This window comes from Seriola dumerili, unplaced genomic scaffold (genome assembly GCF_002260705.1).
Source record: "Seriola dumerili isolate Sdu_G_001 unplaced genomic scaffold, Sdu_1.0 BDQW01000089.1, whole genome shotgun sequence".
NCBI lineage: Eukaryota > Metazoa > Chordata > Actinopteri > Carangiformes > Carangidae > Seriola > Seriola dumerili.
In genome coordinates, this window is record NW_019174344.1 from 733,244 (window position 1) to 805,332 (window position 72,089).

A 72,089-nucleotide genomic window follows, 5' to 3' on the forward strand; every position below is an offset into this window, starting at 1 on the left:
AAGGGCAATTTCTTTGCAGCTTACCAAGTCCATACACACACCTTAAAAACTCACAGGCAAAGTATAGTTAGAGGCAACAGATCAGCATACTTTAGCCAATACAAGGAACAACAAGCAGCAATAAGTAAAATAAATAAGAATAAAACACGTAAAATAGATTCAAAAAGTAACACATTATGTTACATTTTCTATATCAGATATGACTGAAATAAAAAAATAAAATTTGAATTTATAATTTAAAATGAGAACTGTTGGTGTTTAGTGGCCTGACGGCAAAAGGAATGAAGGACTTGGAGTAATTTATCTGATCGGCCCTTTAAATTGTGGTCACGGAAACTCACATGATGTGGACAACACTGGCAGGACTCACCTGAGACATGAAATCATGCAAAAATTCAAATGCACAACAGAGGTAGTAATCTTGGTTAACCTGGTGGCCACTTTACACAAAGAAACTGTAAATTTTCCGTTCACATAGCTGCTTCAGATTTACACACTCAGTGTGCAACATATAGGCTATGCATATCTTGGGAGCAATGCAGAGATATGGTTCACTTAGTGCCCGGCTGAGGACTCATGATGAATGATGTTGAAGACTGTAATGGCCACAATCAACAAGCTGTCAGAGGACAGTTGGAATACACTAACTCTTTGTGCCGGACATCAAATCAGAAATGTCTCTTTACAGACGCTGTGACTTTACCTTCAAAGTCAGCATTTCCTCTGAGGGCTCATCTCTATCTGCAGAACATTGACTTTGTATCTCCTGTCTGTTCTAAGGGCCCCAATTTATGTTATTTTTAAACTAAGGTCATCTGAGGGAGGTCATTTTTTTCTGTGCATGTCCTGCTGTGGATACAATACACCCATTACCGGTAAAGTAAAACACAATTTGAGAATAAAATAGCAGGGTTGGCTGAACACTTTCAAACTCCATTTAGCCATTATGTCATGAAAGGAGATGTTAAACTACCTTCTCTAAACGCATTCAATCAAGGGTATGAATGTGACAACATTTTAAAATAATGTAAAATACAATCACAGCACACACCCAGTTTCTGGTCACTGAAAATATCTGTTATGAGTGAACCAGTTTAACTGCTGACTGCAATGAAATTAAGGATGTTACTCCATTTTCTCCCTCCATCTTTTTATTCATTTCATTCAATCAGGTTTGACAAGTTTGATGAACATCTTTAAAAAGCAAAGTTAACTGGTCAACTGTTCGCTTACTTACTGCAACAGACAAAGTTGCATACATTTTTCATGTTGTGGTTGGGGAAAATCAGCTGCTGTGTCTCACAGAGGCTTTCTGTCACTTTTTGGGGGGTTAGTGATATCAACTTCCTTAAGACTATAGATTTGTGAGTAACTTTATTTAATTTTATTTTACTTTACATTTTAAGCTTTTAATGTTCAGTGGTTCCGGTGAGATAAAAATGGGAGGATGTTAACAAATACTGACAGGCAATATTATGTGCTTTACACTCTGGAGGAGAACACCTTCAGAGAGTCCTCTGTCTTCAAGAAGATGAAGCCCAAAACCTGGCCTCTCTTCACCTAAACCCATCAAAAGCAGGGATCATCTTCATCCTATGAAGCACATCAAAAACTGAACTTTATTACTTTAGTCAGATGGTGAATCTGGGTGATGGTGAACCTGGGTGGAAGTAAGCTGAATTCAAAATGCACACAAGTGTAGAAGCCTCTGGGAAAAGGTATAAAAACAACATTTTTTTTGAAAGGAAATGCTGAATCTAATTTTTGTATATGTCATCAACAATATGTGTGTTGATGTGAAGAGATGTTATTTTAAATGAAATTTTGATGATGATTGTGATCATTATCTCATAATAATTATTTTCTCTCAAGATTTTAAATAATTTGTCTTTTAGTATCAATTTTAGTTTATTCTTAACATGTTACTTCCAATCTATTCAGCATTTCAGTCAGTTTCACTCAAACAAATGACTTTTTCCACTATCAATGTTTACATTTGTTAAGTCAGATTGTTGCCTCAATTTATTTTAACATCAACTTAGGTTAACAGTGTAATGTATATGCTCACTGTCTGTGAGGTGCCTCAAAGGCCTGCTAAGCATTTTTCAGTTCCAGGAGAAGATGTTATGATTACTCTACAATGCCTTAAATGTGGAGAAATTGCATGGTAAGACTTTCCCATTAGTAACTATGAGAACCTGAAAACAACTGTCAAAGCCGGTATAATCATATTTTTTCCAATGGTAAGCTTGGAACTGGTTATACCATATTTTTTATGCTGCCATCCAGGATCACTTCTGTCCTTATCAACCGAAATGAAGAGTAGCAGAGCTGTCGCGGTACAGGCACCACAAGTAAATCAGCTGTTATGGAATACCCATTTTCCACGCTCAGTTTTCCTGGTTGGACTCAAGATTAGATTTAACAGAGTTTAAATTTTGAGGGGCTGGCTTGATTAGTCAAAGGAAGGGATATAAACATCTGGAAAAGTCTTGTCTTAAGCTATCCTTCCTTCATTCCGCCTATTCTTCCAGGCATATCAAAAGAAGTAATCTGTGTGCACAGTCCGTACGGCTTTTGGATCCTTCAGGTTAATACTTTGCTGAAGCTTGTCTGTGCTGTTTATCCTGAAATTCCTCACAGTCCTGCAGAATGAGTTACACATATCATGTTCATCCTATGAGTTTAACTAGATTACCTCTTATCATAAACTGTAAAACTATTAAAATTAAAAGGTAAAATACATTTAGAATAATAATTAAGATTATTATAATATACAAACAGAATTAAAACAACAGCAAACGAATATAAATGGCTACCAAGCAAATATTAGAGAAAATGTATTAGTCTACACAGTGTGTATACTGACCTGTTCCACCAGGTTGTTTAGAACAATATATGATTAGAGAAATGCTTTTGTTTTGCTATTTTGTATCAATTTATTCAAATTCATCAAGCAATAGAAACAAATCTATTTAGATTAGGTAAACTCAAGTATCTCTGTATTGTTTTTATACAGCCTATACGCATTCACGTATTTAATATGAAATATAATATAGAAAGGAAATGTAACATGTTTTTAAATGTTGACATTAAAGTCAGTATATCTATTACAATATAATTCAAAGAAGCAGTGAATGAGTGAGAGTCGTATCCGATTGCTACTGTGGACGCTTTGTTTACATCTGAGTGAACGAAACAATTCTGGACCTCTGACTTAGCGGAAGTTGTCAAATGACGTAAGAGGCGTCCTTCATCTCTTCGAGCGGGACTTTGGTCACAGACCACAGAAACAAAAAGTTCTGTGACTTCCTCAAATAGCTGCTTTTTGTTTATTAGACATGGCCCTCCAGATTGAAGCGGATTTACCACCTGGCCTTTCAGGTCTGAAAGTAAGTTCTAGATTAATTTGTAAATGTACCTGTCTTGCTAACATGCTGGCTACTAGCCCTTAGCTAAATGAAAACCACAACAGCCACATCAATGGAAGCGCAGACGTTACCTAGCGAGCAACGTTACCTTTCCAAAGCAATCTAACTTTTGTTAAACATACATTTAACTGTAATCCGTCCTTTCATATACATCTGAACTATGTGCTAATAGTTGCTAATGTAACATCAGCTAACCTTATAGCCACAATGCCACAGGCACATTTGTGATCATTGAGTTTCTGACGAAGTAACCCAGTGATCAGTGCACATAATGTCGAACTGGATCTCTGTCCGTTCAGAACATCAAACGTTATTTCAACAGTCTTAATCGTATATGCTACCCTGCTAAGACAAACAATTACCCAAACATACATAGCTAGTGGTCATATCAGGTCATGCTAACTTAATTTGGGATGCTGTACAGTATGCATTATGACAGTGAACCAAGTGCAGGATGTTGTGAAACACACCATATAAACACATGAGCACATGAGAAGAGACTTAACCTGGGTAGTGCTACTAGCTATGACCCATGCAACCACTAGTAACCTTACACACTATGGGGTACGGATGGGTTTTAAGACAGACGTACTGTCCCTCTGTAGGAATGTATGTAAAATTGTTTGCCAATTTCATGGTTATTTCCCTGGTTATTTACAGGGAAATAACCAACTCTAGATTGAACAATTTGATTGGTCATATTTTGTTACTCTGAAAATAGATATAAATAAATACAAAGGTTATTTAGATTTTAAAACATTTGAGTGAAATATCTGATTCATTCAACTTTTTAGGCAAACTTATTTGACTGAAAAAGTTATTCACAGTCTGTGTTGTTAAATTTCATGCAACCTGCCACGTTGTCAATAGAGGATAAATGTATTATTGCCAGGCTACTTTATTTTCTTGGTTGGTAGAGTTGTTTTATGAATAGTGTATGCTCTCTGTGATTTTTCTCATCTGCAGAATGTTGATGCCCTGCTTCGGTGTCCAATTTGCTTCGACTTCCTCAATATTTCAATGATGACAAAATGCTCTCACAACTGTAAGTAACAAGTAGGGCAGCTTCCACAGCAGACATGGTGCTAACTACTCTTACAATAAGTTTAACAAAGCCATGTATAGATGAAGGCAAGACCACAGAGCGACTTGTGTAAGCAAGCAAAATGCAGCTGAGAATGTAGTTTTGAAATTCACTTCAAAGCAGCAAGAGTTGAACATTTATTTTTTTGGACCATGTACAGCTGGACCATGTGCAGCTTTCAACATAAATGTCACCACTTGATGCACGGCACCAGAATGTAGCTTCAAGCTGATTTGCATCAGCAGTCCCTTGGCAGGTCAGATTAGAAAAAAAACATAATTTTCTTTACTGAGTAAAGACAACATACAAAGCTATACTAAAATGAGCACACAACAAGTAGCACAGAACAAAAGTACACACAGTAGTATAATGTAAAGGAATGATAATGGATGCCTTTTCTAATGAGTAGAGTGTTTTTGCAATATGTGTGTGTTAGCTACTTGTACAAATATATGTACATGTGTATGTTAGCTTTGATGCCATTATCATCTTGAGAAAGACCCCTATAGAGTACTTCTGAATTCAAGGCCCTACTGTTGTCTCTGCATTAATAACTTGGGTTCCCTGCTTCAGTTGAAGCAAGTTAATCTTAGGTGGATGCATCTTTCTCTGACTCTGTTTGTGTCTTAAAGACTTGGCATGCTTTTTGTGCTGAAATTTGCTCTGTGTTTTGTGCACTGAGATACTCAATTCAGCAGATATAATTGAGCCACACTGTGAACTAAATGAGATTTTTCCATCCAAATGGATACTGACTAACAACTGTGATGAAAGAAAGGAAATGATGTAAGCTCTGCATAACAGATAAACTCAATTTTGTTTACATTTCATTTCACAGTTTGCTCTTTGTGCATCAGACAATTTCTTTGCTACAAGTTGCAGTGTCCAGTTTGCAATACAGTAAGTATGAACTTGACTTGAATGCATAAGTATACTCCCCAGCTGCATTTCCATAATCATTATGGTTATAACCTCAATAAGGATGGCACATTCATAGGCCATCATCTGTAATTAACTGTATTTATTTGATAAAGGATGCAAGTTTCCTTCATATCTCACTTCTTCTTTCCCTCAGCAAGCAACAGAACAAGATCTAAGAAACAACCGTTTATTGGATGACTTGGTCGTAAACTTTCAAGCTGCAAGGTAAACGTACATCACATTGTAGACGATTACCAGTAAACTGTCATGTCTGAAAAATATCAGGGCTTTCTCTGCCAATCGACCCAAGTGCACACTGCAGTAGCGGATTAAATGATAGAAAAATGTAAATGTAAGCAATTGCATTGCATAATTCAGCACATATATTGAATAAAATTCCGTTTAGGCATCGGTTTTGATTTGAAGCTATTGCAATCAGTGCAAGGAATTAAAATGTTCAATGAATATAAAACAGTCAAAAGCACATGGTATAAAGCATGTAGTGTGAGTGCATTTAGGGCGTGTCCATATCCACTTTTTCTAATTTAATGGCAAAAAAACAGTCACTGAGGCAGAAACATGGTTCAAATGGGGTGTACTTAGTCTCCTGATTATTCAGGGGAGTGTTTTGAGCCTCATCTATATCAAAGAGACGTCCATGACACACGGCAATGTTATGCAGCACACAATATGCCACAAATAATGTTTCGACCTTCTGAGGGTTGTATTGTAATGTACTACCTCACTTATCCAAACATTTGAAGTTCCTTTTCATTTGCAACAGGCAGAGTGTATATGCGTTGTGCACCCGCCTATGTAGGCGCTATTTAAACAATGTGTGCACTGGAAGGGAAAATGACAACTGCTTGGTCTGGAACTAGCAAAGACGTTTGCATTTTGCGTTATACTAGGTGTAACATGGGGTCCACTGAGTTAACTGGTTTGTTGGTTCTTATTGAGGAATGGCTCTTTATTGTCATGTACTATCAAGTATTTCCTGACCTTTTTCAAACCAGCTCAATCCGAGAACAAGGATCTAAGCAATTTCTTTTGACACATCCATCTACAGCATACAGTGTTTTTTATTTTTAGCGTGATTACATCTAATTCTTTTGCCTTCAGAGGGAGACTAAAAGAATAGTGAAACTGGCCGATCAGGAAATGAGACACAATCCACGTAAAACCCCTTTACCATGAACACAGGCGCACTCCCTGAGCACCTGTCCAATTTGTAACATCATGTTTCTAAGAACTGAAGAGAATACTATACTGTTATGATTTTAGGGGATCCCATTATTATTGACAATTTCAGTTTACTTCAATTTACCAGCCTTGAAGAAACACTCTAATTGCCCTCCGGTAATCTGCATCTGATTTAAGGATTTTCTGTAAATGAAATGGGGATTTTGTTTTCATGAGCTGAGGTCATTCAAGATTCTCCTTGTCTTGCACGTATGTGAATGTGGAGTAGCTTTAGGGCTGATATTTTTTCATTACAGCAGGATGTAGACAGCAGTGTCCAGAGCTGGTCTTAAGGAAATTTCCTTATACCTCAAATTTGAAATTTTTTCCCCAGTGACACTTATCCCAGTAAAGGAAAAAAACATTTACTCAAAATTGATTATCCTGTTATGAGTAGCACTGGCTGCATGGGTGCAGCTAGCCATATGCTTGCAGTCACTGATTGTCTTATGCAGCCTGGGGTCATAATTGTTTTATAATGCGATATAAACTTAAATTTACACTATAAAACTGCAGTAGCTCGTGCCAATCCCTGTGATTACGTATCTCAGTTTAGAGTCATAAAATAAGATGAAGATAAGCTGAGATTCACTTTATTAATTCCACAAGGGGGAATTTGCATTGTTACAGCAGCATCAGTATATAGATGAGGATAGGTCAAGTGTAGTTAAAAGAAAGATTTTTACATCACTCTATATACCTGGCAGTCTTTGTTTGTTTGTTCTTAATGAAGAAAAACCCCAATATACAATGACGGCAGAACAAGCTTCTATTAGGGATGTATATTTTGCTCATGTTTTAAGGTGCGTTATTGCATTTTCCCAAGACAGACAGATGAAATTAAACCTGCTAGATGAACTCTGGCTCATTTTCTGTTCATCAGTGGGAATTATGCCTTCAAAATAAATGATAAATGATGATGATCATAAAAAAAAAAAAGTAAGATCCTCTGAATTGTTTCTTCAATGTCTGGGCTGATGTCGATATAATATCTGAGCGCTGTTATCAGTCAGTGAGCCATGATGTTTCTCCCTTCCATCAATCACTTCAAAGTTATCTACACTCTGAAAGCTCTTCCCTCAAACTGTAGACCTTCTGATTTTCATCACTGTTGTGAATGGGTGGCTTGCAAAGCTGCTCTTTCCTCTGTCTTTCAATTTCCTGTTGTCTAGCATTGAGTGTCTGAAAAATGGGATTCATAAAGTGTTGTTGTTATGTAGCAACACACTTGTCTCAAACAATTTAGTTCATTTTCTGTGGAATAAATGTATTACATTTAAAGACTGCCTCTGTTATAGACTTTATAGCAGGTGTTTGGGGATTACCTCCTTCTTCGGGCTACTTATATTTCTCACTGCTACCTACCTACACAGTAGGTAGCTGTTGGCTGATGGCAGTTATTTACTACTGTTGAATAAGAGGCCTACGTCTCTAGCATACCATTAGCCGTTATCGCAGTGACCAGCTACCTCGTAGTCTCTTGTCTCACTCAGTAAACACATTTACTTAAGTAGACGTGGTGCTTGCACATTGAGACATTACATACACTGATATTAAATTCATTCATTCACAGTGCCCTTTTCTGTTGTGTTTCTTTTGTAATGGACCAGTGTCTTTATACCTCTTAACAACTGTAGTCAGTGGCTGTTTTGTATGTCACAGAGGGTGTTCAAAGAAGCGTGGGTCAACAAAGATCACTGACGTCCAGCATCATAGTAGCTATATAGTAGCAGTCCATCCACTTAGCACTCAGTTCTAATTATAAAAGGTTATTCTTCACATTGTCGGGAGAATCAATTTTACAATGCAATTTAAATTCAATTAGTGTGTGTAATTTAAGTAAATGGTATTGACTCATTTTGGTTCTTTTGCTTACTGCAAGTAAGATTTCAAACTAAATGCCTAAATTGCTGGGTCTATTCCTTCATGTAGTATCCCACTTAAATAGTCAATGTCAATGTATTTCTGAGAATCTGACTTTTATTTTTTGTAACTCATTGATATTTAGTCTTGATATGATTCTTCTTGTGTCGTGCCACATTTTGTGTTAATTGGTAATGTTTAAAACATTGTTTTGCAGTCACTGCAAACACTTGAAATCTGTTTCATTCTTGACTCCCGGAAAGACCTGGTCCATTAATTATGAATGGCCTGAGTCTCCCTCCTGCTGCTGAATAATGAATTGTGGATACAATCAGATTGAACTGTAATGTGTGTATAGGTGAGCCCCAGCTCATTCTTTTCCACCTAAAATGCGTTCAAGCCTTACTGGAATGCACCTTGAATTTTATTTTTGTGAAAAGGAGCTACAGAATATGTTTTATATTACGGGCCTTGTGCTGGAATAAGTCAGTCACAATGGAATGGGCACTCAGTTCCTGTCTTTTCCTTGAAGTTGTTAAATGTTTCTATTGATATTTCAATTAACTGCCCAGTCTTTATAGACCAAGCAGATAATGATGAGCATTATTCAAAGAGTGCTTCTTTTTGTAGCTTGACAAAAAGGCGCTTAAAATGTAATTACTTTGGTGATTTCAAGAGTCCTTTATGTCAGAGTTTTTGTCACCTGTAGCAAAGTTATAGAACTGCTTGGTCACAATGTTACTACAGTGTAAAATGTGTTACTTATTTTAAACACAAAGTATACCTGACAAGTACTACACCTCCAAATTTAGAGCCTGATTTGTGTCTCTGGCTGGTGTCATCTCCATGGCAACAGCCAGTAAACTACTTGGATATCATATTTAGAACCATTCGACTTACTAAAGTGATGGAAAAAATGAGATTGCTCAAATGAGGCAGAAAACGTTTCAACTAATGGCTATAACGCAAATGTTGAGTAACACTGCAGTTAAGCAACAGTGCAATAAACAATTAGATCCAAATTTACAGAAGGGACAATATTAAATAAGTAAATGAAGCCAGAAACTTTCCACTTTGCAACTTGTTGTGATTTAGATACTTTTCCATACATTTTTGCAGTTTTATAGATGTATGGTAGGGGGAGAGTATATTTCTTTGTGGGGCTGGGAGGAGGTATGTGTGCAGGTGTGCGTCTGTGCATATGCATGAATTTGCTCTAATGGGGACAGTAAGCACAAATAAGTTTTAAATATGGAAAGCGGAACATCACACACCTCATTGGTTCCATTTTATTACCAAGTAATGGCCCTGCAGCAATTTGTTTGCCTTCCACATTTCCAAGACTGTAGCCAAAGAGTCATAATTGAGCAGGTGCAGTTTAACGTCAATGGGTCACATTACTGTCAACAGTATTTATTGCCACACAGCGCTTTTCTCTTTTCAATGGTCTTAATGTTTTTTAAGAGGACATAAAGTCTGTTACCCTACATAATATACTTTATGTAATTATACTTAGCGTGTTGTTGATCAGTGTTTTTAGGTAGATAATTTGTGAGAGAAACAGAACAGGCTATTGTACTGTATGTATCAAAATGCATTCAAACTTTTAAAAGGGGGCATGGCTGTGTACATGTCTAAATCATATGCTTCACACATTTTCATTCACATGCACTTTGCTGTTCTTCTTTTTCCAGGCAGCAGTTGTCAAAAGCAAATTTTGACTCTCCTCCAATATCGCCCAAGACCCCAGCTTCAGCTGTCAAATGTAAAACTCCCAGAGCGAGGGCCCAGAAGTGCACCAGCTCCGTTCTGAGCAACTTTTTCCAAAAGAAGTCCAAAACACCTCCAGCTAAAGAAACCCAACGAGATGGTTCTGTCTCTCAGTGGGTCCAGCGGGGAAAAATACAGACTGCACACACTCACCGTGCAAATGATGCTGACCTACATTCAGCAACTGCTCGTCTTCCAGTGACCGTGAAGGAAGAGCCGATGGATGTGGAGGAGGCATCTGTCCAAGGTTTGATGACTGTCAAACAGGAGGACACATCCTCGCACAGTTTCAGCACCGGGGTTGAGATGGCACATTCCTCTTCACCATCGATAGACGTAAAGCCCGTAATCAAAGGTGAAGCTTTTTCTACCTGTATGTTAGGAACGCTGCATCACCCAGTATGACACAGCCCATGGAACTGTCTCGTTAACTCACTCACAAAATCACTCCTGATGACACTCGCAGAGGTGTGACCTCTGCGTTATTAAAAAATGAACACAAAATCAATTTACACAATCTTTAATTTTGTTTGGTTTGTGAAATCCATTACACTGATTGGCAGGCCACCTCTGCCTCTGTGTCAAAGATGTGTGTGGTGAGAGTTGTGAGCAGGGACTGTTTTGAAAACTTGTGTTATTCATTCAAGGACAGTCTTGACATATGGGATTTTAAGTGGTTTCCTTTTCAAAGCAAGTATTCAGTCTATGCAATTTTTCAACTTTTTCAAAATGAATGGTGTACTTTTGAAAGTCATACGTGTTAAGATTTCTAGTTAATGTTATAAAAGGGTTGTGTTGCTGATTTTAGATATTTGGTACCTTGTTAAGGATCAGCTTTTCATTTCTTTAATTAGAATAATTAATGAAGACATTCTAGTGTTATAACAACTGTTTTTCCCATGTGATTGGTATATATTTATCTTTTTAATAAGCTGCTGATAATGTCCTGTTGTGTAATTTTTTTGCAGTGGAGTGCCCCGTGTGTTCTGTCAGTGTGTCACAGCAGTTTATCAACAAGCATCTGGACACATGTCTTAGCAGTGGAGAGAAGAAAGAAAGCTTGAGGAGGTAAAATACCCACTTAACTGCTCACTTAAATGATGACTCCCAACTGTTGTTTGCTCAACCTGTTATGCTCTATAGGGATATAGATAAAACTAAAATGTAAAAAGGACAAGTTGAGGTTTTTAGGAGCGATTTATGTGTTGGGGCAATTTTTTGGGATAATAACCGCTTTGCACTGACTGTGACGGTGTGTTTCGAACATGCTTAAAAAACAATTTACGATTTGTCTATCCAGGGATTGTGTGACTGTTTGGAAATTAATCCTAATTCTGGAGTTGACTTTGATGTCATAAAGATAAATTGCAGAGGTTTTAATACTCAGGTCTGGTGTAGCCAGCCTCCATGAATAGGATTCTTCTTGCTATCAATCTTAATTCCTTACACTAATTCCTTTATGAAAGAGAAAATGTACAATACAGCTGAAAAACACATTTGACTGGCTCGTGTGATATAAGAGGACCACGGATCATAAGACCAGACTGAAAAATGGCAAAAAATGGCAAATCCCATCTGTTTATATAATTTTGTCATGAGCTCAGCTGATGTGACCAACGTGTGATATGTTTGAGGTGGCATTTACATCACTCTTTTCTGCTTATGGTGTCCAAGAAATCCGAGACAGAACCGTCAGTCACAGAAGTTTATTACAGCTGAGCACATTCATGCCTTCATCAGGCAAAACCAAGCAATATGTGGTGATTACTAAAATAAACTATTCAGGCTGTCTGTTGCAGCTCCCTTGGCAGGACGAGGCATCCAATGACCAAACTGGTGTACAACCTACTTTCCATGCATGAGTTGAAGAGGAGGCTGAAGGAATGCCACCTCTCAATGCAGGGCTCTCGAGACCAGCTGATCAAAAGACACCAGCAGTTTGTCCACATATACAACGCCCAGTGTGATTCCCTAAACCCACAATCAGGTATACCATGAAGGTGATACTGTAGTTAACTGTGTGATGTTTGTAATCATGAGCGAGTAGGATGACTAATGAAATATGTGCCGTTGGTTTTTATATTAATGAGCTGTATGCATCATTGGAGTTAATGAAACAAATTTGATTTTAAAACTCCACAAAAGTGCTGCTATAGCACAGTTATCTAGTGTATGTAACAACTGTGGAAATGTCCTCAGTTAACTCTGAGGACAAATGTGTTCAAATCCATAGCACATGAATTTATACAGCACAGTAAGATGTGTGGACAGTCACTTTCAATCATACAGGTTGTTTTTTTTCCTTTTACTGGCGTCTCCAGGAATGCCTCCGTTTTGAACAGTGAGAGTGGGTCAAAACCTCTCGTCTTTGACAGCTCAATTCATATAACAGGCAATCTTTGTGATCTCAAGAGTAATAAAGATTTTTCTTTCCTCTGTCAACAGCTGAAGATATTGCCAAACAGGTGGAGGCCAACGAGAAGATCAGGAACCAACTGCAGGGGAAAGCCAAACCTGTACGTACTAACTGCTTTAAATGATATCCTGAATTGTGTTAAAATTTCATAGGCTACATTTTTTAAGAACTTTGCGATCGCAGTAGTAGGGCAGTTCTAAATAGCTGGCTTAAACCAAGCTGACATGGAGCAATTGCACAGCATATGTTTTAGTAATACAGTATTGTCAGGTGGATTTTCATTGATGGTTAATGTATATTTTCTTGTCCATTCAAACCTCTTGCAGGCCATGGTTTTCACAAAGAATCAGACTGAGAAGGAAATTGATGAGATGCATTCAAATTATAGTAAGTGATTTTTCCTTTCCCCAACTAGAAGGGCAGTCAAAGAGCACAGACCTCTGCCAAAGCTAATTAAAAAATAATTAGAATTCATAGTAAATGATTCGGATCTGTCCCAAAGTTTAATGGGTTCTTCCCTGGTCTACCCCCCCATCTCTTCACCAAATTCAGTGCAAATCGGTTCAGTATTTTTTGCGTAATCCTGGTGACAAACTAACTAACAAACAAACAGCTTTCATTCAGCTTAAATCCAGAAGGTTATTTATTAGAAGAAAAGGACACATTGCATGATAGTTGACTTTGTTTGATTTAAAAAAAAAAAAGTTCTGAAATCTTTTACATAATATATATTTATGTCATCACTGAGGAAAAAAAGATGGTACTATGACCCTCTGGGCTGTGTCCAAAACTGTGGTTTATTTACAAAATGTATGAATTCTGTCTTGTGTAGAAAACCCAAAATGTACGAGTTGCATGAAAACACACCAGACAAAAAGAAACGCTAAATGTGTTTGCCTCAGAGAGATGGAACACTTCTCTCAAAAACATGAGTATTTTTTTTTTTTTACCCAAGTGGAACGGACCAATTTTGTGTCCAATGAAATGCTTTGTAATGTTGCTTTCTCCTTGTTGTCACCATATATTTCACAGCACTTATAAACTAATATTGCAAACTACATGTTTTTTTTTTCTTTTTCATTCTACTGGAGTGGTACACAGGAGGAAGGCTCCTCTATCGTGCAGCTGTGTCGCCACTTTCTAAGACAAGGCAGGTCAACATAAGCAGGCAATGCTTATGTTGACCTGCCTTGACTTGTCTTCATTTAGGGAAAATAAGTAAGCTTTTCATGTTCGTTACACGGTATATTTCATTATATAAGACATTCTCTCTGAACTAGCTTTAAAGAGGAATATTTCATACAGAACCATAATTAAGACTAAAAAGCCTTTATTAAAGTAATCAGATCAACAGTATACAGTCATGCTTTTTACCATCTACTGCACTAACTTCATCTCCCTATTGCAACTTTTTTGAAACTACATAATAACTTCTATTATTCCCTTCTCTACGATTCTTTTTTTTAAATTTTATTTAATTCCATTTCTTCGTCTCCATGTATGATTTTCCTTGTGATTTCCCTTCTTGGCTGGACATCTGCGCATGTTCATGACTGAGTTGAGTGAGTGAAGTTACAGAGTGGCCCATTGGCTGTTGCTCTGTCAAAAATGATTTGGTACAAACTGTTTGTAATATGTCATCAGGGGGTGTTTACAGCAAATTGTTTTTTTTTTTTGTTTTTTTTACAAATCGCACCCTGTGCACACCTATACACAGTCCACTAGGTTTATACCTCATCTTGAAATGATGACACAGACACCCACAATCACTTCCTTCCTTAATTCACAACGTTTACTTCCCTGATTCATGGATTCGAAGGATAATGCACCAGGTGCCACTCTTATTGTGTTACTATATTTGCTTTGCAAAGACTCCCAATCCATGTTTTCAGCCGCCATGACCACCTTATACCCATGTGCTGCTTTCAGTTCCACCTCGTCGTCGGTCCATGCAGAGAAGTCTCTGGTCTTACGTATCACAATTGCCGTTTCTCATTTGTAGTATTTTCTGCAACTAAGCAACCAACTGCAGAGCAAACCGCTCAGTGTATGTGAATGGTTATGTGATATTCAAACAGAAAACAGAGTTGCCATTTAAAAAAAACCTAAATGTATCAGTGGATGTTGCCACACTCACGAGACAAGGAGAGGAACTGAAGGCAGCACCTTAGAAAAACTCTGCTTTCTTCCCTGAAGTACATGAAAGTTTCTTAATTTCTTTTGATGATAGCGGAGGTGGTCTCTACTTCATGTGAGAGGGCCCGCATCTCTTTTGAAATACTGCAGGAAGCCCTGTTTATTGATTTGAATCTTCTGTTGTAATACCTCAGTCAAACTATTAAAGGGGCATTTTTTAAAAGATCCCCCTGAATTATTTCCTTACAGAACAAAGCAGGACACAAGCCTGGGCCACAAAAGTTTTAAAAGTCTTATCTCAAGAGTAGATGTCTGAAAGAACTGATAACTTTGGGCATCTTAATGACCACCTGTGATGACTATTTTTAAAAGTAGACCATAGGCTTTCAGACCGGTCAGTGGATTAATTTTATTTTCCTTTAGGCAGGTAGTTGAGTAGGAAAACCCACAGGTAATCCATCACAGAAACTGCATGATGTTATTTAAGTTGAAGTTGAGTAATAGTTGCATGGCAATGCAGTGGAGGAGTCTAGAGAGCCAGTTCTGGAAACTGAATAGGCAATATTCACAGCATTACATACTTTGTGCCTCCAACAACATCGTTACCATTTTGCATATTCAGTGTCACCCAGCCATAATCACTATCTTACTTTATTCAGTCTAGAAGCCCTCAATTTCGGGAAGAGAAACAGGCAGGATTGCTGTGTGAGTAGTGAGTAATTTAGCTGCTAGAGGTGGGTGGAAAATGTAAAACTGATGAGGTTTTTACCTCAGGGTAAATAATACCCCAGAGTTTTTTATTATGACTTGTAGGGTTATTTGGCTATTTAAGTGCTTTTTCCATTCCTTATGAGCTCATAGATAATCATTCAGAGACAGATAATCAGACGTACAGACCAGGTCTTTGTTTCTATCCACAGGGTGCAGAGGTCAAACAAGAAGAGCAGCATTATAGAACATTATCCGAAGCCATGTTGACATGGGTGAACAAGATGAAAAGCCTGTTAGAAAGAACTCTGTAGAGCTAACTTAGAAAGTGGCTGAAAAATGGATGTGACTCACAGGAGGAGGGTTCTAAAAATAGCTGCACTGCTGTGATAACCTCTTGATTTATCAGAGGATGTGGATGACTCACTCTGCCAGCGTGGGGAATAGTGAATGAGCAGACAGGAAGGTGAAAGCAGCATATGCGCATGCACACATTAAATCCACCGGGAGCTTGTAGCCTTCTCTTAATGTGACAACATGTTCTTTTAGAGTTAATAGTCAGTTGCCGGTTATTCAGAACACATGTTCACAACCCAGTGTCACTGCAAGGAAAAACCCAGAAATCCTGCTTTGTGGTGAGACCAGCCTCTGACAAGTTTGATGTGCTATGTGCTTCCCAACTGTTGCCATGTTGTGACTGCAGACTGCAATGAAATATAATGGTCAGCCGTGGTACATGACATTCATTTTTACTTATAACTAAATAAGACAATGTATTTAAACTGGATTTTTGACATGGGTGATATGCATTTTGCAATGCAATGTTACCAAAACTAGTACAGATGTAGTACACTAATTGTTCAGAAGAGTAAATGTATACTTAAGCTATCAGTGATAGGTCTGAGATAGCACAGTTGTTCCATTTTCAAAGTTTTAATTGATTAAGGTTGTCTCATAATAACAGAGTGGCGCCCACTCTCCATTAGAGTTTGAGTCACCCACTGTCAGCGTCACAATGTTCATTCATTGCTGCAGTGGTAAAAGAAAAGCATAGTTTTACTGGCAAATGTTATAACTAAATTGCAGATTTGTCTTTTAAATTTAAAATATATATACTGTATATATTACTTTTATAAGGTTTTCCATATGTGTGTGTTAGAACTATGGAAAGGGTGGATTATTTTTTTAATATTTAAAAAAGAACCCTTAACTGAACCTTAACCATAACTGATGATAGCAGCTTTAAGGGAAACATTTAATTTAAACACATACTGCCCCCAGGAAGTTTAGCTGTTGCCAGGGCAACAACTAATGTGGTTCCAAACAAACATCAAGCATTTAGCTTCCAAGTGTCTACAAATGAAATAAATTCTACTGTCAATTTTGGTAACCATAAGCAACAAAAACTGGGGCTCTGTTTAGCAATGTTTCTGAGAGATACAAATTCCATGCTTTTCAATTTCATCTTTATCAACTTCAGATCAGCTAATGTTTGAAAAGTTTTCAACGTATGTAGTACACAATTTTAAAACACTCACTAACCTAGCAATGGTAATATTTAGATCATACTGTAGAGCTAATGTTAAATGCAGTTTTTTTTTTGAAATCTCTCAGTTCTGGCTCCACTTTCCAATCTTTGCTCACATCAACATCACAGATTTGCAGATCCTCTGGATTTCTGTGGAAAGTGATTAAAGCGTTTATTTTTGGATCACTGGCAAAATTAAAATTTTCTTCTTCCCTGCTTCAATTCAATACTCAACTATAATGTCTTCTCAATGAGTGTTTGGCGTCTTTCTCAGTCGGAGTTTTTTGCCATAGTGATCTCATCTCGGAGCTTGCAGCTGTGTTATTTCACTTCAAACACTGAGACTCATGAATAAAACCTTGTATTCTTCCAAAATCTATTCAACCTTTCAAGGTTGGAACTTGTCATTTCCAAGTCAAAATGTTAATCTGTTTTGCATGATCTGTTTGATTTCGTTGTTCCAAAGAAAAATGAGTCTGTATTTACTATAAATATTAATACACGATTTCCCAAAAAACATACAGTGGCCTGTTCACGGGTTGGGTTCCTTCTTTCTTTAAAAAGTGTCTAGTCAGCTTATTAGCTACGTAACCCTAACCTGAAATGATAATATCTAGTTTTGCATTAAGCTCACTGACACCAAGTGCATACCTCAGATACTGTTGCATAATGTTACAACACCCATGCCATGAAAAGCTCTTCCCCACTTACCTATTCCACCATATATGGTATTTTGCCCACAGGGAAGCAGCACAGCAGCGACTTTTCCCGCCTTATCGCCCAGGTCCGGGGTCGCCTAGAGACCAAAAGGCAGACTCGTATCAAACAGGAAGTCGTAGTGGAGGGAGAGGAAGAGACGCCCTCTGCAGGTACTTCAACACTCCTCAAGGAATAAAATGTACTCTAGCCATAGGAGAGCATTAACTCTCCAAACAACATTTCCTATTGTAAAACAAATGAATTGCATCATGATGAGTATGTTATTTTACTAAGCCATGCAGTGCAGCTTGTCACAGCTGTAGTGACTCCCTGCTGCTTGTGTGTGTGTGTGAGAGGTTTGTGAGTTAAGTGCACTCAATTTTGTTGTTCCATCCTTCCCGAATTCACAACATGACTGTGCACTCCACTGTTGTGCGCATCAAGGGTGGATAGAGAAACATCAATGGCTGTGATGAATTTTGGTCTGTTTTTACAACAAGTGGAAATGCAGACAACAATTTACCAAATGTTAAAGAGGAGGTTCAGAGAAGGTGAGGAGTGGAAAGAGTAACTGAGGAAACTACAGTTTTTAGATAATTTCACATACTGATAATTTATTAGAGTGATTTTTAGTCTTGAAAGTCGGTGACAAATCTTTTTTCATATATTTTCAGTATAATTTGTAATTTTCTCTAATTCATCAAAATGTTTTATCATGGTTTGAATAGTGTGATTTTTACCAACTGAACAAATAGATTAATGGGGTTGCATGTTGCTAATTTGTACGCAGTACACAAATAAAAGGCTACATAGTACCAGCAGGACCTGAAACCTACTTTTACATTGAGAATATGTGAGACCAAAGGAGACTGGGTTGTCAGGGGCAGGGACATTTTATGCATACTCCTTTTGACAGGTCATCACTCCACTGATTGATTCCCCCTGGATGTCTGACACGATGATATATATTTTTGCATCCTACAGATCAAGTTGAAGAATCAAAGAGCTGCTTAGTGATTAAGGTAGAAGACAGTGACGAGGAGCCATTAGCAAGAGGGATTGAGTTGTCACCCAGTCCCACTTACAGTGAAGTGTCCATCAGCAGGTGAGTCATAGATACCACATATCCTGATTCACTTTCAGAGGATGACACCCTCAAAGCTTGTTGTCAAGTGCTGGTGCTTGTATAGACAAAAAGCTGAGTAGTTGAGTGAATGTATTTTTGACTATTTTCATACAGTTTGGTTCTGAAGTGTAATTCCACAGTGATAATGATCAACGGTTACTTGGCAGAGTGCTTCCGCATAATAAAGCCTTGAGGGCATTTCTGACTGTCTTTATTTTAGAGATGTAGTAGCGTTTCTTTTCTGGCCACTTGTATATGGGCTGCATTGTAATAATCAGATTGATATTTAATTAGTTTTTTCTCATAAACTTCATCATGGTAATAACAATTATTATGTTAACTCTGAGGTAATTGCATTCAGATGTAAACATGTTGGAAAAAGGAGACAAAACAGGTTTGGCTGGACAACAGTCTCTTGACAACTTGTCTGTATCCTGTGATTAACACCAAGAAAATACACTTCCTCTCTTTGTATGTTTTACTTGTGATATATAATATTAGCTGTTATACATAGTGGAGGATCAAAAAGTGAACCCTAAACCACAAAAATGTTATGTTGCAGTATGGTAAATACGGAATCACAACACATACTAAATCTGCACATTGATGGATTATTGTATGTAAGAGGTTCCTGTTAATTCCTGTCCCTGAAATCTGTACATCCCTCATGTAGCTGATATCACAAACATTAGGCGAACCAGCAGATCCAGCTAGGAGAATATACTGCAATCGAGTGGAGCTAAAATAATAAGAAATAACTTACATTGTGTTGGGGTGATCATAAAGTCACAGTGTACGTAGTGCAGTGCGATGGCTTATCTGCATGACATCCATCTATTGGCAATACATCCTTGGTCTGAAAAAAAAAAAACTAAATGTGTGGGAAGAAATGTGTATGAATCACACTCAGTACAATACAGAGAATTTCTGTTTCAACCTTGAAGACTCAGTGGGAGTAGTTATCACTTGATTTCATACCACATTGTCAGACTTTATGCTCTTCACCTACAGTCACTTAACTTATATCACACTGTGACACTGCAGGGAAATATGTCCTACCTGTTATCAAAGGAGGAATTATAATGAACCTGATATTTTATATTATTTTGTTGTTGGGATATTTTCTTAAAAACCCTGAGGTTGTTTGTTGCATGTTTCTAATTCTATTTAAACGTTGTGGGTTGGTGATCTGCATGTAAATCAAAACATACTGGACACACTATTTAACATTAGCTATAATTTTTCTTTTTGTTCTTCTTGTTATTTTGTATTCAGAAAGCTCAGGTTTTAAACAAGTTCTGAATCAATCATTTGCTATTTTCTGGTCTTTTTTCCGCTTGTTAAAGTACAAAGATCATTAGTGTGAAATCACACAGATGTGCAGTCTGAGCTCAAACAGCAAAGATCACTTGCACTCTCTAAATGAAGCCTAGCAGCCAGAACTCTACATCTGGGAATCTGAAACCAGGCGAGCACACTGACGCAATGAACAGTCTTTATTGTGGCTGCTGGATGTTGCAAAAACAACAACTACTACTGTTGTTTACAGGTTAAACTCCTGCAGATACCCACACATGGTGTCTGGTGCATAATGAAAGACAATATAGTAAACACAGTTGTGACAATATAGAATATGTCTTCATAGGAGAAGTTATACTTACTGACAAATACTGTGTAATACACACAGTGTTCTGCTGCATGCGACTACATCATAATGTGTTATAAACCACTTATTATATGTTTGTATACTGCTTATAAATGCTCAGTAAAGGGACTCAAAGTTAGGTGTTACCATATTTCTATTTAGAGGACCCCTTATATCATAAACTGCGATTTACTCTTTACTAATGAGTCCAATTCATTTCCCATTCTTTGATTGTGAATCTCTTGCTTTTGTGCTGTTGTATATGGAAATCATATATTACATGCTTAGTTTGAGACAGTTTTTATATTAAAAATGAATAATAACTCAGCCAGTCATATTGTGCTCTTGATTTGCACACCAGCTTTTCCAAACTGGCTGGATGCAACAATCACTTTAGGCTAATTTATTTTGTTTGTTTCTCCTCTCTTGTATTTATTTTGTTTTTGTTTGTGTTTTTTTTGAGAAAAATGCTTTTTGTTTTTGTTTTCAAATCATTCTCTCTGCAGTTTAAAATCACAGCAGTAATATAGTACAACCACCAGTGTGATAGGGGTTTTACTTTCATTTGCAAATGAAATCAGAAAGTCGGCATTAGTGATTAAACCGCCTCAAGGTGTCACACAAAAACAAACACACGTGGTAAGGGTTGCTAGGCGACAATACCCTGTCAACCATAGAGTACAGAGGTGATGGGTAACAGAAGAATTCCGGCCATAAACTGGCAGAACAACCTCATGATTTAATTTTCAAGTAACAACAGAAAAGCCATTTTGTTATGAATGCACATGCAATGAGATCAGCTTTACAGTACATGCAGCAAATCAATTCAGCACATTAGCCTGTTCTGCATACGAGTGTACTTGAGACACGGAGAGAGGGAAATGGGCAAGTTAGAAGTGCCAACATGCTGTTCACCCAAAGCTATAGAAGTGGGGAAAAATAGTTTTCTAGTAGCAAAATGATTGTAGTGTTGCTGCTCGTTCATAAAAACTCACCTGTTGCTCAGTTGCTCACAAAATGTCAACAACGGAAATGCTTCTCATGCTAAAATAATTGTATTTATAAACTCCTTCCTGAAACATGTTTCATTGTAACTTACCATGAGTTTGGAATTTAAAAAAAAAAAAAAAAAAAAAAGCCCAAAAAATTTCTAGCTGTATATTGACTGGACCTCAATCTAAAGTTATTGTTCCTCAATCTAAAGCCTGTAGGTCACCATAGAGTCACTTTAAAATCTTTAACCAGATCTCACTGAATGTCAGCATGACGGGAGAAAAGAGAGTTGTACTTTCTCTATACTCTGACTTGTTATGAAGTGTTTGCCTGAGGCAACATCATGCAACCATAGCCCTAGTTTGAAATCAGGCAGAGAAATGAGGATTCATTTTGGCATATGGTAGTGTGACATATCAGATATCTAGATTTTTACTCTCTAAGAAGTAACATCCAGAGCCATAACAACTTTTTTTTGGCGTTTAGTTGATCTTGTGAGTAACACGACTTTGCCAGTGACAGCTGAGTCTGGAGGATGCGCGATGCAGTAAAAACACCTGCTCATATAAGTCTAAAATAAAGAAGAAAATCACAGTCTGTTTAGACATACCTGGCTTTCAGGCAGTTATTCAGGTGCCAGTGCAGTAAATGTATTTGTTGAAACAGCGAATACCATGTATCTGTTCATCTCTGTAAAATGACATCCTCTCCCTTTCTTTCCCTCCTCTTCCCCTTTCTCTCCTTACAGTTCTCTTTCTGACATCTTTGGTCCAGAGCCTGCCAGAAACCTTGAGTAAGTGATTCTTCAGTCATTGTTACTGCTTGAAACTGTACTTTAAACTGTGCTATCCATACATGTTTGTTCCAGGAGTTTCATCACATTTGCCTTATACACTCTGTTAGCCATTACAGAAACGACATAATTGCAGGTTTGTGTTCATGCATAGACTGGATGTCAACATACTGCTGCTGTCAGGATTGCTTTCCGCAGTGCAAGTTGATAAATACTATGCATATTAGATATCCCACATACAGCACCACATTACCCTTCCACTTAGATCTAGGCATTTGCGCCACTTGATGCCACTTGAAGCCAAGGCCTTATATTTCTCAGGTGTTGAGAATATTGTTGAATTCTGTGTTTTCTACGACAGGGTATAGCTGCATATCTACAGCAGTATTCTAATGCAGCTGTCTGCTCTGTATCTTCATCGACTAGCAATAGACATTCATTTAGACATTTATGTTTAAATGAAAATTAACTTTATATAAGACAGCTTTATCTGTAAATTACAAGCATGATGAGGTTGTTGGTTATAGTCTGGTTTTATTAATGCATTAGACTGAAGATAACTGCTGCTCTGCTGAAAGCATGCTGTCTCTGTTTTGCTCATAAGCACAATCGGTAGAATTTGGCTTGCCATACGTGCAAGCCTAGCACATCTATGTCCAATGGCCATGTCTGATCATTTTTCTCAAAATATGTTTTCATGTCATTAACTCCTTATAATAATCTAAACAACAAAAGAACCCATGAAATGGCACTAGTATTTTGTGAGACCGAAAGGGTGGGGACGCGTAAGCTTTCAGTCACTGCGCTACCAAAAATGCTTAACAGACTTTAAATCACGTTTTTTACTGTAGGCTGCATCGGGGATAATTTCACTTCATGATGCATTCTCCATTATTCAGGCAATAGTGTTAGAAGTTGCGGGCGACACCTTTGCAGTCCTGGGGTAAACTTAACTAAACTAAACAGCTGATTTTACAGCAAGTCTGACAAGTGGTATTCATGTCTTATCTGACCTGTTTTCAGTTTATTTCTCCCCACAAAAGGTATCTCTCAAATATATAACGCAACACTATCAGCTCTTTGTCCACAATGCAACACAGGCAAACAGGGAAGTAAAGGTCGACCTCTGTTGCACACTGCTAAAACATCTCTGGATGGAATTTGTAGTTTTGAATTTATGTTTCACACGCTCCAAAATGTTGAGTTTAAATAGACTGTATAAGACTAATAACACTGTAATTGTTTGTTTCATAGGCTGTATCGGACGAATTCAAGTTATTTACTGAACTAAATGTCCTGTAACAGACAGTTTGGGTCATACACATGTACTGTCTGTGAGCTTTGCACCGGAAAACACAAAAATGAATGCACTATCTACCCGCAAAGCTATCTGTGCTTTGCCTTGTGTCCTTTGGAAAATAGGGTTCTATATCTGTAGATATAATTTGTTCCCTGGATTGCATCCCTGGATTGACTATAGGTGGGTCTGTGGAAGTCTGAATTGATTGGATCCATATTATGAATATATCTTCCTGTGTGTTTTAGCTGTGACTTCTGTTCTTATCAGGTGAAAGGAATGTTCTGGTTATAAATTATTTAAAAAAAAAAAAACATTTCTTTTTAGTTTTACTGAATGGTCAAGTTTCCTTGGTTTTCCTTCAGCAAGTCTGGGAAACTCACTTGTTATCAGAGGCAACAAGATAAGCACTACTCATCGAGTTACTCTTGTCAACAATAGGGCTGTCAATATTGGCCAAAAATAATAAATGAATAATGAAATAATCCATTCACATATCTATTTTTGCACATTATGTCCATAAGAAAACAAACCCGTACAAGAAGAGGCATTACTACTTACAGCTGATCATTTGGGTGCATGTTTTTGAGATGTGGATTTTAGGTTGCTCGTGCTAGAATGCTAGAACGGTAGGTTAGACTAACTGTAGCTTACATAGCTACAACTTTTCATGAGGTTCCACAATTTTGCCGTCTACTATCCAAAATCCAAAGAATTTTCAAATGGGGCATTTTAGATCGCTTGGAATTTAAATAACTCTCTGTGGCAGAGTTGGGCCTCAAACTCTCTGCTATTGTTACCACACGGTCGTTGAATTGTTCGCTCTTCAGCTTGACCTACGGTTTATTTTCAATCAATGAAAGTGATGTTGTGTGACTGCTGTCCGTCATGTGGTGCATTCAGTGCAGCGGCCCAGGCCCACGTGAGAACACGCGTTTTTATTATATAATCAAATTTTGAATATTCGTTAACAGCCCTGGTCAACAAGTTGTCAGCAAATACGGACGGTTTTTCTTGTAGTGCCCCTGAGCACTTGCTGATTGTTTTGACGACATAACATCCCCAGAAAGGATGGATTTTATCCATTTAAACTGTTTGCCAGAGTTTGAGTTATGTCTGCAATAAATGTTATTGTCCATATTTTGAACCAATTAATGGTGTGACAACTGGGTTTAATAGTCATTACTATACATTCTGCATTTGTAAAGCTGTTCGCCTGTGCATAAGTGCTGTTTTATATGTCTTTTTTTTTTTTTCTCGATCATTTTGTCACTGAGCTGTGACTGCAATCATCTATGTCAAAAGATTCTAGCAATGCAATAAGATAGTCACACACAGCTTTTCCCCCCAGAGGAGTCACATTATAAATAACTACTCTGACCTGTAGCTCATTCACCTAGTAGCCCTGCACTGAGACATAGAATCATACCCTTCTGTTACACAGTGTGGTGCTGCTTTTACTGCACAGCGCTGCAACCTCGTCCCCTCTCCAAGGTTTCTGTTGCTGCCTTGTGCTGCTAAACTAGAACTCTTTAAATGATTAATTATAAAACCAGTGTAGATGATGTTTCTGGTTAAGACATGTCTCCTTGGATGAACAATGCTGATACAAATTCAATGAGAATATATCTTAGTGCGAGAGTATTTAATCTTAATATATGTATCGCAGTAAAACCATGCCAGTTGGCAATACATTGTATTTTAAATCAAAACTTAATGCTTACCTGCACACACGTGTGTGTGTCTCAAGGACATTTCACATGCAGAAAGCTTCACTGTCACAATGTTGATAAAGCAACAAAAGCACGTACGTCTGAATGTGATTCCACTGCGTTTGTTGTGGATAATCTGGACTCTGCTTTTCATCTTTCTGACCGACTCTGAGTTTAAGTTCTAAACTACAGCACTTAACTGTATATAGTCACAGTACACCAGTAGTTGGACCTGGGAATGCGTCATCATTTCAATGGGCGGAAGCCAAATCTGTGTTTGTAATAAGTGTGAAAGGAAATTTTCTTTCCATCAGGCTAGGCTTTATCTCCATCCTCCAGCCTTTGTCAGATGCTGGCAAAGATGACAACTGTTGATTGTTTTAGTCCCAATCCACACTTTGTGCAGAGGCCAACTGCCTGTTTACCAGTAATCCACTTTACTCACACATTTCCCCATCCTTCTACTACCCACACGTGGACTTCTGACCCACATTCCAGTGCTGGAATTTTGTTTTTCCAGTCCATAGGGTCAAGATAAAGAGACATGGGACTTTGTCACTGGCTGGAGGGTGATATACATCTGTGGGACAATCAGATGAAGAGAGCCCTTCATGGAAGCTGTAAGTGGTTCCAGACCTTGTGGTTTTAGGGCTCCCCTTTGGTTTCCCAGCCATTTTATCTGAACTTTTCTTATGGAGGAGATCTCAGTGTCCATCAGTTTGTGTCAGAGGTGCTTCAGTAATGAGGCTGTAACTTAACACTACATGCTGAGCTGTGGAGCCCAACAGGGATCTCCTGGTAGCAAAGAACACTGGTTTGGTCATAGATAATCCATAAGGGAAAAACGGCTCAGAGCACTCTGTCCAGATGTGTTCCAGGGCTTCCTTCAGAATAAAAACAGGATATTGTAGTAGTGTATTTTCTTGCTATAGCAGCTGAATGTAAATATCAATACAAAAACAAATACCAATACTATAAGATGCATCATCTTCCAATGGTAGAATTAATGTTTAAAAAATAAAAATTTGACAAACGCTTGAAAAATGTTAGCATTGATATTTCCTTAACACTTTTTTTTTAACTGCCATAAAGAGCAACAATCTGGCAGATGGATTTTGGCACTTGTTCATATTTTACATGTTCTTGCTGCCAAAGTCTTGACTGAGTCTGTGATGTGATAGAAGTAAAACTGAACTTCACAACAGTAAACGACAGCCCATACTGTCTGTCACGGCTTCCAGAATCTGTGGCTTCATATTTTTCTTTTTTCCTTTTTTTTCTTCCTGCTCTCCCGTTCATAGCAGATTTGCAAGTAACGGTGCCTATTTTTTGTCAATATATCTGCGGAGGTGATTGTCCTGTTTTTGAATGAATTGTCAGTGGACAAAATCAATTCTGTTTACATTTCGTGTGAGCACCTGCAGTACATTGTGACTGCTCGATTGATCCATAGAGAGGCTGTGCAGAAAGACTGTCATGATGTGTGTTAACACAACAAAAGGGTTGCCATGGTAGTCACTGTTGCACAGTTTTGCAGAGTCTTATCACGTGACCAGAGGAGAGTTGGCTGACAAGACAACGATTTGGTGTCAAAGCAAAAAGCAAAAGCACCTACTTGGCAATATTTTGGATTTAAACCCAAAGACAAAAGGGAACCTGAACACTAATGAGGTAATCTGCAAACTCTGTCCTATGATTCCACACTCGCTACCCAATGTACAGGATTTACAATAAACAGCACCATATACAGCGCCTGCTCAGCTCATGTTGGCCTAAAGTTGACGTTATGCTTTTACAAGGAAGAATGACTTAATGTTCTGGTAACAAATCTGTCTTTTCAGCCACGGTCCCAAAATGGAAACATTTTGTGTGTCATGTGGCTGGATGGACAGGTACAAGTGTAAGAGCTTTCTGTGAGCATACACATTTATTTTTTTTCGTTTTGACCTGACACACAGAGTAATATCTAAGTGATTTTTGCTGGTGTGAGCAACCACTTAGTCCCCTGTAATGTATTTCCTGGAAGGCTGTCAAACTGACTGCTGCTGAAGTTAGAGTCAGAATGATGTTTCTATCACTTCAACAGCATGATAATCAAGTGTGAATGTGCCTAGGCTACACACCTCCCTCCCTTTCCCATTAGCTGAATACAATCTGCAAAATGTATAGTATATCCTTTGCATTAATTGGTCAAATTAATTAATTGACTGTATGAACTATTGGTTACATAGAGACAACTGCAGGCGAATAGGAGGTCCTTTAATCTACAGAAATGGTAATGGTTAAATGAAGTACTGGCAGAAAATCCTTAATCGTAGAAGTGATGAAATTATAAGGCCCCCCCCCCCGACATGGATGTGAGTTTTCTCAGCATCCATGTCAGTTGGTGGATGGCCTGAGGAAAGAAGCCAAGTTTAAGAAGAACTTGTTTTCACCTTTACTACTGTAGGTTGATATAAGCTAATGCATGGTGTTTATGGCTTTGGGACAGTCCCTCCGAGGCTCATAGCGGATGCTCCTTCCATGACTGAACATCATGATCAGTAGGTAATTCAATGCTCTAAGCTTTTTTGGTTTTAATATATTGTTTGCAGAAGCCACGCCACCTGGTGCGCAGGAAATGTGTATAATTAGTGCACAGCAGTAAAAGAGAGAGAAGTTTACGTGTCTCACCATGAAATATCACACCTGCTCAGATTGGCTTTTGATTTAAAATAGTGGCATTGTAATAGTCTGGTACCTCAATCACTGCTTGCTTTACCTTTCTTGTTAAACATATTTACTCAAGCAAAATGTTCATGACATCGTTGTTTATAAGAAATGTGGGATCTCTCTGTTCTCCATTTAGAGAAAACTAAAAGGTTAATCTCTGAAAACGTTCTTTCACAGAGACACAGAGAGGACCTCAGTCCAAAAGCGAACGCCCAGCTCCAGAGGAGACGATGCAGCTTCGTCGCACGTTCCAGGAAAACGAAAGCGTAAAAAGTAAGGAGAGATGGAAGACAGAGAACGCAAGAGAGAGAGCGAGAGAGAGAGAGAGAGAGAAAGATCTCTCACAGACACTGAACTTTTGACTGACTTTTAAGTTTATCAAGGAATGATTTTTTTTTTTTTTTTTTTCTCTACACATCCCTCTCTGGCATTTATTTTCTGAAGTTGCACAGTTAACTTCTTGACTCATGGTGTGAATAAATGTTGAGTATTTTAACATATTTTGTTGTCCTGTGATCCATTTCATCAGCTGACTTCAGGAGTGAGAGACTATGAAATCAATATTTCATTTTCTTCAGCATTGATTAGTATAGTAACGATTTTGTTTGTTTGATTTGATTCGATTGATTTTTGTGTTTTTAAAAAAAAAAAAAAAAAAAAAATCAAAAAAAAAAATCAAAAGCAATTTTGTTTAAAGGAAGACACAGGCAGATGTAAACATAATACGGGTTACATAATAGATCTATCATCCAGCATTGGCTGCCTGTGTAGTCACAACTGGATGTTGAAATCTGTACACAGTGTACAGAGAGTTTCTGCGGTATAACCGTTGAATTAGCAGTTGTATAAACGATCCCCAAAAATGCGTAAATATGCACTTTTTTTTCCCACCAAATCACTGGATGTCTGTCTGTGTTTGCTAACCTATCACCTCCATCTTCAAGAACTTCCCTCATATTTGGGCTGTTGTTTGGCCGACTCAGATTAGGAGCCGGGGCACATGGGATTCCTCTGTCATTTGCAGTTTCAAAGCGTGCAACAACTCTGTAGTTTTCAAATTGGTTGTTTTCTCTGAAAGAAAAGTAACCGGGGTCAGTTTAATTCAATAAAGCCTGTCCTTGTGAAAACCCCAGGTCAAAACAAGCGAGAGTGTAAACACTTAGGAAGGGGAGTCGGTGTTTATCTATACGTGCATGGGAGAGCGAGCGGGAACACTTTTGGGAGCCGACCTTGATTGAAAACAGAGCTCGCCTGGAGTCAGAAACATGGTGCTTCTGACTCAGTTGACTCTCTTCCTCAGACGAAGCGGGGACACATCGCTGGACTCATATCAATATGGCATGCTCATCAATACCACGCACCTCTTGATCCCACTGCATCCTTACTTCTTTTCTATGCATTGATGCTCTTTGTTTAGTTTAGTTAGCCGAGATGCTACTCTTGCTTGAAACCACAGGAGGGGACTGAGTGTTTCCTGATGCCTGTCTCCGTTTGGGAGACAGTGAAACAGGCAGTGATATCACTGGTTCCATATACACACTGTCTCCAGCAGAGATCCACACAGACTTCAACCTTTCAGTAGGAATCACAGTCACCTTCTTTAGTCTGCGTCTGGGTTGTAATGTTGAAGAGGGTATTAGTTGTCTGTCCAACACAAGTTGAAACTGATTTTGAGCCTCATAAATCTCTGCTAATTGCATAACGCCCCCCTCCCTGGCCCCTAATATACATTAACTCATATTCTAAACGGCCTGTACAGCCACGGCAGCCTTTGGTAACATCACAACCGTTCCAAACCTGCTGAGAAAGGATGACCAGTCCGAATGTCATTGTATGGGATCAGTCTGATTCTTCCAAAAAAGCATTGTAGCAGACGCACAGGGGCACATCAGCCCTCAGGACTGAGTGTTCTGCATGAACTCCTCTGCCCCTGACTGCAGCTCTCATTAAGCTCAACCTCCAGGACAAAATGGCAGCAGTGTTAACAGCCCTCTTAGGCTTCAAATCTTTTTTCCACCCTAAAACGGTTAAAAGATTCTGCCAATTGGGTGACTAATTTCACTTGAACCAGGAATTACCTAGAGGCAAGTTTGAAGGAGTGCCCACCATAATAGGAAAATGCCTATATGTTAGTATCAGATTTCCTTCTGGGGAGACTTTTCCATTTGCTCACGGACTTTGAAAATTTGTTTCAGGATTCTAAGTAACATTCTAACTTGGTGAGAAACTCATTATTGTAGTCTGCTTCGTTTTCTGTAATTATCAAAACAATAAAATGAAAAATTATTGCGATATCAGTGGTTAGTAGTTTAGATTTTATACTTGGATTTATTTAGTTGCACAAAACAACATAACATAATAAATAAAAGATAATACACATATGTTGCACATCCATTTTATAATTTGTCTGTTTTGTCTTTATGAATTAGAATGAAAACAAGGTTTTTGAAATAGGTTTAAAAAACAAGTAAAGATGTCTCACCTCAAGCTAGACATTACTTTTCAATATACACCACTGGAACTTACTTTTTTACATCTGAAACAATTGCCATCTTTTTTTTTTTTTTTACCTCTCTTTTTCAGATGCCATTTGTTTTGGCTCAAAGCTTAAAACTTAACCTGCAAAATAACACCTGTCATAGCTGGAGACAAAACAATCTGTGAAATCCTTGGTGATTTGGAAATTGATTCAGTCCAGATACACATTTGATAGCTTGTCAGACTCTGACATGTGTATGTGTGCTGCAAACTGTCAAATGTCCTATATTTAATGTTCCATTTGCATTTTATTATGCAGTGCTACTTCTATTTTCTAACTCCAGCAGCAGAACTAGCGTGAGCACATACTCTGAAAGCATTTCTTTCAGCAACACTGATATAAAAATGTAAACATAATCATTTTGACAGGATTATTGTGTATGTTTGACTTGTGAAATATAGATAGATGAATATAAATAGATATTTTAACACGGAGAGCTAGAATTTGTTGAAATAGGAGCAACAGTTGTAAAAGCTGGGGGAAATATGTTATTAGTTTGGTTTATAGCCCTTAATTATAGTCTCAATGGGCCTCACAATGGCCACATTATGAGAGAGTAAATGAAAACCACTCTAGCCAAACACGGACCCTCAGTGGTGATAAAGAAAAACTCCCATGCAAAAATCATCAGGAAAAACAGAATGATAGAGGCTTCCTGGTTTAGAGTACAATACTCATTATGCAGAGAACATGCGAAGTTCAAGAATTCTTAACAAAACAGATCATGAGAAAAATACACAAACAAGAATGTTGAGCTTGAATTGTGGATCTTGGAATCAGCGGCTCAACTATAAAATACTCAACATAAGGTCCACTTACTTTGTGTCTCTGAAGCTTTCAACCGCACCTCGTGGCTGTATTCAGTAGATGGTGTTCTTCAACATAAACTAAAGCATCTCCTTGACGTCTCACTCAGTTACTGCTTCAGGAAAGCTCGGTTTTAAGCACGTGTGAAAAATAACTTTTATAAGTCTTGAGCTGAGTGTAGTAAATGTCTCGGAGATGTGTTGTTCTTAGTGTAGTTCTTATCCCATGGTTTGCCATTGTAGCAAGTCAAATAGCATGATACACAGACATAGATATACTGCTCTGGTTGTTCTTGGTCTTCTTGTTTTATTTCATGCATTTCTTGCTGTATTGTACTCTGATGGCGTACCTGTGTCCAGAGACCTTAGTGATGGTACTGGTAGGATATTTTTCGAGTATCTGTACTTTACTTGAGTATTATTTTTTCTGTAAACTTATGACTTTTACTCCACTACACTTAAAACACAAACATTGTACTTTTGACTGAAGTGAAGTGAAGTACTTGTTACTTTGAAACAGAGCTTTTAGTCAGAGGAATGAATTTTCATTCTTTTTTCTAAAAGTGTTATAGACCATACACTGTGTTGATCACAGGAGAAAAGCCAATCACAGTCAACTCCTATGCTGTTAGTCATGTTGTGCTGCTGCTTGTTTGAACAGCTCAGTTTGAACTTGACAGTGGCCTAACGATGGCTACTAGATAAAGATGAGGCAGAAGATTAAATAAAGATTCTTTTTGTTTTAAATGCTTGCAGTGTTCAACACAACCAAAATTCATCACTACCTGCAGAAATATGCCATCCAACTTCGGAAAGCATGTCGATGTATTAAATGCTTGATTGTTTCCAGATAAACAGCTTGTAGTTGGCTGTCTTTTTGTTGATTCAATTGTGTTTTTATGGCCATTTCTATCAGCTTTGTGTCAGATTCTACAAGCTTTCTACAAGCTTTTATCCTAGAGGCTTTACTTGCTTGTCAGTGCATTGGTTGTTTCATAGTCATTCGATTCTGTAAATACACTGTGGAACAATACAACAATGTGTTGACAGAACAAAAGTATTTTTAAGTATTTTTTTAAAAACAAACATTCCAGTACTTTAACTCTAGTAAAAATCTGACTGAACAACTTTCACTTGTATTGGAGTAATATTTGACCAGGAGTATGTATACTTGTCTCAAGTAATGGAGCTGTGTACTTTGTCCAGCTCTGGGTACTGGTGATTGAAATATTACCAAAACCAATAGGAATGATGACCTAAACTACAAAAAACAAGACCCGCTCTGAAAAATTAAAGGAATTTTCCCTTTAGAGATTTTAGTTCAGGTTGCTGATTACATCAGCAGCGCAGTATTACTTCTCAACTTGTGACACATCCAAACTTTTGTACTTTGAAGAAAGATCTAATCTGATCAAGATAAGGACCTGTGTGTTACTGTGGGTCTGTTTTCCTCCAGACTTCTTGAACTCAGCTTGCATAATGATTATGTCAGTTAAGTATGAAATATATTTTTATTTGTGTGGTTCAGATAAAGCAGTTGTTCCCAGTAACAGTTGTGTGATGTGATTGTTTTCTACCTCACACTCTAAAAGGAAATGATTAAGGCTTCAGCAAAATGTAATTAACTACCTGGTCGGATAAAACACCAGCAACACCGGCAAGTTCATAGACTCAAAGACACAATAGGAGACAAAGATAAGTTTATAGAGTTGAGCCAGACTTCATAATTAACTAAATTCCCTCAGACAGTGTGTGTCCATAATAAACACCAGCAGTCTTGTTATTTGAGAGAGTGAATCGATCTGTTTACATTCCTGTTTCTTCCTGTATTTTTTTGGACATCTTATTATGTTGGAAGGACCCACAGTACCTTTGCTATGCTGACTTTGGCCATTATCGAGCTGTCTGACTGTTCCCAGCCCCCGTGAGGAGCTCTCAGATCGGTGGAAGATTGGTTTTACCACTAAAGTGAATATGTAGGCCACTTTCAAGAGCATACCTGCTTTAGTTTTTGTTATTAACAACTTTGATAAATGTCCTTGATCAGTTGCGAAGGATGCAAAATAATGACAAGCCTTCAGAAGACTCCGGGGAGTGCTTCGTCTTTTGTTATCTTTTAAAGTGTGAGCAGTTTGATAGATGGATGCACATCCTGTTCAGGCCTCAGTTGCTTGTCTGGCACAACAATGGCAGACTCAAGTTTAGGATTTGTCACAACTCTCGGAGAGATAAAGAAAGTATTGAGTTGAACTGACAGATTAAATTACAGTCATTTACAGTATCAAATAGCTTCTTTGGGACTTAGACTGACAGGAACCTATTCTTCAATGTAATAAACCGCAGATACAACTATGAGGTTTTTTTTTTGGTTTTTTTTAAACTCCATCATTTGCCACAAAAGTAGCAAAAAATAAAACATCAGAAATGTCTGCTTTTTGAAAGGGTAGTTATGAAAGCCTGTTAATCTGTGCACAATTTAGTCTTTCTATTTAGATGTGTACTTTTATTCAAGACTTAATATTTTATAATATAAGGAGAAATGATACTGCCCTGAGTTAGATTCAACTCCACTTAGAACTCTGAGGAATTTCAAACTTTGTAAGACATCAAAACGTTACATTAAAATACGCCTTCATGGACAAAGTTGTCAGCGTTAGTCAGTGTGTGTCCACACATCCTTGTGATCTGCTGCTCTGTTGAAAATCAAACACTTCTCTTTGATGAGAGCAAAACAACAAGCCTGAAATTGCTTTGACATGGCAAAGAAATTGAAGAATCATTTGTATTTTTGTGAATCAGTTGAATTTCCTTTTTACAGTTTGATGTAAAATGCTTACCACATCACACAACTTGAATCTATGCATTTCATTACCATATCAGATGCGAGTATGCAAATTTAGTTAGTTGTTCCCTATAGGTAAGAGGAGAGTGCGATCAGTGGTGCAACACAGGCATGTTCATTCTTCACTGTGAGCTTAAAGATGGTAGATTCAAACAAAGTGCTTTTATCTAAGGTGAAATAACACGACACCACATTGTAGACACTCGATTAATGATCAGGCTTCTTTGTCTGGGTTACTTACAGATGATTTAATTATCTATCAATAGCCAGTGGCATGTTCAGAGATTTGTAGGGGTTTTGCAACACTGTGATTATTGTATCACTAAAAGTAATCTAAGTCTGAAGAAGAAATTTGCATAAATACCAGAAGATCCTTCATACTGAAGTGTGATTAGATAATGACAGCAAAACCCACCATTGATATTAATCAGATCCTTATGAATTGATTTGAATGATCTTTGGCATTTGTGTTTATTCTGAAGGGGGATTGTCTAAGTCACATTAACTTAGCATTCACTGTGATTACATTTTGAATAAAGCTTCTTCATACAAAAGCCATTTTAGTTCAGCACTGGGGTAAAGCAGTGATTCAGTAGGAGTTTAGTATGTCACTGAATGCCAGAACTGTACTCACACTGATATTACATCACCCAGCTAATATTAATTTTGGTAAATATGATTATGAAATTGACATCATTGAAGTTTTTTTCTTGGTAATTTTATACCTTCTTGTAGTTTTTTCCAAATCCTACTTGTGTATTTTTGAAGGCATTAATGTCCTGTGTCTGCTGCCTAGTTTGTGTTATTTGAGTCTATGAAATGAGCGCCCAGAATCTAATTGCCCCTCTGGGAGAGGTCAAATTTGGCTGAATTGAATTAGAAAGATATTTTTCTTGATGGTTTCTTTGACTTTGGGGGATGTGAATGGATTGCTCAGCAGCAGGTTGCGTAAGGACTCGAGACCCTGTTTTTGGCTGAAGAAGTGAACACAAACATGGCACTACAGGGTCAATGAGAAAAATACTGAATATCCATTAGCAGTGGTCCAGACTTTGTGCTTCCCTGTGGAGAAAAGCAAGCAAAGAGAGAAATTTCAGAGATCAGTAGACTAAAAACACAGATCACTTCCCTTTGATATATTTATGCCTGGAGCGTTGAAGCAATGTAGCATGACCCCACATTCATGCCCTACCATTTTTGATGTTTTAACCACCAGTGCAATTTCCACAAATCTCCCACTACTCAAACATTTCTTTGAATCTTCTCGTCTGGGGCACTTCCCAGCTGCTCTCTGTCAGTGCTTGTTACCATGTTTAATATCATGTAGAGAGACTTCCGCAGAAGGAGGCGTGACTCCTACTAATGAGGCAGATGAGAGGTTAATTAGAGGTGAAATACATTTTCATCAAGGGGTTTTTTTTTTTTTTTATAATTGAGACGTGATCAGTTTTCACCTCCTGTAATCATAAATCATGTTGAAATGAGCTCACTCCTGAGTCTCTGGATTGAAACTTACAGAACATGACAGCCCGCCTTCTTTTAGACAGGTGGTGTAAAAAGTGTATTCAATTTACATTAAGGGGCGATATAAGATGTTTATTAATAAGATGTTGCTGTCCTGTGAAAACCATGTATCTCAAACATCAGTTTTCATGAACTGGGTTTTTAAATAGTTTACACCAATTAGACACAACATCAAAACTGATTGGTGTGTATCAACTATATATCTATCTCTCTCTCTATATATATATATATATATATCCAAATATATATATAAGTATTTTATGGCCCCAGAAGGAGCTGCGTGAAGTAAGACAAATGTCCTAAGGTGATGTCACGAGTCTGCGTCAGTTCAGTCTGAAGACGGCAAAGTTTGAAAATGAAAATATTCCGGCGGAGTGGAGGCAGAAAGAAGTGAGCTCAGCAGACATCTAGCTCGAGGCTACATTAGCTGCAATTTGGCATAACACACTTGTATCTTCAATTGAACTGTTGAGAGTCAAGTGGCTTTGTGGGTAATATAGGCGCCAGGCTTTGACAAGGAAGACAAAGGTGTGGGATAAAATAACATGACATCTCTGGTTCCCCATCATGATACCAACAGTGTTATAGGAGTGCAATGTGCAAGTTTGAAAACTTTCTCAACCCATAAAGGAAAACATAACACTAAAACTTTAAATATGGTTTTCATTGGACAGCAACAAAGATGTAATTACTTCATTTGTGGTGCTTATTTATTTGTTAAAGCATTAAAACATTTGGATATGAGTTCATTGTATTTGTTCCAGAGAACAGTGGAAACAGTTTGAGAGCAGTGATGATAACTGCTGACTCATAGAAAGCAGAGCATAAAAACTGATGATATCTAGGTTAACAATCCCAGTTTTGTGTGGCATTGTCCTTCACCATAGCAAATGAATAAATAAATCCATTCATTATGATAATAATTACAATAAACAATAAAAGATGCATAAGATCTTTAAAACACTACACACCAGGAAGTGAAATGAAACCGATCAACACTGGAAAACATTTACAGATGTCCAATACAAGCCCGTCTCCTTCTCCTCCAGCTGAACATTATAAACTGTAATTTGTCAAACTCATAGTCATCTGATTATGTTTTTTTCTCTTTTCAGTTTTCCCGTAATCATCTGTGTTTTTAATGTGAGTTACAGCAATCTATCTCCATCCGAGTATTGTGGTTGTGCTCCAGTGAAGGACTTAAAAATAAGCCTATCAATTGTGTGGACTATATGTGCTTTCTACAGCCTTGTGCAAAACTTCCTCAGATTATTTTTAAGTGTATTACAAAACAGGCCATAATTCCATTCCATTGTAGGAGACAGTAATATACTGTCCTTGCGCACCAGTTTGAAATCTGTATTTAGGCCTGCAGTATTAACCATCATGCTTCAGATGAGTGGACTTAAAGCTGCAGTTCTCATCAGTTTATCTACTATTTAATTATTTAACATAACCTTCATTCTATCTTCATATTTTGAGTGAAATGCGATGATTGCATTAATCCCAAGTTAAAACACATTCTGGTCATTTGAGCCAGTTATTTAAGTTAGTGTGAAGATAACGCTAAACGCAGCGTACACAGAGCCATAGAAGGCAGTAAAATTCTAGTCTTATCTCACCAGTGTAAAATTCTAGTCTTATCTCACCGAAGGAAAAATCCACCCAGGAAAAAAGTTGCCGCTGCCTCAATTTAAACAAGAGTCTACAACCTTGCTGGCGGCTCTGTAAGGATCTGCTTAGGGCTGAATGCCAACATGAGGATGCTAATATGTTCTCACTGAAAACTGGTATCAGAGGAAAAGTCGGGGGATCACCAAAGTCATTAGGATAGATCAAGGAAACATGAATGTCAGTGCAAATTTTCATAGCCTTCCATCTATTAGTTACCGAGATAGTTCAGTCTGAACCAAAGTGGTGGACCGATTCACATTGTCATCCCAGGAGGCGTGCTCATGCTAGAGCCTTCAGCATGGCTGCAAACACCCCTGTTCTTTTGTTTATGTAAATTTGCATCCATCAGAGTGAATTTTCCCCCAGAAACATATCCACACTATAAAATAACAATTATTTTGTCAGTTTACCAAAATGCCACTGAGGAATCAGGACAGGTCAGAGGTCGGGAAAACCTGCTCTGATGCTACTGCAAATGCCTTGATTGAATAGTTACTATATAAACAAAACAATGGCTGTTCCACCCACGTTTTGTCTCCACGGGTGCTGTTTAGTGGCTTGACGTTTATCAGGTTTATCACTCCTGTTCCTTGTGCTCCCTATAGAACATGCCACATCATTACAAATCACATCAGCCTGCTATATCATGTGCCTGAAACGTCTCTTAGCCATTCGTAGTTCCAGTTGGCTGCTCGCAGTGACTGGAATGAGTTTCAAAAGACTGTAAAATTGGACAATTCTATTTCTATCTCAGCCTCCAAGGTCTCCATTTCAGATGCATTGCCTGGCATACATGCAAGCCTGTCTCAGCAAATACGTCTCTGCCAGCACTCCTGAACTATAGGTGTTTTTTTTCTTATTCCCTTTTCTCTCCTGCTGTCACATCGTCACAGCTGGCCTCTTCACTGGCTGTCAGAACCTGTTCTTAATGTATTTGTCTGGTATTATGCAAAGGTTAAATAGAAATAGAGGCTAAAGGAAAATAAATATTGGGAAACCTAGCAGGAAATTGAAAACACCAGACCAGCCATGCACGCCCTCCTTTGCTGAAACCAATTTGGGTGAAGGTCATGGGATAATTTTTGTCCCACAGTTCCACTTACTGATTTATCCTTTTCGTTTTTGTCTCCCAGTGCCGTTTTTCATGTTTGTGAAGATTCCCTGATTTCCACACAATCCACACAAAGGGGATTACAACCCCCCTGATGTGCCCCTGTTGTGTAAATACAAAAACATCCTCTTGTGTGAAGGATTAACAGCTGGGTATCTACTGTTGTGAAGCTGTTGTGCAGCTGATGCTTATCATAGAAATGTTAATATCGTAACACCTGTAGCAGGGAGGAATCCTTGACATATATCTCTATTTATTATTGGCAGTATCTCTCCAGATAAACCAGTGACACTGATTTTTTTTTTTTTTTTGTATTCCACTTCTCAACAATCACTTCAGTGTCACACAGCGTGACAAGTTTTTCTTCATGGACTGTTTCTTGACTGTTTTCTCTGAGTTGCAGCCTCGACATTTGTCACACATGCTGGATACTGATACTCATGACAACAGCTCTGTCATTTCTATTTATTCTCAACTACCTCCTGTTGTTGTTGTTGTTTTTGTTGTTGTTGTTGTTGTTGTTGTTGTGGTTGTTTTTGTTGTGGTTGTTGTTGTTGTTGTTGATGATGATTTTCTTGAGGTAACAAATGAGTTGACACTGTGTGTTTCAAACAGTAAATGTAAAATTTCAGGAGCTGGTCTGAAACATTGAAACATTCAATGACATTTATATGGGTTATTCTTCTTCTTCTGTGAGTTATACTTTAAATTAACGTTGGAAGCCATTTTGCCCTAAAGTGCCCTAAAGGAGTTTTAAATCAAAACGCAACTGGACTTGATTATTTGTCTGGGAAGACGTTTCACCTCTCATCCAAGAGGCTTCATCAGTGGACTGGTCAGATGCGTACACGAACTGATAAAGCCTCTTGGATGAGAGGTGAAACATCTTCCCAGACAAATAATCAAGTCCAGTTGCGTTTTGATTTAAAACTCCTTTAGGATACCATGACCTGGACAAATGAGAATATGCACAGGCTGGTTACAAGAAGTGACACTTTAAATGGAAGAGAGTTGCTGGTGTTTCAGTTTGAAACTTTGAGCAGCGGTGAGACTTATTCTTTAATGTTTAGTTTTTTGTCAGTAATTAATGATGAATAAGCTTCAAAGTTTAAAAGTGACAGAAATCAAATACAAGTATAAAACATGAAATATTTTTGGAGGCATTCTTCCTCTGTGATTTGTTGCATTTGTCTCGTTAAAGGTCAGAGAAACCATTTCTTGGAGAGGAGCCGTGGTCTCTGCTGGATGATTTTTATGAGGTTCTCGCTCAGTACTTGTCCTCGCAGTTTACTTTCTGTTTGTTTTTTTTACATACTCCAGCAGCGTAATCCCCGTCTGTCACATTATTGTAGGGATAAAGACCGGAGGTTGGGGCATGCTACAGCTACTGATGTGTCCATAGATTTTCAGCCCAGCACACAGCTGTCCTTGCAGAGGGCCACGTTTCATCTGCTGATATGCCACAAACAATTGTATTTGCTTTTCTAGCCAGCTCACCGGGGTACAGGGGTGATCTCCTGGCTGTGTGATCTCCTGGCTACTGTGGGAGGATAATGTCAGGTTTATAAAACAAAAAAATCTACAGACCACTGACATTCACTTTGTTCAGGAGGATCTCTATAAAAGAGGAATGTGTTTGAGCAACAAAAACAAACAGGGAATGCTTGTGAGGTGTTTTCCAACAGGTGACAGAAAGACTGGCAGAGTGAGTGAGACCGAGAAGGGGTTCGTAAGCTTGTTGTTTGTCTTTGTAAACGGTCTAAATGAATTACAGCTCAGTGTTTTTCTAGACTGCTGACATTTGTGACTGAGTTGATTTTATTATTAACCCATTGCAGTGCCATTTCCATGAATCTTCAGCCATCTCCCCCCTGATGTGCCCCTGAATGATCTCCATCAGCCCTTGGAATGGATAGAGAATGAAATGTGTTTTAATAGAGCCGGATCACAGCACTTACAGTTGTCAAGGGGATTGTAAATAGCATATGGGAGGGAGACAACTTCAGCGCCGCATTAATACGGTCAGAACATTGTGTATGTAACAATTTCAACGGCTTGTAAATTGAATAGTTCCTTAGAGACAGCACAGTGCTCATGTTGTTAAATCTGTTATCTGCAAGAGGTTTGTCAGTGGGGGCCAGCTACATAATCCTGCTACACTGCACCTGTGCACAGTTACCTCATGCGTTATTGACTGTGCTCTCTGCACCATCTTCTGTGCTTCATCTTGCTTTAGGACCAAGTAAGACAAATTTTAACACGAAATATCATCTGCTGCCTGTACTGAAAGATGCTTCAGGGTGACAGATGTCATTTACACCCATAAACTCCCACCTACCCCACCTAGCTGCTGCCTTAAAATTGCTATACGACATTCTTCATATCATGCTATACATTTATTCACTTGCATTTGGTGTATCCAAAGATGTATTCCTTCCCTGTGAAGGAAAATAAAAGTGTGTAGCTTTCACTTAGATCATTTCTCTGCTACATCAGCCTCAGCTAAACTGTTGCAGCGCATGCATAATGCATGGTTACGAGATGCAGAATTCACAGTTGCATTGCCTTCTGCTGCTCAGTGGTTATTATTTGGTTTCAAACTTCATGAAAATTTGAAAATTGAGTATAAAGAATGTAAAACAGCGCTCAAATATTAATATTATCATTTAGCATTACATCCTCTTTATTTTTTCTCTGGAATGAATTTAATTAGCTTTTCATGGTGTTGCTATATTTCCCACTAACTAGGGCTAAAGCAGGGTCCCTTTGAGTAGGTTGGCTGTAAAATTTCAATTAAGGTTCAGTGGAATACCACAGTGTGAGGTTTCTGGTTGAACTAAACCACAGTGCCAAATTATTCTCTTATATCCTGCTCTGTGATATGAGTCTGTCCCTCTCTGTTCCAGGGAGCCTCTGAACTGTGACACTCAGCTTACATAGAAAAAAAAAAAAAAGCCTGCAGGTAAACAGTTTGCCATGCATTTCAGAAAACACTTCAGTACCTAAGCTTCCTGCCTGCCAGGCTGTGTGCGAAGCAATAAACACTAACTGGCCTAATTGTAGGAGGATCGTCATTTGCTAAAGCAACAAAATGTTATTGCTGAGGAGGCAAAATCCTGTAAAATATTTCCCAGACTTCCACGGTTTATTTGTGTTTGTATGCAGCTCCCTGTTTGTTTTATTACAAAGCCCGTCCTCCCACTTGCTATTCTTCTCCTCTCAGTAGATTTCACCCTGTAACATTGAGATCTGTATACCTTTCCCCATCTGCCACCTGCAAGCCAAGACGCAACAGTTGTTATGTACAGCAGTTACAAGTCAGTGTACTCATTTGTGTGATTTTTGGCAAAAAACAGAACACTGAGGTGTTGTTAGTCACCTTCATATTGTTTGCAATATGTTTTAAGCAGAAAGTTTCATGAACACAGAATGTGATAAAGTAAAGTATTGAGGTAAAATATAGTTATTTTCCATTTGCAGTAGGTTGCTCAGAAAATAATGTTTTTGAATCCTGCTATGGGCTCCACTCTGAACAGTATCTTAACCTCTGTGGAACTAATTAGAACCTCACATCACACTTGCCTGGGAGTATTTCCATTCCCAGGTGACAACCTAGTCTGCAAGTCAAATATATGCAAGACAGACAAGACAATCTAACTGTACAGGTCGCCATCATACCTCACACAGACTTCTGGTGGGGAGTTCTTCTGTATTAGCAACATTGTAGAGTTAATTGCACTAGCTGTGGGGATGCAGTGCATATTTTAGTGGCACAAGAGATATCATGATTTCTTTTTTTTTATACCCATGCCGCTCAGATTATTTTACTAAATTGAAGATTTACTCTTCCTTTTGGGGTTGATGTATGCAGAGGCACGTGTGCTCCAGGTCTTTATTTACATGCTTTGGATCGATGATGTCACCCCTCCTTTGCACAGTCTAACTGGACTACCACCACTGAGACACAGAAGCTTAGAAACGAGCCTCCTCATCCATCACAGCAGGCTGGGGTGGAACGTCGTGACCTTACTATCTTCAGAAAAAATTAATCACCAGTTATGGCTTAGAGGTCCTTGTCATCCATATGAGAAAGCAATATATCTATTTTTTTTTTTTTTCCTTTAACTCTCGTCTTGTCTTAGATATATGGGAACTAACGTGCAGGAACTGCCAATGTCATTTTGGCTTCTACTGTTTTTGTTTTCATGTTTTTCTTTTTTAGTCTTCATTTGGGTAAGAATGGGTTGATCAAGATCTCACATCACCTCATCACCACAGAAGTCAGACTTTTGCACACAGCTTGATGTTCAGTTGTGTTTTGTGATTGCATAGCTACTTGATGAAACATCAATAATTGATGTGGCACTAGGTCAAAGTTTTTCTCACTGAATGATTTTTTTTGATGGGATGTCTACTTGGATGTGATGTTCTGGCAAGAAGGGTTCGATGTTTCTATTGTTGGCTTGGCATTTCATTACCAGTATAAAATGTCATATAGGCTATTGTATAATTATAGCAAACACTGGGTGCTCAGTCATGAGCAGTGAGACAATGGAGGTTTAGTTGAGATACGTTTTGACATCAGTATAGAGTTTATTATTTCATTTTAATAGTCTTTTGTTGGCTCTGGTGGTTTAGTTAGTCGTTTACTTTTTTGATATTAACTTCTATAATAAGCACCTCCCTTGTTTTCAAGAGTTTTACCTGTTTGGGTAATTGAATAATATTAAAATACGTGTGTGCTGAAGGCTAAGAAATTGTATTAGCAGTGGTGGAAAGTAATTGAGTACATTTACTCTGAATACAGTACCTAAGTACAATTTTGAGGTACTTTATTCCACTTTGTACTCTCACTCTACAACATTTCAGAAGGAAATACAGTACTTTCTGCTGCTCTATCTACTTAACAGCTGTAGTTAACCGAGCAAGATACTGTAAGGACTGTCACACTTTCACAGTTCACTGAAGCATGAGTCTGCACTGTACTGGGTTCCCTTTCACCCTGGAGAAAAAAACAAAAAAAAAACAACAAAAAAAAAGATCAATACAAAACAACACATACATAACAAAATAATAGGTTTCTATATGCACACTTTTCAAGCAGATATACACAATCTACATATACACAATATACTTCTGAATAGAATTTGTTTTTGGTGAAATATAAATCAAGAATACATAGGCTACATCAGGATCATTCATTTTTCAACATAACTTAATGCTGCATTTCACAGACATTATTAGTTTTGCTGGAATTAATTATCACACAATTTAATAATGTGTAATTCTATTTGAGGCATTGTTCATCGTTTTTACGATGACTTAATGTAACTTGCAAGCCACAAATCCGATAGAAGATCAAGATGTTTTATGAAATCATTAGGAAGAAATCTACTTTGTGGTTTCCAAAATGGCATCTTCGCTAATATAGTCAATTGAAAAATATGGAGTCATGTCTGATGATAGTGGTTGAGATCACACCTCTGCATGAAACCAGGCCCAAAATGCATTAAGGTTGAGGTGGGAAAACCTTGCTCTGATCAAATACTGTCCCAAGTCGTCCCCCTATTACCACTAAGTGATAGTGAGTACATGGGTTACACTGTTACAAATGAAATTGATTCAAATCTCTGTCATGGTCATTGTGTTCATTTCCATCTGTGACATCCCTGTTTTAACCGGTGCTGTTTCTATATCAGTTGAACTCATATTGCATTGTCTATAATTTCAGTCAGTCCAGTGATGCATGTTCATTTCATCTTTGGCTGTAGCCAAACCTCGTTTGTATTGATACTTAGCAGGGATAAGACAGGAAATTGTCTAACAAATAAAATCAAATCCAGTTACTGCTCTGTGTTGCATGAAGCTGGCGGACACGGGAGATATCCATCAGTCAGCAAGACACAACCAAGCAGAGCTGCTTGAGAGCTTTACATATTTGATTCAATAGAAACCTTGAAGAGGTTGTACACTTGTTAACAAGAAAAGATGTTGGTATCTGTGCTTAAGGTTATTGAACAAACAAATAATGTCAATATTTTCTCAAGAATGTTCAAAATGAATCAGATTCAGTAAAATCACATTAAGAGCTTTCTTAGAATTTTGATGAACTAGAACCGATAATGAGAACAACATCGTCACAACAACGTCTCTGTCTTTGGTGAAAACGAACATTCTCCTGTTGCAAAACAAGAGCAATCTATATCTACATCTACATCTACATCTACATCTACATCTACATTTACATCTACGATACAACAACTATATCAAAAGGTTCTACAACTCTGAAACTACAACACAGTTTCAAGCTGAACTTCAGCTGCAAAGTGCGACTGCTCTCTTTGCTGCCATTCAGTATCTTCATTGAGCTGAAATGGACAGACAAAGAAACCAGGTGAGATCTCTTTTGACCTTTTTTTTTCAGGACTTGGTCTCTCTTGACCAGACAATTTCTTCCTGTCTAACCCAAACAGAAAAAGAGGATTTTGTGACCGCAGTGGGGTTTCTTGGGCATTTTTTTCTCGAGGAACGCCGAAACAGATTTATTTTGCCGTCAGTGGATTCAAATTTGACAAAAGTGAAATTTGGATCGTAACACAACTAACCAAGCATGCGCGTAAGATCTGATCAAAAACCTTGACCCAAACATTATCCTTAAGGCTCCACCATAATAATCTATAGTAAACCAAACTTAACCCCAAATAAAGTGAAACAGAAATGTGGCATTTCTGTGACAATTGGTAGCAATGAGAAAAAATAGGAAAAATAAAATACAAGCCCAAAACTTTTGTTACCCAGTGGTCTCAAGAAATGTTTGGCTTTCATAGAACATGTATGAATTTGAGTTGTTGGCTGTGGTAACATGTTGCACTCTCTTAAAGGGTGTTAGATGTTGGATGAAATTAGATTCAACTGTAATAAATAAGTGCACAGGTTGGGTTAAGTCAGGACTGGAATTTTAGCCTTGATGAACTACATGTATGTTTCTATTTGTCAGACATTTGAGCCATTGCAGATTCGTGCTGCCTTTTACAGCCCGAAGCAGTACAGACCAGCTGCAGCACACTGACTACCCCCCCCCACCCCCCCACCCCCCAAATGCAGTTGTGCAAGGCCTCAGAGATGCCCTCCACTCTGCAGTCACAGAGATAAATTCTCTCAAAGAGGAAAACAAGGCTCTGAAATGAGCAAGCTACCCTTCTGAAAAATGGACAGAGGTAGATAGAGAGCCAGCTTCAAAGATGCCCTCCTCAAAAGAGTCAACAGAGAAAGGCAGGCGCACACAAAAACATCCATAGACTGCCTGGCCCTGTTCTCTCTCTCAAAAAAAAAAAACGATGAGCTAAAGAGGAGTGAAGAGCAGTAGACGACCCGCTGAGTGGCGCTCTGGAGGCAAGCCTGTAACAGGAGGTGGCTCGGAGAGAGGAAAGCAGGAGGATAAAAGTGCAGGAGGTGGAAAATCAGGGGAACCTGCCCAGTGAAAAATGGCTCAGGAAGGGGGGGAGGGGGGGGGGGAGAGGAGGAAGCCAGAATGACGAACAAATCAGCCGACAACAAACAGCTTCAGGTACGGTGCCTCAGCTGATCCTTTTTTCCTCAGAATAAAGCCCACCTTGTTTTCAGAATTCTTGAGGTTTTGTTTTTGTATGTTGGAAAGAAAATACTGTTTTTGATCTTTTCATAAGCTTGTCACCGATACAAACGAGCAGGAGGAGAATGTGTAGTGTCAAGACATTCATGTATTAGATATGAATCCCATTGGCAAGCTGTATGCGATAGAAAAAAAAAAACTTGTTTGTTTGCTTAATAGTTTGTTCGACTTTTGCCATCATTTCTATGGCTTGTTTTCTTAACCAAAAAGCAGTTCAGGAGTAAGGATGGATTTCACAACACGGCCTTGTAAGAGAAAAACATACCACCATAGAGACCCCAGTTGAAGCCAGGAGCCCCAGCAGGAGCAATGATGACACTAAGCCCAAACTTAATCTGCTATCTCCACCAGCTGCAGAGGATGTTACACTGGGGGCAAGCAAGGTCAGAATGGGCCCAAGGCACCATCCTCCCCCCACCCCCACCCACCCTCGACTACTCCTGTCAATCTCAGGATAGAGGAGCCGGCCCAGGTGCACCTACAATCCTGCCCTATTCAGATATTTAATAATACCCAAAAATAACTTGTTTAGCAGAAGCTGGTTTAATGGAACGGGAAAGGCTGGAATAGTCAGTAGTTACTCATGCTGCCTTTTGTTTTCCATACAGAAGTCTAGTACTTTAACATGTGCTAATGCCGGCAAAGCCCTCACTGAAACAGGCTCCTCTAACTGGAAATCTGTGACGGAAAGCACCAAAGCAGCAGTGTTCTCTGGAAGGATTACTATGCTCATAGAGCCACAGGAGCTGAAGTCTCCACACTTGTCAACAATGTTATAGAAAGAAACCCAACATTTCCCTAAAATAGCAAGCACTTGGAAAAAACTGCTTATTGCAGGAAGCAACCTATTAGTCTTCTAAATGATCATGAGCTGGTGACTTTTTGCCTGGGACGTGCAGCTTTACCACATTTTAGCACAATATCATTTAGCTATGCAGCCATCAGTACCTTTTACACAAATCTCAGAGATTGGCTAGAAGCAGATCAGCCTGCTAATGATCCTCGCTAACAATGACATAAATTGATATTAACATCTGTCTATTAATAAACCTGCACATGATAAAGATCGTGGTTTCCTTTTTTTCTCGGTTGCTGTTAACAGCCACAAGAGTATTTCCAACAGCTGGCAGGTATAGCCTTGCAAAGATTTTGTTACTCAATCAGTAAATGAATGTTACTGTACATGCATAAGGAGTGAGTGACAGAACTGTCAATCACAGGTTGTTGATATGGCGATACTAACAACTTGAGATGTGGAAGATGTTTGGTGTTTGTTTCCAAAGCCTTGGTGTTTTTGGTTCTTGAAGACGGTCATGTTGTTGAGCATGCACATTGAACAGTGACATTTTTATTTATCAGGAAAAAAAACAAAACAAAAAAAAAAACGAAAACGAAAAGCCTTTTAATCCTCATGAGCTGACTCAAGCTATTTCTATTTATATTAGAGGTGGAATTTTTTTGAGCCCCTTTATGCTTTGTATTTTCTCATCTGGGCTATGGGGAAAACGTAACACTAATGCAGAGTGAGTATAATCCTCAATCTTCATCTTAATGGGGTGATAGAGGACTGACTAATAAGCTAAATTTCACTTGCTAAGAGGATTATGTTTTGTTTCAACTAAATTGGATTATTAACCACTGAGTCCATACTCTTTGGTGTTGGACAGGATCATGAGCAGAAGTTCACTTTCATGATTGTCACCCACTGTCTAACAATAATTTTATTATATTCAGATGACTGTTGAAGCATGAAGTTGCAAACCTGGAGAAATAGGTGCAGGAACAAACTCTTTGTTGGACAGATACATAACCATCAGCATAAATATGACACAAAAAAATCCCCCTTATTTCCCCCTAAATCTGAAGTCATTCGTTTGCTGGATTAGAGGAGTTTTACAAGAGCATGTGTGAATACACTTCATTTGATTGTGATGTATCTTTGAAATGTGTAATATAACATGCAGTACGTGCACACGTGCTGGACTATAAACCTTCCAGTCTCTTATCTGGCATATTTAAACAGTCTGTTTATTGTTCCTTACCTATAAACAAAGACTGCTGTCAGATATTAATTTATAAAAGTACTTTTTCAGAAAGGTACAGTGATGGTCGCACAATGTGTTCATATACCTACTGTATGTAAACAACATTTATTGTTAAAGGCAATCAAAAATTTCATATTAACAACTGATAAAGTCGGTTGCTCATAGCGACGAGCTCACTGAGAATAATCACGCAGCTCTGCAGTTTCTCCCACTGCTCTACGATGTTAGTTGCATGTTAGTGTGTTTTACCGAATGGTTTTTATTTTAGGACCCAAACGGAAGACCTAACCCAAAACAGAGCTAAAAAGCAAGACAATGTTGGACCCATGTTTATCAAGTTGCCAAAAACACAACTCCAAATTAATGCTAATGTTGCTTCGTGTCTGCTAAATATGTAAACGAATTTGCTAACATGCCAGTAGTACTTTACAGGCGATAATATGTCAGTGTCAGTGTCAGTGTTGCGTTTATTCTGCTGCAATCAAGTGGCCAAAAAATCCATCCATTAATGCAGCTTATAGTTGAGTTGTATAGTCAGAATAATAGATATTTGCCTCTAAAAATCATCTTCAAATGATTCTTCTGTAACAAAGTCAGAGGGCTATAATATGCAGCTGAAAGATGTTCATATTTCACTTCTCTTTGACAGTTCTCTTTGTATTTCAGTGTGTGATTTCATATGGTCTATTTTATTAAATACACATGTAAGCCAGCAGACATACAGCTCGCAATAACAATGGGAAACCAGCTGTGCCCCACAACATAGATTTGTCTGTCAAAAAAAACCAAACAAACAAAAACATAAAAACATCCCTCCCTACGTTTATCAGTGAGGTGAACAGCACAGGAAAGGTTTTGGAACGATATTGTTTTGTTTCTGATAGACAGTGTCTTTACTATTGTTTTGCACAATAGTTATGCAAAACGATGTTGTTTTTCAGAACAGTAGTATAGTTTATGTTTGGATGTTTGAGCCTCTGAAACCCAACTCACCACAGAAAATGATTCTTGAAATGACCAGCTGTTTGTGGATCTTCCTGCTGGCAGGCTTCACAACCGTGACTCCAAATTCGAGATGACCATAGGGTGCAATCCCCGATTTGTTTCATATTTGAGCAGTTAAACCAGTTAAAATAAAGTCAAACTAAATCCGTTTCATTGATATTTCACAACATATATGTTTTGGGTTTTTTTTACATTTATCAGGTGATTACCCTCCGAGCAAAATTTTGAAAACATACGCCTGTAATATAAAAATACATGGGCATATAGCATGCGCACAAAATGGAGGAATCATCAGAGAAAATTAGGTGATGTATGATATTACGATGTACCAGTTCATGCTGTACCAATACATACATGAGGGTACAGTAAGATCATTTATACTGTAGGGTACCTATTTGTTCTTACACAGTACACTATGACCCACTGAGAAACAATCTGGCGGTCAGGGGGAACTTATACTGTCAATATTGTTAAGTAAGTACCGGGTACATATTCTAGTATTCTAACATTATTTATATCATAAAGAATTGCACGGTCAGTTGGGAGGAGTTATGCTCTCCATTCTGGGCCATAATCCAAAGCAGTAGTGAAAATTATTGGAGAAATCTCATGTATATAAAGTTACTAAACTCATTTTTTAGAACTGTGCCACGTTACCACAGACCTCAGCTGACTCTGTCGTCAAGGTTGCAGATGTCACACAAAAGGTGTTGTGGTTTTATGGTGTGTATACTTATTATCTAGTTATTTTATTTTTGTATTGTATTTTTGCTTGTAGACTTAATTGTACATACAAGATACCAATGAGTTTGAATCCTTTCAGCTTTATCATTGTTGGAGAAAGCGGCACAAACTCACTTAATTTAAAATCTTTAAAATGCACAGGCACGCTCTCCAGACATGAGCACGTTGGGTTTACTGATGGCGGTTTTCCAAGTGGTTTTTGAAATCACTGTGACTTTGTGGTTGATGGCAGGATTAATCTGACATGAATTACATTTGAAATAAGAGTCACAGGTGTACTGCTGGACAGATATTAGAGCCAGGGATGCGGCTTTTTGGGTGTATGTAATAGTGCAATAAACTAAAAAACTTCAGAGCTCACCTTCCACACGAACACACACACAAACAAACACACACACACACACACACACACACACACACACACACACAGGATAACAGTCCAATGACCAGCAGCTAACTGGTATTTCCGGAGGTAATGGTCCAAGAGAAGGGAGCTACCGGCATTTCAAAGAGCTCTGATTATCCTCCCTCACGTACAGCTCTGTGTCAAGTCTGCTTGTCTTGATAAAATTTAAAGTCCAATAACAAACTATCTCTTATCATTCTGTGGGCTTTTTAATGTAGCAAACACAGAGGATATCAAAACAGACAATATCATTGTAACCTGATAGCTGAGTGATTAGGGTGCATATCACATGGGCATAAATGCTCTTAGCTGTCTGTCTTCACTGTCCCTATCAAATAAAGGCATATAAATGCCCAATAATAATAATGTTAATAATGATAATAATAAAAAGACAGACAATATTAGCCAAAATAACATTGATACAAATACTAAGTGCGAGGTTCAACTATCACATACTGCCACTGCCCCAAAATGTCTGAGGCTTTGTCAAATTATCTAAAAATGTATAGTGGCTGCAGAATAAATTACAGGATTATCACTCACCAACTTGACATTCAGAGGACTTATCTGTAAATCTGTGAGTGTACTCTGCTTTTTTGCTTGAAGTCATTGTCCAGAATTGCCAATAGATTGACATATATAAAGGAAAGGGGAATATAATAGATGAAGTATTATTCATAGTGATGACAGCCTTGATTTATCACACCAATAAAGGCAACGGGAAAAGGAATATATTTTACTGTCTATTAAGTGTGATAAATCCCTGCTTTTATAAACTCTGGCTTTGTGAATGTGGAAAACCCAATTACGTTTATTTGACATCACCATAGCCTGCAATGAAAAGTGAATTACAATAACACATCTCTTACCACTATGTTCGCCCAATTTTCCAGTTTTTGCCCCTTTGTGGCATGAGTCATCTGTAGCCATCCATGTATTATCAGTTTTTGTTTTTTTTCCATCAGGCCAAATATGATTAACGGGTGGCTACATTGGCTCAAACGTTTGTTCTGTCCCACAAACATAAAACAGCCATGAGGTATTTTGGTATTGTTGAGTTGTTTGTTTTATTTTCATTCAAGATCCAATGCCACTTCCTGTAAATGCCCTTCAGTGTGGGCAAAGCCACATAGGTTATAAGCAACTTCTCCAGGCGCACCACAGGAGGGCTTATCCTGTTATTGTTTTGGAAGCAGCTGTCTTAGATCCTGACTTTAAAAAAGAAAGAGATGCCAAACAGGAACTCAGGAAGCTCCTGTAATGAAGCAGGGCATTCTCTGAGTGAGGCCCACCTGAAGAGCTCTCAATGCATTATTGTCTAACACGTTTGCAATACATTTGCAACTCTTGCAACTCTATGCTTGAGTGAGATATGTCTCGAGCTGGTGTGATGTATGACTGAACGTCACTTGTTTACACTCAAATCTTTTAAGCAAGACTATCTAACTTTTGCTGCACAGCAGCCACTTTGGTCACAAGTCACGATAATAGGCCAGTGCTAAAATAGAAATGCTAAAATGTAGCTACAGCAGCACATGCAAACTGACTCACTAATGAAAGTTATCCAGCAATATCGATCAAAAGTTTGCTAACATTAGCTAACATTAGCCATCACAAACTACTGGTCATACCAGACCAGGTAAGGCTGTAATAGAATGTGTTAAAATGAGCAAGTGTGTGATTTACTGCTCGTTAAACTTATTTCTGCTTTCAAAAGTCACATGTGTCACTTTAAACTTGCAAACCTCTGAAACATGTGGCTATAATCTCAGATAACACCAACACCGTCTCCTCTGTGAAGCTAATAGCACATCGTAGTGCTTCAAGTGACATTAGCATGTTGAATATATCATGCACCGCTGCGCCAGGAGTGACAGCATCCAGCACCTCACAGTGCATTGGTCTACGTCTTATATGCACCTCATGACACAAGATCACTCAGAGGCTGAGAATTTCATGTACTGAGTGACTACATAAGCAGCAGGAGCCAAAAGTATTAGCGTGCAGATCCTTTGTATCTTACTTCATCAGGAGCTTGGGCCTGAACCTCGTCTCTAATTAGATCTGTCAACTCAAAGCCCGGTATCTGTGGGAATGGTACAGAGAACTGCTGAGCCACTGGAATCAGTTGGGGGGGGTGGGCTACATATGCTGCACAGGTCTCAGCAGATGGAGAAGTGAAGACCAGATTGATTAATTTTAATAAAGCTGGATGCAGCAGTCCCAGTGCCATATCAGCTGTATGACTGGACAAACAGCAAACATCTGTCAGCTCACGGGAACTTTCCCTAAAAAACTCTGACTGAGATCGGTTCATGGTGTTTGTTATTTAAATATTAGTTGCTTGCAAGAGGAGGTCTTCCATCATACATTTTGTATTTAAACATATAAGATGAGATACTATAAGACTGTATTGATGTCTGAGGGCAAGTTCACATGTTTCAGCAGCACTGAGGCTAAGAGGTAAGACAGCAGTTAAAGACCTATTAAAATGAAATAAATAAGAAATTAGAGAAATTACATACAATATCTATTTAAGTGAATTATTATTTAAGTATTTCTGCAAAATAAGTTGAGTAGGACAGGGTTACTCTGGTGCCATGATATTTAAACTCTCTATATACTTATGTAATAACGATAATATAACGAAGCATCTAATGTCATATGCAGTATACGTGCGGTATTTGTAATATACACAATACAAGTATATAGAAATGGAGCAGAACACTATGATATAGTATAAGAATATACAAGGTATATAGTATTAATTGTTATATGGTGAGTAATATAATGCAAAGTAAAAATAAAATGCAGTTAGATATGCTAGTAAGTTAGCAGGCTGTAGCCAAATTGTTGCCTTTTCATCTTTATTTGCCAGTACCGACAGTCGGGACAGACAGCAAATGTGGAGCGAGAGCAGCAGGGATGAAGTGTAACGAAGGTCCGCAGCTGGAATCGAACCAGGGTGATTACACAGTGTGGTAACCACCTCAGACCAGTCTGCCATGAGTACGCTCCAAAATTGCTGACTTTTTGATGTTCACTGGAGTCATTTTAAATTATAACATTACATGTCTGCAGATTTTAATTTACCATCTTCTCCTTCATCACTCTGAACTGGGCCTGATATTATATAAATCCCTCGGAATAGTTATTGAAGATTTACTCCGGCAATGTCATTAATATCAGGAAATCCTCGAGCATTGTTTTTTCCGTCTGTGATTTTGTTTTACTTTCACTCAGTGATCAGTGATAGTTCATGCTCACACCGCAAGGAACCTGGACTTCTCTCTCTGATTTCCTGTCTTCCAAAACCCCTCTCGACTGTCGCAGTTTTCTATCCCTTTAATCCGTCAGCAGAAACCTCAAGCCAGACCTCATGCTGTTTACCTGTTCACCTGAATTCACAATACTCCACAAGAAGTTCCATCCATCAGCGGCACCGTTTGGATGGTTCAGTACTTGTCCTTCACTAAAGCTGACCAAAGCTCCAAAGATCGAATGCTGGGTGTTTATTCAATGCACTATAGGACACCCTAATCTGACGCTATACCTGTACCATGATTCGGGGGCTGGAGACCAGGTTGAACCTCCACTTCTTCCACAAATAAAAAAGGTTTAACATTATCCTCATGCAGACCTGATTTGAAGCTGTGTTCAGGTGCTCCTCATCAACTCCTGCAGCCAATTTAAAGCCAGTTACCAGGAAGTTGCCCTCAAACTCCAGACGTAATGGTAAGAGCCAGTGGTTCAACTTGGAACACTGTAATGATACTATAATGACTTTTAAGTATGAGTTCCGACATTTAACTTCAACACGTGATGGACAAGTTCACAAGTCACATCATTAGCTGTAATGTCTCATTATTCTTCTTTTTCCTTGTCTTCTTACTTTCCAGTCAGTGTTTCATCATCTGCAGTCTTCATGTTACTGCTTTGAAATTCCAGTGGATCTATCATTTTCCAAACCCAAAGCCACAAAATGGGAGAATGACTCTCTGGCATAGATGTGACCAGAGGCCTTTTCCCACCGGGTTTGTGACTCTGTGTTCTTGGAAATTTAAAGAGCTGCACGGTAGCAGACAAATCCCACTTTTAAATACTTCTAACTGCTCTGCCATTTTCCTAAATTCACAAGCATGAAAAAGTGAATGAGTATATAGTTTTAGTACTTCAGGATATCAGATTCTCACTACACAATTATTGTCAAAAGATAATTATATATCACAATATGTAGACACTTAATAGATTAGAAAGTTAAAAGGCAACCAGATGAACTGATAAACAAAAGATCCACAATGCATCTGCCGTGGCGTTCATATGTTTATATATTTATTATATTATTATTAGCACAATATCAATATTTCATTTTATAAATATCTCAGTTATCAATACCGGTATATTGCAACACACCTATTTACTAATGGTCATCATCTACAAAGTGCGTGGTGTTACATATTTTATGGTGTATATCATTTCTGTGCCACAGGGAAGCAGCAGAACTGACAAGCATGGAGGTTAGTTTTTCTTCATACTCACGCTCCTTGTTATTTGTCCATGTCCAGTTTCATCCATTCAAGTTTTCATGCTCTTGAAATTCTTATCGCGTGTTACACCATCACCCCCATCCATTAAGTAATAATAATCACAATTGCAATTTAAATCCCTGAATTCCAGTGGAGCAGCAGTGCACCTCCACAGCACAAATGGACAGAGGGAAGAAATGTGTGTTCACAGGAATCACTGGAATGTAGCAGATGGACTTTAACATAGTCATCACACACCACTGCCAATAAAATTTCGACTTCATACGGTTGTTCATTCTTTCCCATGTGTAGGAGGGTAGCAGTTAATCATTACCACTTGTTGTCTTTTATAATAACCCGATGATCATCAGTACAATATAATGGACTGTTTCGAAAATGAATGTGTCATTCTTGTCAACTTGGACAGTTTGCCTGAATCCTCTGTAACTCAGTAAGATTTTTCCAGAGCTTTAAACGACTGAGTGATGAATCAAGTCTAAGATGCCATTTGATATGGACCATAAAAAAGATATGCTGACAGCACCTAGGGTGATTTTCTAGGGACATTTGTGCAGGGCTTTCTTTGGTCTGCCTCTCCTGGAAAAGCTTATGGCTCAAATACTTTATGTGCCAACAAATACATCCTCTCTTTCACAATCGCTAAATGAGCTTCAGTGTTGCTTTGATCACATCCACTATTGAGCGCTTTTAATTTTAATAGTGGTTTAGAAAAGAACTGTTTCCAAATGTTCTTTGATCTGTCCGTTTTTTGTTCCTTTGGAGTTATAAAAACTGATCATGCAGTTTCACGAGAAACTATGTTTGTGTGCTTTTCATGCACATCCCCTTAATAATTAGTTTTAATTATGCCTGCAATATTTAATTATTTAAACTTTGTTCAAAACATACTGAGTTTAGAGTTCCTCCAGAACTACTGCAATCCTCCAGAAAAAATGTTGAGTGTCATTTGCTCCCCAGATTTCATCACAGGCTTCACTGTGCAGCCGGGGTCATCTCTCCATCAGTGTGTGCAGCTTTGTAAATGTACATCATGTCATATCTGACAACAACAATCTTCTCAGATGAGGTTGGCTGCTTATAAAATGAGATTCACGGCAGATCTGGGGGTTCATGCTCTGAGGAGGGCTGAGGCTCTGAGCTGCAGAGTAGGAAAGGGAGGTTTTTGATGAATGGCTCACACCGCCACCTAGGGGTGGTCATGGGTAAGACTATTTAGTGTTATTACTGGAGAGGGGACAGATACAACAGAGTCTTAGGTGCTGTAGCTCTGGCCATTCCGACTCTTACCAGAGATGATGATGGGGCTTTCAGCCTCCGCAGCATCTTCTTTTCATTTTGATTGTTTCATTTTCAGATTTTGATTTTGATTTTGAAGGCAAACATATTTTTGCTCGACCAGAACCCTGCTAATTATTTGGATTTACCCAGACTATGATTTTGGAGACTTACCATTGACCAGTGAGGCGCACTACTCGCGTATTTTAGACCCTAGTTTTACTGTTTTGTGTGTCCTCACTGAAGCTTTCTGCACCTTAGGTTTACTTTTTTTTCTAGGGCCCACATTTTATCAAATGCTTCATATTGTTTAGAGAACGAGAAGCATTTTCTCCTCTGTGGACTCATGCGTCTTCTGGCTTTAGAAAGCATGGGTGATTGAGGTTCAACAAAAAGTGAATCCTTTATTTTTTATCACTGAAGAAACATGTTTTGAGCTTCGTCATATCTCATCCTTCGTCTTGTCACCTGTGAGGACACGGGGAAGAGTTTATCACTTAAGACCCCCCAGGAGCCCCTTCCAGCCATTGCATGACTGCACAACTCTGACGCATCTGCAGAGGGACAAGACTGCGGCAATGGAAAGTATTTCTAATGAAAGTGACTTTTGGCAATTCAACGAATCCTGGAGGAACTCAAGTCTCCTTAACGGTACGGGTGGGTCGAATCAGACGAATCCTCTGAAGCGGAATGAGGAGGTAGCGAAGGTGGAGGTGACTGTGCTCGCCTTGGTGCTGTTTCTGGCGCTGGCGGGGAACCTGTGCGTCCTGCTGGCCATCCACACCACCAAACACAGCCAGTCCCGTATGTATTACTTCATGAAGCACCTGAGCATCGCCGATCTAGTTGTAGCCATATTTCAAGTTCTCCCTCAACTTATCTGGGACATTACATTTCGCTTCTATGGACCGGACATTTTGTGCAGATTGGTGAAATACCTGCAGGTCGTTGGGATGTTCGCGTCCACTTACATGTTAGTTCTGATGTCCGTAGACAGGTGTTTGGCAATTTGTCAGCCCCTTCGTTCTTTGCACAGAAGAAAAGACCGTTTCTATGTCATATTTTCCTGGGTCCTGAGCCTGCTCTTCAGTATCCCGCAGATGTTTATCTTTTCCCTGACAGAGGTTGGCTCGGCCGGATCAGGAGTGTATGACTGCTGGGGCGACTTCGTGAAGCCTTGGGGAGCCAAAGCTTATATCACATGGATCAGCCTCACCATATATATCATTCCAGTGGCAATACTGAGCATCTGCTATGGTTTGATAAGCTTCAAAATATGGCAAAACTTTAAACTGAAAACCAGGCGGGAGCAGTGTATAAGCCTGACGCCCAAAACCTCCAAAGGCAACACACTGGCCCGCGTGAGCAGCGTTAAACTAATCTCCAAGGCGAAGATAACCACTGTGAAAATGACTTTTGTCATCGTCCTGGCTTATATCGTCTGCTGGACCCCCTTTTTCTCTGTTCAGATGTGGTCTGCGTGGGATCCAGCAGCGCCTCGTGAGGGTAGGTTGAATTTTAAATATGACACCGAGTGCGCGCCAGTGCGCAAAGGCTGATGTGCTCATAATATATTCATAATAATTCACACACTTAACATACTTATAGTTTTCGACCCCTTCCTTTAACAGTGTTCGTGACAAATTTAATGGGTGAAAAGGTTTGGAAATGTTCTAATGTAGGCTGTGTCTCATCCTTCTAGCTGTGCGCATCAGTGCTCTTTACGCGCGAGGATGCGAGCGCTTGATCATCCACTTTCAGTAAACTGAGGCAACTAAAACACTATTTTGAGCCGTGTTTACTCTGTTTTCCACATTTTCTTGGTTTTGCATATTCATCAGTGAATGGGTGAATGCGTGTTTTCTAATATTTCTCCCTTAGAATTTAGCGATTTTAACGAAAAAATTATCCTTATAGCATTCACACAGTTTATAGACACAGTCCATAATCCCTGTGGCCTCACCAGCAAAATGAGAAACACATTATTACAACAAACTGTCATTTCAAAACTGACTGATACACACTCGCTGTGTGGTGAGAAAAAAAATGACTGAGTGAAAAAAAAAAGCTGCAAACAGGATTCCAAGTTCCAGATTTCCAAGTTTTCCTCTGACCTTCCTGACGCTGCAGAGACCAACTGACGGCTAATCATTAATCTAATTAGCGTGCGCCACCGCGCGCCAAGCAGCTCTTATTTGTGCCTGTGAGGCACGTTGGAGTGTGTCTTTGACATTTAACCACGATGGGCCACTAAGCGGCCATCTACTATATGCTTCCTACATCGATCGACTTGCTGGGCCGTGGCCACACCCATATAACCGCAAATGTACCGATTTGACTTCACAATGCATTTGCACATTTGAAAGACTGAAGACCTCTGTGGTGTTTTCATTCTTTCATTACATTTGGGTAGAGAAGGCACAAATATGTATTACCCTGTTTAATTTGACAGCTATAATGTGTCTGTTTGTTGGGAACTTTTGTTCTACTCGAAAATGTAAATCTAATTAGAGCCACTTATTCGAGGAATAATGTCTGTGTCTCTATTTCTCCAAAGACAACACAAAACTTGTTCTTCAAACAGTCTCCATCACTTATAATTGTGGCGTAAATAGTAGTTCATCTGACTAAAACAGACTGAAATAAAGCAAATAGTATGGATGCTAAAAATAAGACAATAATGTCAGGAAGTTTCTTGGTGAGAAGAGAGTGAACAGATTTTGGTGTTGCAGGCCTCAGTTCTTTTCTTTGCTTCTGTGGGTTTGTGTAAAAGGTTCCAGCTGAATGATTGCGAGTAGCTGTCATTCTCCTCAAGCTGTGTTGTTCGCACAAGCTATTTACACTTTGGAAGCTAAACAGCTGCACAATACACTTAGCTGTCAGCCAATTTTTCAACACCGAGGAGCCATATGCCTGATGCACTGATGAAACAACAGCGATGGGCTCTGAAGGTACATCTCCTAACGATAGTCAAAGTTAGAGGAGCAAGATAAGAGCAGCAAAAGTGCCTCAGCCTGTGAATGGAAAAGAAAGTGATTAATTCATTTTCTGTTGCAGAGCCTGGATGAGTGCTGATGTCTCATGGCTTTCTTCCACGTGAGCAGCACTCAGAAAGGCCAGAATTGGCAGTGACACGTGCCCGTGTTTGTGTACAAAAGATAGACTGGAGTGTCACCTGTGTCTGTGGAGATAAAGTGTCCATTAGAGTAATACTCAGCAAAATGAGCCCAGAGCAAAAAGCTTAGAGGAGGAAGCTCTTTGATCATGCTGCAAAATTTTTTTTCAAACATCAATGAACTAAATGTAAACAAACCATAAACAGTTTCAGAAAACATACGTTTAATAGGCCAGATTCTGTAGATGTAAATTGCCAATTTGGAGGTGAAAACAGGTTTTAATCATTTGTTTTAAATGTTGATTGTGTGGGTGCCGGTAATCACAGGCTGTGCCTTTAAAACAGTTTGTACTGCAGTGAAAGATTATCAGTGAGGATCATACAAAGTAAAACTGATTATTAATGCTTATCAATGCCTATGACAGGTAACCTGCAGACTGAGGACAAATATTTAGGTAACAAGCCTCAAATACAGATAATCATACATTGGCCACATTACACTTTTCTTTTTCTTTTTTTTATTTTACCATGGAATATATCCATAATATGTTATGTGAGACATTCATAAAACAGTCATGCATACTGATTTTTTTTCACTTCTTAATGTTTTTTTTCTATGGTGCAGAAGAAAGTCTATTGTTACTGTATGTTTCTGCGTGATTGGCATCATCATGGATTATTATTGCCATGGTTTCCTCTGCAACGCACCTTATAAACACGTCTTTATCATCCATTTTCAACATTAGTCAAGCTTATGCTTCAAGATAAATGGTGATTTACAACATAAAACATTGCGGTGCGTCTTTAAAAGGCCACTCTTAGCAGAGACAGAGACAAGCATTAGTTTCTTGCCTGATTCTACATGCAGACTCCTGCACTTGCTCCACCCTGTCTCATTGCTAAAGCAATCATGTCCTTTGCTATGAATGAGTCAGAAATCCCCCTGGACAACCAGATGCATAATTTGTTCAAGTTCATAGTTTGACATTTGGGAAATATGCTTATTCTTTTCGTTGTTTTGCGAGTTAGATGAGAATATTGATACAAATGTCTCTGCTGTACTGTATATATGAAGCACCAGCCAGCAGCTGGTTACTTAACTTAGCATAAACACATGAAACATCTAGCCTGGTTCCGGTCAAAGACATTTCAGGCTTTGCCCAGACTATTTCTTGGTCAGGACCTGTAACTTCCTTGGCTTTCCGCTAGTTACCTGAAAAAGTCCAGCCAACAACCCCCTGTAAAACAGGGCATTTTTGTTTTTACACTTCGGCTTTTGTATGAATCAAACAAATGAGATATAACATGTTAATCAGAGAGCTTTAGATGTGCTGGTAGGCAGAGCCAGGCTATCTGTTTTCAGTCTCTATGCTAAGCTAAGATAACTGGCAACTGACTGTGGCATCATATATGGCGTCATTCTTCTCATCTAAATCTCGTCAAAAAAATGTCAAAGTACTCCTTTAACCAACTTCAACCAAAATTGGACCAGTGATTTAGTAGCCTACCCACATCCTTTTGGTCTATGAAATTTCGACCTTTAGATACAATGTTGTCATCAAGCCAATCACTCATTTTTAAAGTGCATGAACAAAGCACCAAAGTGCATCATACCTCCGAGTTCCTCGTAAAAACGACTGAGATTGATTCATTACATCTTGCAGCTTGAATTTACTGTGAAAGAGCCGGGAGCTTTCAGAGAAGTTTTCCGTCTTTAGCACCTCATTAGGCTTATCAATACGATTTTTGGAAATGTCAGAATATGGTTAAATACCCCGTTCCTCTAAGCTTTGTCAGAGGGACATCGGCGCCGTGTGTGATTTCACATTTAACAGCCAGACAGATTTCATTATGTAGAGGACAAAAACACCTGAAGGTTAAACCCTGACTCAGACACTCACAAAAACTCCCAAAAAAAATCTGTTGAACACAAACATCTTCCCCTGCTGAGCCTGGTGCTCTCGGACACCGACTCACGCTCACAGTACTATTGATTTGCATTAAGTGCTTGACAGACACAAAGTCCACTGTTCAATCTAAAAGTGTAAAAAAAAAAATTGAAAGGTCAGTTTCTATATAGTGTCTTCACAAACAAAACAGTGTCATATGGAAAGATCTTTCAAAACAGTTTTACTTATTAATATCATTTCATGTAAAATTCTCATTAATGAATTGCTGAAGAGTCTTTTGGACTAGCCAGTATCAGCTCTGACAGTCAGACAGATGTACCACCCAGGGGATGACTATCCTGCCTTTTCATTGGCTGTGTGATTTATCATTCCCTTGTGGAAGACACCGTGAGTTAATTCAGTGGAGAGTTTTTAATGATAGTTCCCAATGTTATTCAAATTAGACACAGGCTGTGCTCTCATTTACCCTGATAAAAATGCTTGATAACCACCATCTGGTCTTTTGCATTATCTTCAATGAAGTGCGTTACTCCCTAATCTATATTCAAGGAAACTGATGTATGCAAAGTTTGTGTAATTCACACATTGCTTTTCCCCCTGCCTTTCTGTAGAATAGTTTTTATAAATTTGCCTTTTCCTGCACATTTGTTCAGTACGTAATACATTCTTCTACCATTTTCATATGTTCATCTGAAGCATCACATTGCAGTACTCACTAAAAAGCATATTATAAAACCTATGACACTGCAGTAGAAGGGTAAGTGAATGATATACACTCAGTTAAACTCATGTTTTACTCTCATAAATCAAACCCTTAATAGCTGATGATCAGTTCTTATTAATCATGTCTGTGACTTTTGTGCCCTTCCAGAGATCATTTATGCTGAACAATTTTCGTTAGAGCTCAGGGACCGTCATTAGAGACGACATGAGAATTGCGCGATTGAGCGCTGACAGGCTTTAGATTAGCAATCAGCGGGGAAGAGGTTAAATACAGGATACAAACCAATTGCATGAATCCGAAGCTCATTTGCCAAATGTCAGTTGGATGGTGGAGTTGACATAGCGTAAATGTCATCTAATGTGCTACAGCGAGTTACTTGCCATGATGTATCACCACAGTGTGTGAGGAACATTTCCACTTGTCCTGCTCTTCGTTTGACAAAATCAGTTCTTTATTGCTTGTTCGAACAGGTCACCATTTCAATTTGTCTGTGTTCTCACCCTTGTGGTGCAAGTAGCACAAGCTTCCTCAAAGCTCTGAAATGCATTGGCACAAAGAGTTTCATCAAAGGTATCAAGTTGCTTGCCTTGTGAGTTCAAGGACTGTGAATTCCTCCAGCCAACATAGAGTCATAACTGTATGTTAGCTTGAAACTTGTAATTGAAATGATTGTACATTGACAGAAAATAGCAAATGAGTAAAGGGAATACAGCCATGCTAGCAGCTCCGTGAGGCTACATGTTAGCATGCTAACGTGCTCACAATTTAAATATTAACCTGCTGATGTTGATGTAAAACCATCTTAGCCATCTTAGTTTAGTGTATTGGAGCTAATTAGCAGTTGCTAATTAATTAGCATTTGCTAATTAGCTCTAAAGACAAAGCGTCAGGAAGATGTAGGCCTAAGTGCTGGACAATTTAAAATTGACTAATATTTTGCTTGATGAAAATGGGACATGAATTTTTGTAGTAAATTTCATGGCAATCTATTCAGCAGTTTGAGAAAAAAAAATTCAGTCTGGGAAAAAGTGGTGGACTGACCATTTCCATACCTACAGCCGCATTGCTAGCATGGCTAAAAAGCATTGGCATAAAGATGTAAAAAATCACAAAACAAAACCTGTGTGCACAAACTCATATTAATACATTTTGTCACTGAACTTTTTAACAATGGACGTAAATTAACTTTCAGCCACCCACTAACACAAGAGAAGACAAATTTCCTGGGTTGACAGTATAAATCTTCCATTTTTGTTGTCACAGCACAGTAACGTCCCTCTCTCTGTCCTCTCCTGTAGCCATGCCCTTCATCATCTCCATGCTGCTGGCCAGCCTCAACAGCTGCTGTAACCCCTGGATCTACATGTGCTTCGCAGGGCATTTGTTCCAGGATCTTAGGCAGAATTTTCTGTGCTGCTCCGCTCGCTACCTCAAGTCCTCCCAGTGCCGCTGTGAGCGTGACTTTGACTCCAGTCATAAGAGCAACTCCTCAACCTTTGTTATTAAGAGCACTAGCAGTCAGAGGAGCATCACACAGACTTCCACCACATAATCACTCACCATCATAATCCCCCCCACATGCCGTCATCCATAAAATATCCAGCAGTTCGGCTCCCTCAGATACCTCTTGACCCGAGGCTTGCTGTTCAAGCCCAGACGAGGAATAACAACAAAAGTTTTAATTCTTTTATTTACAGTAAATTACAGTATAAAATGTAAATGGAATTGTGAAATAGAAAAATGTTGAACAGATTATAATTAAGGGGCGATATTTTGTTAATGAAAGCTTAAAAGATAATAATTGACCAAGCTGAGCAATCCACTGAATCTTTTTGTCTGTTTGTTTGTACATGTTTCTTGTTTTAGCTGTACAGTATGTATTTACATGGGCAGAGGAAGTTAAAAAAAACAACATGATAAGCCCTGTCATTCTTGGCCAACTACATTTTTGATTCAGTTGTTGTCTCCAGCAAAGCTTGCAGATCCTGTCCCATGTCTTTGTTATGAGGAAATTGCTCACCTGTAGTAAATATTGTGTACCATGTTGGTCACTTTGTTACATTTGCGATGGATTGTGTACATGTAAACTGTCACTTGAGCTTTTGTTTGATGTGAGGTGTCACGGCTGTCACTGGTAAAGATTTTTAAAAAGTTTTAAAAACAAATAAAGAGTGAAAGCAGCAAAACTGCTCTGACAATGTTGTTATCTACACCTAGCTGATACTCATCAGAACTCTGTTCACCTCCTGAACGGGCTGAATAAATTCTTGGCAAGGTTGCTGGAAGTGCTCCAGAGGGATGTTTGTCCACACTGGATCAATAACGTCACTGAGTTCCTTCAAAGTTCTGGCAGCACATTGAAACTTTGAACATCCTGTTCAGCCTCAGCCCCAAAGTGCATTACTGGCTTGAGACCTGGAGACTGTGCAGGTCACTGAAGTGAACTAAAGTGACTCATGTCTCTGGAGGTACGTTGACGCTACAACTGCTGCATGACATGGCGCATTATCCTGCAGGACGTGACAATAAATGTAAACTGGCCCATGAATTCGCTCTAGAAGAACTTCATTGGAGGTCTAATTGAGTCTGAAGCTGTTGTTCAGCCAGTTGCTTTTATGTTCATTGTAGATGTTTCAAGAATATCAGCTGTCTAGGGATGTGTTTGGTTTGTTATTTTAATTACAGCACATCAATAATCATCGCCAATAATGATGAGTGGCCTGAATAAAAGCAAACGCTGTACAATAAAAACAACACAACACAATATGCTGTGATAAAACTGTTTGTGAGGTCCATAATGTTCAGTTTTAGTTGAGACGCTGTGAGATGGGTGTTGATTCAGCTTTGCACTTTGTTTTTCTGCTCTATTGTTCAGCTCATCCTCATATTCTGTCTCTGTGCCACCTTACACTGTAATAATGCATAATACAACAAAGTACAACTACACCACAAACTAGAGCCTCAGACACTTTTATAGGAGGATTATTATATATGTGACACAGGAGAGATGTTGCAGGAATATTCAACTCTGTTATATTGCATGGGTTTTGCTTTAATTTTGTTATAATGTTGAATTCAGGATTAATTAATGTTCCAAAACGGTTCTTTTTAAGCAGTGAATTACTTCAGTGACTGTACTGCCACAGCAGTACAGTCACTTTATTTTTTCTGTCCAATTAGGGGGTTATGTTTACTTTCGTTATAACCTTAACACTGTGACGTTTCATAAGACAATCTTATTCCAGTGGAAAATTTTATGTCAGGAGAAATTCTGTAATGTACATCTTTTAAAGGCCATGAATTTAATGATCAAAGATTATGAGTAAGATGCCAATAACTGTGGAGGGCAATGATGTGTACAGTATTGCACAGTATGTCTGTAATTGCACAAGTTTAATTAATCCTTTGCAGAAGGTAAAAAAAGAAAATAAACAAATAAAATTGTGAGATGTGTATTTGTGGGGAATTTGCTGTATTTTGGTGACACCAAATACATTCATTCTTTACATTCACTGTCGCTGTATTGTAGTTTCTAAGCTCAGTTTATTCAAAAATACCATACCACCATTAGTTCACTGATGTTGAATCTGACAACTTTCTTTTGAGGATAAAACATTTGATTCATCATCCTTGTGCATATATGGTGCAGGTGCTATTAGGAAAATACACATGTACTTTATGTCTTATTAATTTTGATATAATGTGAAATCTATGGAGACAATTTGAATTCAGATTAAATGATCATCTGGTTATTATTGCACACATTCTGCCGAAATGAAAGTGATTAAAGCGCTTAATGATATCTTTTAATGAATTTTGACCACGTAGTCTGGCAAATCAATCACTCTTACTCACTAATTACACTGTTTAATACAGTTCATTAATCAGAATAATGCTTTAAGCCAGTGTGTTATTTCTGCTCATATAAACTCTAACTGTACATTTTCTAGCACTCTTATGGAATAATAGAATGAACCAAAAGAAACAAACTGAGGTTATAAACAAAAAAGTGTGTGGTGAAACTGAAACTGAACCATCAATAATGGATCTCATACACAACAAAGAAGAACATGAAAGATATACAACAGCAACCTCTAGTGGGTCACAGTTCCCAGGTCAGTGCCTCCAGGTTGATTGAAGTAAGCTGTGCCTCTCAGAAAGAGTTTGAAATAATACACATGCTATACTTTCAATCAAACAGCGGTGCAACAGTTTCGTTAATTGTAAAGTGTCTTTAAATTAGTTTCAGCCCATGTATAATTTTCCTTTCTACACTGCAGGTACACAATAGCAGCAAAGTTATTGTAGGAGCAAAATTTTTCATGTCAGGATGTGCAAACATTATGTCGCCCCATAAGATATTTAATTTGTTAACCTAATTGTGCTCGCGTTTAACAAACAGAATATAGAGTCTTGCCTGAGACCACGCCCTTTTTCCCATGTTTCCCCCCTACCACTCTTTATCTTGGAGGTTTTCGGAGCTCCAGGTAGAGCGGTACACTTTTCTTTCACATCAAATTAACACTGTGGAACATTAAAATTGGTCTCACAGAGAGGTCTCTACTTGACGCCATCAGCAGTTAGATCCATACTTGTTCACATTTACTTGACTGAAATATGCAAACACGTAGATTTAATATTCCACTCGTCACACTTTGATAAAAGGAAGTACATTATCTGCATGGTCAGTTTTAGACATATTTCATAGCTGCATCTGCAAGTCTCCAAAAAGTCTCACAGTTACTGAGGAGTCATCACAAATTAAGAGGGAAATATATCAGAATATATTTTTTGAATACATAAAGAAATCAGACATTACTGGACAGAAATACTGGACATTTTCAATTCCTTTCATTCTGTTAGGGTTTTTTTCTAATAAGGTTAAGTTTACATATATAAGTGTCAAATTCAATTCAATCAATACAAAGTAAAACAGTATTGGACACAGCAACATACAGCATCAACATAACTTTTAAGGATAGCTAAATGCAATGCATACAGCCAGCATCATCCAAAGGTGCAGCAGTGTTGGGGAGTTGTTTTCATTTGTTGTGAATGAGAAGCCACTATCTGAGATTTTTTTGTGATACAAATGAATGAGGGGAGACAGATCGTCCCCATGGCAAGCGGCCCTCTTCTCTCTCAGTGAGGAGCACGGAGCCCTCCAGGAGTGCCAGAGCTGTCACAGAACCACGCTGCCTGCTGCAGCTGTCGCAGAGCTTCTGGTGGCAAAAGGCACACCAGGCATGTCAGGACTCAGTGCTGAGGGCTTGAGGACGGGTGGGTGGAGAACAGCATGTTATGTAGGGAAGAGGAGGAGTATCAAGAAGTAAGCAAGATGCCAGGACTGAGCTTCTGGTGTATAAAAAGAGACCACACTTCATCCGATCATACTAGAAACACTACTGTTTGAGTTCTTAGACTTCTTTGCGCATTACTACGCGCACCCTGCTGAAGATCTTGCCAAGGGCTTCGAAGAAGGGATCACAGAAGGTCTGGATGCAGAGAGAGTAGATGCGGCTGATGCACTGTGACTCAATCAGACAGCTCTTGATGCAGGGAACCACAGCCCAGATGTGGCAGAAGGAGATGCAGGCAAACAGGAAGCCCCAGAGCAGAGCAACAGGGATACCGAAGACAGCAGACAAGATGCGGTAACACCAGTATTTGGACACGGTGAAGGTGGTGTAGCTGAGCTTCCACACTCCATCCAGGCTGTGTGTACCGTCAGGCTCTGCAATGACGTCCTCAAACTCCACCTAATAAGAAATTTAAAAGAGGCTTTCATTAATACACGTCCGTGAGGACACACCACTTTTATCCATCTCCCTCCACCAGACCTCTTTCGGCTCGAGTTATATGCACTTGCCAATGTCAAGTGGAAAACCTATGCTTGTGAAAGCTGCAGAGTATAAGGGTCAGATTTTTGCAGAGAAACCAATTATTCGTTGCGCTTCATAGAATAAAAAAATAATGTAATGCAGTGGCATACAAGCCAAGCTATGGAGTGGGTTCTAATGCAGAGTCCAAATCACTCTAAAAGCTATATTCCAACACATTTTTTTTTAGCAACCAAAGTTCACCTTGTATAAAATGCATGAGAGCAACAATGGTCCAATTTGCTCTCCATTTTCAGTGCGTGCCACCTGGTGTTTTGGAGAAGTGCCACCGCATTCTCAGTTGAAACTTAGCCATAAAATGTGAATTAACTTGCCAGTAATCAAGGCAAGCAAACACACTGCACATCTAAAAAGCTTGCTTTTCTTCCAGACCACTGGACAGGATCAGAATGGGAAGTAAGGACTTGCTGTCCGTTTCCAGCAGAGATAGCAGCCTGAGATCATCCTTTCAATGAGTGGCTGGAGTCCCATTCAGCAAAGGAACAGTCAGTGTTCTGTAGAAATAAGAGATGTGGTCCACAGCTGGTACATTTAGCGAAACTCTTTCAATAGATCTATCCAATTTACTTTATTTTAAAGGTATAGGAAATGTTACCCGAAAATGATTGCACGGATTAAAACTGTCGGTGCTTGTTTAGACTATTAGGAGTACCGCTGTCTTGATGATTTCCTGAAAGCAGACATGACCGCGTCTGTAGATCATTCCAAACTGAACCATGCAGACACTAAACATTATGGTCAACTCATAACTCATGGTTTACTATCATCGAACATGTTTACATGAGCCGCCTTCAGTCCCTGTTTTTACAGAGAATGTTTTGTTGTGATATCATGGCAACAATCACAGGATAAATAACCTAAATAAAACATGGTGGCACAGTGTATCAGTTTCACACTCTTCTACCTCATTCCCAAAATAAACTTTATGCTCTGCACAGGCAACAGGAATAGCTCTTGGTCTATTTAGGGGGTTTCCAGACAATATAATAACCTGTTCTCCTGTCTCATTTCCAAGCAATCACATAATGCATTTTCTCCACATGCTTCCACACAAGCCAAAATCCTTTCTGTCACAGGGTGTTGTCTCCATGCTGCACAAACCTTCACCACGTCCTCATTGATCTGCTTGGGGTCTCTGTTGATTAGGTCGATCTCTTTGGTGTGGCTGTCCTTCACAATCTTCTCCTCGTTGGTGTTGTACTGGTACTGATCCGCCATGGTGGTGGGGCTGCAGGTCCTGGACAGGCCGGAGACAGTGAGGGTAAACCTTCCTGGATCAAACTGCACGCAGCCGCTTCAGTTCACTTCTGAACCCCTGTATCACCACTGTGACGCTCCCGCTGACATACCAGTGGACAGCTGCTGCAGACGTCCTGGTAAAAATGGAGGCCTGACCCCCACCCTGCGCGCACACACACACACACACACACACACACACACACACACACACACACACACAATGTAGTGCACACAGACAGAAAAGGTATGCCTTAAAGGAGAACCCAGGGCTGTGTCACATTTCACATAGGATTGTGGGGCTAACTGGGCAGAGTTTGCACAGTGGCACGAACTTCCACCACAGAGTGAGGCACAAACACACCCTCCTGCTCTGGCTCTAGCTGCGACACAGTGTTTTGTGCCCTAATACTGGACTTAACTTACCTAAAACAATGCAATATATAAAACATTTGCCATTGTCACCACGAGTATAGGGTTTACCTTGTTATTTCTGTACTCCTCAGCATTATACTGAGTAATGTGGATTTTCAAAATTATGACCTTTCATAATCAGGCATGATTTACAGTTTAACACACTTCACTGAACCAGCACTCATCAACTCTTTCATAATGTCTGATGCTCTAAGTCAGGTGGCAAAGTCACCTTTGTGTAGTTCTGATGTCCACACTGTTCAACATTACATACATTTTTTTTTGTTGTTTTGTTATTATAATGTACCTACTGTCAATGTAGACCTACAGCTGTAAAGTAGTGATGCTGTGCTTATTAACTGATGGTTTGGTTTTATTTATCAGCTCGTAATTATTGCAAAATTGAGCCTCTATTATTTTGTTGATAATTTGTATGGAGAGATTTGCCTATTTTGCATACCAAATATATTGCATTTGCAAGTACAAATTTTTCTTTGTTGAAACGATGGCATAGAACATGAGCTCAATGGGCATGAAAGAAAATGTAATTCAATCATTTGGACTCAGAAGGAGGAAAATAAAAATATATAATTTGCTATTTTACTCTAATTAACATGTTTATTTTCTCAATCTCAGTCTTAACAATGAAATGACTCAGTCATTTAAATCGCAGCCTTAATAGTGCACAATAGAAAACATTCACACAAGGTTGGTCCTGAGCCTCCTCATGCATTGTAGCATAGACTGTAGCGAGGTCCAATACATAAAATTCAATAGTCCCCCAAAATAAAACTCTGATTCAGTCTTCCTTAAGCTGTGCAGTTGTTGCTATCACTCATAGCTTTCCATATCAGCGTGTTGCATAAACAAAGTCTGCCAAAAAGAGGGGAAGAGGAGGAGGTCCCAATGAAAAGTGGTACAAGTGCTCATAGCACCCCAGCTCTCTGTTGCTATTTATCTCATTCAGTGGGCTGTAAGAACAGTATAGGTAGCGTGACTTCAGAGCCTGGTCTGGCATTCCTTGCCCCAGTTCCCTGGTGGCAGAGACAGGAACGAGGAGGGAGGGGTGCAACAGGATCAGAGCGCATGTGATCAGGAGCCCAATTACAGCAGTATTCTTGGTGTGGTGGTGGAGAGAGTAGAGGCCAGTTAGGTATGGAGGCAGAGGGACAAAAATAGCTCAGCATAGAGTCATGTTGGGCATACCTCTGCCTCTATGGGTGTCAATGCAAGCTGAGATTGCAGCAGCTCTTATCTTCCATTTAATGTGGACAGACAGGCAGGGCTCTCACACCTATATTTAGATTTATATAGTAGAATTCACTGGGTAGAGTGGGTATCAGTAACTCGGGGTAGTTTACAATATAGGTGTCGCTTCCTTTGCTAATGAACAGTTGTCAGTGCGTTTTTCTTGACATATACTGTATACAAAATATTGCTTATTATTTATTATGCATTATGTGTTTATCTTACTGGTTAATTCCTGGGGCCAGTAAATTGTTACAAATGTTTATGTAATTCATGGGGTTAATATTCAAAGTTATTCTCAGTAACCTCCAAAAATCAGCAATGTAAGAGCCTTACCTGAGCATCAAAATGACTGACAACTGTTGGCAGACATAAAGTCTTGTCATTTTTACTCCAGTGATTTACTATTTCCGTTCTGTAAAGTTAGGAGACTCACAAGAGACAGATTTAAAAAAAAAAAAAAAAAAAAAAAAAAGAGTTGTCAGATTTGAAGCAGCAGAGATCGAGATATCCTCACCTGTATTTTGCTGGAATGAATCCAGCTCCAAAAACGCTGGACATGTCCCATAATGCAACTCAATGTTGTCTTTTGTCTTTTGACCCTCCCTGATTGGTAAACTTTAAAATTAAAGTTAAATTGGATTTTATAATGTTAAATAAAATATTGCTGTAATTGTTATTTTATGACCTGCAGCATAATGATTTTTTTCATTATGATGATTACCATGCATTGAAGTGGTATATCACATTCAATGACAGAAAGACATTTGTTGAAAGTCATTATCATTTTCACTTAACATATTTACAGTGTTTTTATTTCAGTGTCAATATTATTGCAGCACTAATGCCTTTCTCACAGATATTCACTAGTCCATCCAGTTGCTCCTGCTTCACAGTCAGCACAATTCTGTAATTTAGTTACTATTGGGTTTTTTTTTCTTGCATTGAACAGTTTCAGTACTGTTTACCCCTCTCTCCACAGGCCACACTTGTCATGTCACAATTATCAGTTCCCGGGTCCGTGTTTAAAAACATCCAAAATAATCACAGACAATTATGATGCAGATTATATTTTACCTGCAAGGAATTAGTATGCAGTCTATTACCACTGCTTTTTTCTATAGCTCATGTTTTAATCATACATTTACACACTGTGTTTTTATATCTGCCTTTATCTGTTGCCAGATGGATGGTGATTCGACCGCAGCATGTTACAGTTCTGTTAAAGAAGGGGCTGATGAGAATGTTCAGTATTCTGCCCCCACACAGTCTGGATCCAGTGCATGTTGATAAGAAG

The 72,089-nt window shown here is 38.7% G+C and overlaps 3 protein-coding genes across 4 annotated transcripts; 2 read left to right on the forward strand and 1 right to left on the reverse strand.

Moving 5' to 3' along the window:
- The first annotated feature begins 3,257 nt into the window (after window positions 1-3,257).
- Window positions 3,258-28,540, forward strand: rad18 (RAD18, E3 ubiquitin protein ligase). Of its 2 annotated transcripts, none has more exons than XM_022745721.1 (13): window positions 3,258-3,392; window positions 4,398-4,476; window positions 5,354-5,415; window positions 5,591-5,661; window positions 10,236-10,666; window positions 11,280-11,379; window positions 12,111-12,298; window positions 12,757-12,827; window positions 13,054-13,114; window positions 17,843-17,968; window positions 18,783-18,903; window positions 22,311-22,355; window positions 28,254-28,540. In XM_022745721.1, exons 1-13 carry the CDS (start codon window positions 3,342-3,344, stop codon window positions 28,351-28,353), a joined length of 1,506 nt encoding a protein of 501 aa, XP_022601442.1. In that variant the 5' UTR covers window positions 3,258-3,341; the 3' UTR covers window positions 28,354-28,540. The 2 variants fall into 2 exon arrangements, with proteins under 2 accessions (XP_022601442.1, XP_022601443.1); XM_022745722.1 differs by having other exon boundaries at window positions 3,329-3,384.
- Window positions 28,541-56,263: 27,723 nt separating this feature from the next.
- On the forward strand, window positions 56,264-66,651 carry LOC111222143 (isotocin receptor-like). Its single transcript, XM_022745723.1, has 2 exons — window positions 56,264-57,751; window positions 63,293-66,651. The coding sequence occupies exons 1-2, from the start codon at window positions 56,824-56,826 to the stop codon at window positions 63,544-63,546; spliced, it is 1,182 nt and encodes a 393-aa protein (XP_022601444.1). The 5' UTR covers window positions 56,264-56,823; the 3' UTR covers window positions 63,547-66,651.
- A 104-nt stretch (window positions 66,652-66,755) lies between these two features.
- On the reverse strand, window positions 66,756-69,288 carry cav3 (caveolin 3). Its single transcript, XM_022745725.1, has 2 exons — window positions 68,996-69,288; window positions 66,756-67,753 (listed from the first exon to the last, which is right to left on the reverse strand). Exons 1-2 carry the CDS (start codon window positions 69,110-69,112, stop codon window positions 67,412-67,414), a joined length of 459 nt encoding a protein of 152 aa, XP_022601446.1. The 5' UTR covers window positions 69,113-69,288; the 3' UTR covers window positions 66,756-67,411.
- Window positions 69,289-72,089: the final 2,801 nt, after the last annotated feature.

Coding starts and splice junctions, on each gene's coding strand:
- cav3 (XM_022745725.1), bottom strand. CDS start 69,112: ATGGCGGATCAGTACCAGTACAACACCAACGAGGAGAAGATTGTGAAG. Junction 67,754..68,995: donor TCAATGAGGACGTGGTGAAG/GTTTGTGCAGCA, acceptor ATTTCTTATTAG/GTGGAGTTTGAGGACGTCAT.
- rad18 (XM_022745721.1), top strand. CDS start 3,342: ATGGCCCTCCAGATTGAAGCGGATTTACCACCTGGCCTTTCAGGTCTG. Junction 5,662..10,235: donor GTAAACTTTCAAGCTGCAAG/GTAAACGTACAT, acceptor TTCTTTTTCCAG/GCAGCAGTTGTCAAAAGCAA. Junction 12,828..13,053: donor TGCAGGGGAAAGCCAAACCT/GTACGTACTAAC, acceptor AACCTCTTGCAG/GCCATGGTTTTCACAAAGAA.
- LOC111222143 (XM_022745723.1), top strand. CDS start 56,824: ATGGAAAGTATTTCTAATGAAAGTGACTTTTGGCAATTCAACGAATCC. Junction 57,752..63,292: donor TCCAGCAGCGCCTCGTGAGG/GTAGGTTGAATT, acceptor CCTCTCCTGTAG/CCATGCCCTTCATCATCTCC.